This window comes from Sabethes cyaneus, chromosome 2 (genome assembly GCF_943734655.1).
Source record: "Sabethes cyaneus chromosome 2, idSabCyanKW18_F2, whole genome shotgun sequence".
NCBI classification, from domain to species: domain Eukaryota; kingdom Metazoa; phylum Arthropoda; class Insecta; order Diptera; family Culicidae; genus Sabethes; species Sabethes cyaneus.
The window spans coordinates 162265233-162337321 of record NC_071354.1 but is presented as its reverse complement, the minus strand read 5'-3'; the positions used below and the strand labels follow the sequence as shown (position 1 = coordinate 162337321).

General features: G+C 38.8%; 1 protein-coding gene across 1 annotated transcript; it reads right to left on the bottom strand.

Annotated features, from left to right (window-relative positions):
• Positions 1-13581: 13581 nt before the first annotated feature.
• On the bottom strand, positions 13582-70969 carry LOC128736263 (uncharacterized). Its single transcript, XM_053830740.1, has 3 exons — positions 70900-70969; positions 14127-15145; positions 13582-14056 (listed from the first exon to the last, which is right to left on the bottom strand). The coding sequence occupies exons 1-3, from the start codon at positions 70900-70902 to the stop codon at positions 13582-13584; spliced, it is 1497 nt and encodes a 498-aa protein (XP_053686715.1). The 5' UTR covers positions 70903-70969.
• Between the last annotated feature and the right edge of the window lie 1120 nt (positions 70970-72089).

Genomic DNA, 72089 nt, shown 5'->3' with positions numbered 1-72089 from the left:
AAAGTAAAGCCATGGGTATAAACGTCCTTCAGAACTTGACCCTTCTTTATCGACAGACTTCGCAGCCGGTTATTAGAGTACAGGAAAATTACGGGACTAGTGCAAAGATCCTATTAAACTCTGTAGCGGCACCGCCCAGTCGAGATTCGGACATACGACGACTGGCTTGTTAGGCATCGTACCCCGGAGCTAATCGGGCGGGCAATATGCGTTACAATACTAATAATATGCGTCTGCATTACTAAAAGTTGGTTTCAAATTTTCGAATATTCTTTGCATTAGTTTAGTGGCGACGATCCGTTTTCAATCTTGCCCCGAACAAATTATAGTCCTCTAGTACTTTCGGTCCTTGGCTGCCATTGTTCAATCCCTTTGAACATCAGCTGAATGAGCATCAGCACTTTCGATAGCGCGGTCTTCTCTGTAGCTCTTCTCGGCTGAAAATAGGTTTGTCTACTTCTTTGTCGGCAATATCCATCCCCATCTGCAGGTTGCACTACCTTCAATATATAAGCACATTTTTGTACTTGATACATCTCGTGGTTCATGGATTAGCGCCACATTCTATTTTCTATTTTGCCGCCAAGTATTAGTCGCAGAATGTTATGCGCAAAGTCCCCAAACATTCGTTGATCAGCTTCCTTCAGCATTCATGATTCGTGATCATGAAGGGCCACCGGAAGAATTAGTATTCTGTAAAGCATCAGTAAATATTTGGTCACCGAAAAGCGACCGTAAGCGACGATATCCGAACAGTGCCGACCGTCAACTGTTTTGATTGATCTGGGAGCTATGGTTTCTATTTGAATGGATCCAGGTATATTTCCAAATATTCAGATATGAAAAGTAGGTGCTACAGGTTTCGCTGACCGCAGTTAGTTTATGAGCCTCAGATTGTTATCATTGATCGGCAAATGAAGAGCATATCTTCCAATAACTAGAGTAATAAATTGCTCGTGCCTAATCTGTGCAAGTTAGTAAAACAATTTTTTATTGTTTTGATTATACTCACTTTAACAGCTTAGGTCATTCATGACTTCTGCGGGGTTGGGATTTGAACCCGGGTCCTCGGCGTGAGAGGCGTGAATGCTAACCACTACGTCGGGATTAACCCCCAGTTAGTAAAACTAGATTTAATAGCGAACCTCTTAAATTGCGTTATTTTTATGCACAAAATAGATCTTAAACACTTGATGTTGCCTTGAATATAAATGATACTCTCCACCATAGACTCATTTCATCAAATGACAAGCAATAGTTCATGTTAGCACAATAACTAATTTCGGAATTGCCGAAAAATACACTCCACTGACTATTACCACATGCAATTCATAGAAATGAACAGCAAACTAAATAACATGGCAGGACAATTTTCAGCGCAACGATAGAAACAATGATTAATTACTGGCATCAATTATTCATCACAGAGCATTACTACTGGTTGAACGCCCTGACATGCAATGCATAGTAGCAAAGTTGGTATCAGGAATATATGAACAAATGTCACGAGTCAATGTTTCATGCAATTTACGCCTCCTCACAATCTTTGCTGATATTTAACACGCCATTAGTTCAGTTGCAGAAGCTCCAACAATGTTTCACTATTCAAACATTATTTACCAGTCATTTAGAAAGCATCCTTTTTCTTTGTACAGTTCGGAAAAATGGAGAGTCTTCGACCGATTTTCTTATTCAACAGACTGATAGGTTGTGATACCTATTATTTTCAGCATGTCGGACCTGCAAAGAGAGACGAAAAAGCGACTCCCGTTTGGTCTCGTCTCGGAATCACTTTCTTCGCGATCAATGGGGTCATCTATGGTTATTTAGCTATTCGAAACCCCAACGCACCGTACGTCAGTAGTGGATCTATGCTGATGGATGTTTCCGGTCGAACAATGCTAGGAGTCGGTTATGTGTCGTTCTTAGTGGCAAGCTTTCTTCGTATTGCCAAACGAAACCTTCTAAGCACGATACTGAGCAGCTTTCGTTGGATCGATTCCCGCATTGCATCTTTAGGAATTCCGTCAAATCATAGCAAAGAAAGGCTTTTCCTGCTACGTTGGCTGATAATTAACCTGACAGTTTCTACATTGGCCACCACAGGAGCTTTGCTGCTTTTGGAAAGATTACGCGACGCACTTATTATCTATTGGGGCAAAATCTACATAAACTATTCGGCTGCGATCTTGACCTACAACGCTTTTGCGATAATTTATATGATGAATAAAAGAATCCAGTTGTTGGAAATGATTTTGAGGTAACTAAACTTTTGTTACAAATTTTATTATAACTTTTTATCAATGTTATAGAAATGACCTGACAGTTACCAACTCGAAACCGCAGACAACCATCTCTCGTACAATTAGTACGAAGGAGTCCATACACACACGGATTTCATTGATTGCTTCAATTTACGATGATTTGTATCAACTTTCGAGCAGTATCAGCCAATTAATAATGGCAGAGGAAAGCATCGACAAGAAGCGCTGGCATATAGATTGTTTTAACTAATCAAACCTGTCATTATACAGATCTTATTCTACTGCATTGTAGTGCTGATATATGGTGTCCTGTCTATGTTTGCTGTCTATCGAGCGATCGTCACAGGTCGGTATAGCAATATCTGCAGCAGCGGAATGCATGTCATATGGTGGTCCCAGTACTGTTCTGCCGTTTTCTTGATATTATCATCCGGAAGTAGATTAGGAATAGCTTCAGAGGATGTTCTTTCCGTGCTTGGGATGGCGATTACTCATGAAACAGAAGAAATGGTTGCAAAAAAGGTATCTTGTGCTACATTCGATAATTTGGGTTGGTTCATAAATTTTAAATTTCATCAACAGATCCGTGCATTGATGCTGCAAATCAAACACAACACCCCTATAATTACAACGTGGTTCTATGATGTGAATTTAACCATCCTTTACAATGTGGGATTTTACTGTTGTGCCAAATAGGCAAATGTTTAGCCTCTTTTATTTCAGATAATCGGAACGATGGCCACATTTCTGTTTGTGATGATTCAGTTCGATGGGTAAGCATCCAATAATATTGACGGTCAAAAATAACAGTCACTGGATTTAGCATAATGCAAACGCGAAGTAGTTTCTGGTAGTGAACCTAATTCTTAATTAGTTGCAGCTTTGTTAATAAACAGCTACCGAAAAATCAAATGTGGGTATCCCAATGTTTTATTCCTATCCCGTTACTATTCATGAATTATCGTGGCTCAAATTGGCAATAATACTGACGTGCATACCATATCCGTATTACTTTCAATAAAAATAATTCAATAAAAATCTTTGAAGGCCAGGATTTGAACCAAATCGTGCGATCTGGCGATGAAATCCCAATTCCCAACTGAAATCAAACGACAAGAAATAGGTACGACGATTCTATGGAGATGGGCATCGATTCACTAAAAGAAAGCTAATTTTTGTCGAATGCTTCTGAAACCGCTGTAAAACAGAAACAGATGAACCCAGCTGGTGCGCACCAGGATGTGGCTTTGTTTTTTTTCAACGAAAAAGAATTTACAAATAAGAATAATATGGGGATTAGCTCGCGGGACCATCGAGGTTTACATCGAGACTAGACGAACCAACTCATTTAAATATACATATCGTAAAAATCAGCGACCAACTCATCTTTCGTCTCGAACCATATATCTGTTATCTATTTATACCAACCCGCCCAGACGGCATTCCAGTTGATATAAACCGATACATATTTATTCGCGGAGCCCGAATGAAAAAGCAAATTTTAATTTGCTTTACGGCAAACAGTGAGGAATCCTTTGTCTGTGATCTAAGATGAAAACATCTTTCAGAATAGATTCAAATATTACGTTAGAACGACTACCGCGAATATATAAGGTAAAAATTATTTATTCGCATACGCACAGAAGAACTAGTGCAATTAGTAATCTGTAGGCATTTGTGAACATTTATGCGAACGTAACTGGCGATTCAATCCATTTTTTAGTTATTTTTTGGTTAATCTGTAAATCCGAGCATCACGAAAAATTGATAACTAACTTTTATGTTTTAAGCACTATTAAGTCAACAATTTTCTAATCGATTTTCAATAGTTTTGCATTAATCGATCGAAAATCTTTTATATTAGACACGACCCCAATAAAAATAACTGAGCGCTTTTCAAAAATTGAAAATAATTAGCATTGTCTAACTATAAATTCTCGCCTCGCAATTGGTTGGAATTTTATTTGCTTTACCGATAATGATGATTTCACAACATAAGCAGTTCAGTTGCACAACTGTGAGTCAGAATATTTACAGGGTGAGCAGTAATAATAAGAGTCATTGTTTTTTGGCCATGCTTAATTAAAAATGAGTTAATCACAGACCACAGGTTAGTCATGCCTCCCAGATTGACGCTGGTCTGATAAACCAGTTGTCATATGTTCAAGTCTCAGCTGGGAGATGCTGGATCAATCGAATCGTAGCACTAGTCAGTCTGTCGAATTAAAACAGAAGGTGCATGCTTCGAATCCCGGTAAGAATTGTCGAACGGACTTCGTCCGACATATGCTAACTTAATGCTTACGTCTGTCCGACGTCGTGCGACAAATTCTTACGGGGTGTGTAGCACCTAGGCCAAACCCAGATGTGTCTGCATATTTACATTACAGTGTATTGAAATATCAACACAGCTTGCAAGCTTGTTTAAAATTTTCATTCGTTTAAGAGCCGTGGTAATTATGGCCGCAAAAAGGGAACTTGTGATTGTCTGTTTTTGAAAAATTTTCGACTGTGTAATATTCAAAAGAAGCTGGTGCCCCTTAGGATAAACGAAAGATTCAACTTTCGTACCATCAAGCGATACAAAGAAAGCAGTTCCTGGAAAACCTGACTGTAAACGCTATAAGTGCCGGTTTGAACACTCAACCCAGCTAGCTCAATTCATTTTTATCTCAGGGTCGGCAACCGACCTTCGGAGGACTCGTACAACCCGACAACTTACCCGAAACGAAGCGGAACCACCAGAAGCGTCAAAGAAAGAAATGAAAAGGACTAGTGGCTCTTACTTATATAAAAGAATAGAAAATTCCATGCATGAAAACTTTATTACCGTTCTATTGGTGCAGCGCTCGATGTCACAAGTTGGGGCCCATTGATGATGATGAAGAACGAAGAGAGTGAGGAGAAGAACAGGCTTCGATGACTGTGCTAATTGACTGGTTCTAATTTATTGGGAATTTCGTAGACGCTGGGTTACCGGGATAGACTTGACCATGATGACCGTGTAGTAGTGCAGCGATAAATCCTGCCGTTATAGCGATATGCGCCGTCCACGTGAAAGGCTCGTCGCGCTTCTTCGTTGATCGGTAAAATCCGGCAGCTATACACCCATCTTCGCTCGTTGCCGTAACGCTTGACAGCCGCGGAGTTGCAGATCGTAGGGGATATCACAGGGTTCTTCGGAAGCCGGAACTACGTATCGGCTTCACTAACCACTCAGCCAGATATATTTTTCTGCTCTTCGGACTATACTTTTTGTCCGGAATTACTTGGCGACGCAAAACACGCGGTTTTTCGAACTGTACGGTGGGGAAATCTTAACTTTTCCCTCCGTACTCGACAACGACTATCGATCAACTCTCTCCTGCTTATCTCTCCATCCTGCGATCATCCCCAACCAATTCTCCTCTTTTCCTCCGGTATCCTCTCTCCCAATCCTTCTCCCTTTCTCGACACCTCCGGATATCGAACTTTCGTGCAGTCAACGCAACCAACTGGTATACTTTTTGCTGCATGATCGGGAACTATTAGGGGTTGTGTAATTAGTGCGGACTTTTTGCCGTCTTTTATCGATGCGGTCTTTCCGTTACAAAGGGGTTTTTTGAGGATGTTACCACTTAGTGAGTAAGGCTGTCCCTGACTTAGGATGTCTTACGGAGCCTTTAGAGCCTCCGTGCAAAGCCCCAACACCTGGTCTGGATGTTCCGGGGTGGACGCCGAAGGTCTCTTTTAGGTTCCTAAGTCCGCATTCAGACAGTGTCTCCTCACTTCACTAAATGGTAACGTTCACAATAATATTTTTACGCAATTTTTCGATGACTAATTACCGGTTGAATGATTTAAGGGATTAGTACGCTTACTCTAAGTTAAACAAAAATACAAAGATAAATATGCAAAACAAAAGAAAACTAACAACAATTAGAAGAGCCACATAAATAATCAAAATTGAATTACGGATTTAATCTTACGAACTACGCTTACAAACTACACTTAAACACTACAAAAAAAACAAAACTTTGACGCCTTGGCATTGGTACCGTTTCATTTAAAATGACCGGTAACAATGCATCGTTAGGACATCGGAAGCAATCAAACGAGTAAAAGAGCGAATTCCACGGAAACTAGATCAGTTTGGGAGTGAGATAGCGAAGGAACTAGGAATTTCGCAATTTACCATGAAGAATATTTTGCAAGATAATCTTCGATTGATTCCATACAAAAAACAACGGGTGCACGATTTGCCTGTATAGCAGAATGTTGCTAGAGTTGAAAGATGTCGGCAGCTGCTCAAAGCGGCACAGTGATTGTGACATTCTGTTTTCAAACGAAAAATGTTCCTGCTTACGATCACTACAACTAACCAAATGATTGGATGTATGCAGCACATCTTTTTGAATATTTCCAGAATGACGGTTCTCTAAAAATTTGTATTTTCCATTGTTGGTCATAGAACCTGGTGGTAGAATCAATACTAAATATTATTTTATCGGTAATGTTTTGATGAACCATTTACTTCCCATAGTCAAAAAGGGCAATAGGATTTTTTTTTCCTAATTCCCGTCGTAGTAAGTAAAGCCATTTTAATTTTCATCATTTGTTGGATGAATTTAATGACTACTCCAAAAGTTCTTGTGCTGATTTGACTAAAACACACTTACCTTCCGATCCGTGAACTTTGAAATCACCTGAAAGCGATTATTAAAGCATATTATTGAAACTACGCAACTGTCTTTATTTCTTCAATTTGTCGTACCGTTTTAAAATCCGTCCATCAACATTTTTCATCGTCCGAACTAAAAATCACACCAATGTTTACGAAGCTAACGCGCATGTATTTGTGTAGGACGGCATGATAAATGTTATTCTGCAAAATTTCTGCAGGTCAAGCAAGTTTTCCTGGCTGTAGAATAACGAGAATATCTTGTATGAGTTATTTTCATTTATGAATGACAGAAATTAAAACGATTATTCGAAATTTTCTTCTTCGTCACACGAAAAAAGGTAGGAATTCCGGCTGGTAGGACTTCTTTAATGATAAAAAGCATTTAAATAAATCTCAGCTAACTTTGATTGATCGCGTATGATAGACAACAAACTAAAATATTGGGGATTAACTAATTTTGCATTGTGTGTTATAAAATGCTGATATTTTTAATAATTTGTGTTGGATAGGACGGGAATAGGCAATTACGATGAAGCAGCAACATACCCTATCTAAAGAGAAACTAATAACGAATTCATAAATTAACCTGGCTCAGGTCGATTAGCACTCAGTTTTAATTGAAGTGCTGTCAAAGCGTTCATAAATTAACCGAGATTGCATCTCGGTTAAACTGACAGCATTCAGTTTGAAGCGCAGGTTAAAACTGTCTAGCCTTACGGTTTACGGGTTGATCTGTCAAACTGCCCGTATCGTTCATAAATTTCGGGATCGAGTTAGCACGAACCCAGGTTAATTTATGAATTCGCTATAAGCTGACGACCAGCCAAGATAATGAAAATTCCGGTGCCATAGTTAAGTATTTCAAGGTCAGTTAGTCCTTATCATGGTTACTAAAACTAGTAATTGAGGATACTTTGAGTTTTCTATACTAGCATTTTATTGGTTTTCGTTACATTTTTTTCAGTAATGCCATTGCATACATTTAAAGAGAAGGCTTGCCTATTCGTTGGTTATCCAGCCTCTTAACCAAGCATAATATGAACAACTTTAGCGGAGATCGCTTAACCAACTGTCGTAAACTAACTGTCATAAACAGAAAAGAAGGCACTCATGCTATTGTTGAGTGTAGTAAAGAGAAATAGTCTTGTCAGCTTTAGGTGTCTGTCCCTATATTGGGGACGACTCTTACTAGCTTGACGATTCCTCAACCAGGCGAGTGCTTGCACTTCAGATTAGGAGCGGCGTATGGCAACGTTTGATCCGGAGCCAGCGGTTGAATTATGAAATGTGTTGGCTCGAAACTAAAGCTAAGACTACAAGCAGTAGTAACTACTAGTAACGGCACTTCACTGGATAATTCCAAGGTCTTGGGAGGAGGAGAAACTACAGGAGGAGTGCAAGGAAGGTGTGGTTTGTCCCATCTACAAAAAGAGCGATCGGCTGGATTGCTGTAATTACCGCGGCATTACGCTGATCAACGCCGCCTACAAGATGTTCTCTATGAGCTTGTTACATCGTCTATCATCAATAGCAAGAGATTTTAGCAGTAACAGACATGCTACTACGGATTGAATTTCCACACTTCATTAAACAACATTAACTTAAAGTTCACTTTCTCCGTAAATTTCTTCGGTAAAATGAACTCGTAGTTCCTTTTACCGCCCCCTGATTGAGTGGCGTTTTACTCTTATTCTGGAAGATGCGTGCAAATCTTCTTTGGTGATTCTTCGCATGGATTTATCAGAAATTTTGGCTTTCTTGGTAAGTTTTCTTATGGTACGTAACGGCACTCTTTGCACGTATCGATTTGATCACGTTTGGCGTACGAGTAAACCTCAGTAAAGAGGTAAAGACATATTGGCCAAATGACATCCTAGCACCTTGGCAATCTTCTTCGGCGTCTTCTGAGCGAGCTGCAAAATCCTAATCATTGCTTTGACGTACATATTCACAAAAATTAAAATAAAACAATTCTGATGTTCAGATGCAGCACTTGAAAGTTAACAAACATAAACAAATACACTGTCATCAGAAATAAGTAATTGGTTACACAAATTAACCCGACATTAAAATTTAAACCTTTTTTAAATTTTTTCCGGTTGCACCCTGTATTTATCATTGCATTATTATAGTATAATCAATATATATATACAGAATGCCAGTGTCGCTGCAGTGCGCGTGGTGAACATCACACATGTTCAGATAATGTATGTGTATATGTGTGTGTGCCTGAGATACATCAAAAGAGGAATCTCATTGTCAAACTTTGACAACCAGTTTAAAATTTCAAATAAGGCTGCCACGTAATGCGATTGAAAACTTCGCTTGCTTCAAATTTCTGAAAAATCGGTGCAAAAGGACGCAGTTGTGGGATTCAATTCATCCGGACGAAAAGAAAAAGAATGTTTAAAAACATTTTACTGGCATGAAAACACAGCGATGAGCGCACTGATGACAGCGCCAACCAGCGCACATATAAAGAACAGATAAAAAAACAACGAGCAACTTTAACAATGAAGTTCCCGATTCACAGACTTAATACAGATTGTTAGCATCATGTTTACCACAATGAGTGCTGAATATGAATGAATATATGGTACTACCACCTGCCTTAGCAGAACATTCGTTCATAGCAATGAGCCTATCATGTCAAAAAGAGTTAAACATATTCAACGATTGGTCATGCTTCCCAACTCTTGTATGAAGGGCCAAAAGGGAATTGGTCGATAAGCAACATCACTTACACGTACCAGGGATTTAGAGAATCTCCTTCCAAGGGCTAAGTCACCTGAGTCAATCGTTGAATAAACCGTCTTAATGCAGAATGACTCCAGCAGGTGGGGAGAAGAGCCCGCTCATTATCCACGATGTGTTGTTAATCGGGCCAAGATTAACCCTAGAAAGTTGACTGTTTCACTCTCCCTAGGCCCACCGCTTCAAACAAGTGCTCTGATGGTCCCTCCCTCTTCCCGATTCTAGTTTATTTATGAAATGTGGTATATATGGGTAAAAATAGAACAATCTCACCAGCAGTCCTTCGAATGGAATAGAGTTGCGTCCTTTTAGTTTCCATAAATGCTTCTAATAATTAATTTAATTTTTCTTCTGGTATCCAATATCCATGTGCAGTATTAACACTCGTATTGGCCAAAGTTTTCACTATAAAGCAGTAAATGCCTCATAAGCTAAAACGAAAAAAATCATTAAAATAACTTATATTATGCTTACCAGATCGTGTGGCTCCACCGTCTGCCCAAAACCTCGATTATGAGATCAGGCAGCCGGGAACCACACAGTATCGCACCTCCTAGCTTGGCTACTCAATAGAGCATTACCGGGTATGGCCACGTGGAGGCGCTAGGTAGGGGCTTGGGATAGCTAGAGCTATATTGGACACTCCTCATTTGCCTTCCCCATTTCATACCCAAATGTTTACCACAATGAGTGCTGTAGAAAAACAGCGACACTGGCATTCTATATATTTTGATTCTACTATTATTATGCATAACCACTGAATTTCGAATGGATTATCTTTGTTATCAAAAAATTTGAAGAATAATACAGCAATGTAGGGTGATTTAACTATTTTGGATACGCGTTCACTATTTTGGACATTTCCATTTGATTTTGCCTCAAAAGTCCAAAATAGAGTACGCGTAACGCCTGTTCAAAATACATAAATCACCCTAGTTGAACAATGCGATGTAAATTAAAATAGAGAAACACACGAATGGGAGGCGCACAATACTTTACGCTTTTCAACATGTTTTGCTTTTTTGCTGCAAATAATAGTTCACGCGTAACTTTTCAAAAGGAACTAAGTAACAATGCAATGAGAGATTCTCTTTTTGTCTCTACTCTTACTAAATATCCACGGATGGCCACAATTTTGAAGTAGCCTATATATTGAAAATAACAGCTAATAATAGTTAAATTATAGCTTAAAGACTGTGTTTAACTGCTTTCTGCTTAGTTTCATTTGTTTTAAAATGAATCAACCGGTAAGTAAATACTAGAATCAAAGGTACCAAAACATGGGCAATGTATGTAGTTTGAAAGCCACACCACCCCTCTGTCTCTTATGCTTTCCAGGGTGATGCAAGAAGGTAGTCTCGACCGCGATAATTTGGAAAATAGTAATCTTTTAATTAACAAACGATCCATTCTGCGGTTACTTACTATACCTTATAAGTTTGTTCTGTGATAATAATGCTGTTTACATTGGAGGTTTAAAAGAGTTGTTAACAGTTATCTGCAGCTATTAGAGCTTAAAACTTTTCGAGATACTTATATCATTAGCTTTTTTTTGGGCCGACACTTTACCTTCCTGCACAGACAAACAGACATAACACTCACACTCCCATTCATCATACGCTGTAACAGTCATTTCAAATTTATTGTTGGTTGGGAATGTCACCGTAGTTGTAAAAGTGGCGCTTTTTAACGAAAGAAGGGAAATGCCCCATAAACAATATTTGCTTGTTTGAGAGATACTCCTGTTGTTAGTTAATCAGGAGACTGACGTCGAAAGGTTGGCTAAACAACTATCATCTCGCTCCATTCTGTTATGATTTCCATATGGTTTACACAAAATAGGAAATAGGCAAAAAGCAACCTCTCGTTCGCAAGTTGCTAGTTATCATTAACACACATTTGTCCAAGGCTGAGATCAAACCAATACACTTCTATCCGAGAGTAGGTTCGTTATGGGCTTTACCAGATGTTGCCTACACGCAGAAAAATGCTGATAGTTTGAAACAACCATTACCTGTTGTTGAGTTCAACTGGAATCATATTTTAGAATCAAAAAAATATTGTTTAAACTTAATTCATACTATTTTTGCTTCTACTAGATCGTTTATAAACCCAAAAATACTTATTTTTGATGCTACAATTTTTTCTTTGATAGAAACTAGCTATTATTCGAAATAACAAACCTTATTGTTGAACTAAAAGGTCAAATAGTTAGAATCAAAAAAATATCTGGGTTAGCCTTCAGTCAACAATATTTTTTGTTGAATTTATACAGAATTCTTTTGCATTTACAATTTATTTTTCTGTGTGTACGATTATTGCTTTAGCCTTTGTATGTCATCCCGTTGAAGTATATGGGTTGAAGTATTATATGGGAATATCGATTATAGATGGTGCTCGTGTTCTGGCAAAAAGTGCGTGACGATTATTTTAGTTGATTTTTCTTTCAAGAGTTATGTCTGTTTGTCCGTGCTTCCTGTAAATTGCAGAGTTGTCTACGTCAAAAAAGACTTGAGTGAAATAAATTCACCGCATTTTGTTACAAAAAAAAAGGAACCAAAATAATAACACGTGTGCGAAAATAATGTGCACTTTGAAGATGATCTTTCTCGTTGTGCTATCGGAAAGAAGTTAAAGATTGTACCTATGATCTATGGCTTGTCGGGTCATAAAACGTTTTGAAGATTGTTTGATCGTCGATCGTAAGCGAAAAAGCATTGAGCTACGATGATAGTTAAAAATCACAAGTCGGTGCCTTTAACCGCAAGCTAAACTTTTCCATTCGAAGTCGAACTGTGTAAAAAAATTCTCTCCAAATGTTTCATGCAAAGGTCGAAGAACGAGCAATATTCCTTACGTTTTAAGTTTAAATGTACCTAACCACAAAGCTAAGACCGTATGCCCGATCAGCTGTAAACCTAATTTAATGCAAAGCAATTTGGACCTTTTTGGTAACAAAACTTGTAGAAACGCTCTAGAGTACTGTCACACTCGTATTCGCTAAAAGATATTGTTTTATTCCTGCCGCGTCTTTGGGAATTTAAACTTAACTTATTTAATTTAATTTAACTATATTTAATATATTGTGAGGATTAAACGAGGTGCTCAGGTCATAGTCCAAGTAATAACAATGACAAACTTACGTACAAAAAACTTGGAAAATTATAAAATATATTCGGAATGCAATTTTATATTTAGTCTGCTTATAGTAGGGCAGTTAGATGTTTAGTAGTAGATGGTAACATTGATTTCATTGTATTCTACTTAATTGCAATAGGCAAGTCTCTATTTTGTTTCTAATAAAACTATAATAGAATTGTTTTTATTTCATATAGATTTCAATAAAACTCAATGAAAGCAGTAATTTAGTGAAGATCTACATGTGTATCATTTTCTGGCAACCAACTCTTTAAAGTTAAAAACACAATTAATACACAACATTGGATTCTTTATTTAATTTCATTATTTGAACACGTCTGTTACATGGGAATAATACGGTATGCACTTGTTAAGCATCTTTAAATTAAAAAAAATCTACGCACGCTCTGGTCTGTCGGGGTTTACTGCTGCTGTTTCCTATTGTCGGCAAGTGATTTCTGCTTCTCGGCGGTTCCTAATTACTTACACTATCAACGACTATCTTTTCTTCTACGATTTAATGCTAACACAGCGTTAAACTTTGTATAAACAGCGAAATGTTGAGTATTTTGTTGTACGATGCAAAACTTCAAATAAATGAGTCGCAATCTTGGTTTGGGTTCGGTTCACCAAAACGCCTGCGCCAAAATAGATGTTTCAACGTCAGATTTTTGAAGCGTTTCTTCTAGCCTTCGGTAAATTCATGAGTTCTCAAGCCAAATTAATCACAGGTCCTGTAACCGTTGTCCTTTTTCCGTCAGCTTAGATCAGTTCGATGAGATTCTCCTCCGGAGGCAGAATATCGGAAGGCAGCGGCGATCGCTTGTAGGCGGATGTTTCGGCAACTGGGAGATAGGCGTTCGTTGGTGTGCACGCTATGACCGTTTCCGTCAGTCTCTGGGTTACGGTTTCCGTGCGAACCGAAGTGGACACATCTTTGTCGGGCAGATAGGTATTGGCCGGTGTGCACACCGTTTTCGGTTCCAGCGTGATGGTGGAGTATATCGTTGGAGTCGAGGTAAGAGTTGGAGTTACGGTTATCGTTTTCTTGTCGCGCACGGTTACGGTTTGTACCGGAGCCGTTACCGTTGTGGTGCTGGTTGCCTGAGGGGTTATGGTACGGGTGATGGTGTTGGTGGACGCAGCGGTGGTGGTAATTAGGTAGGTTGGCGTTAGGGTGCGCGTTACCGTGGTCGTTGGGACAGAAGTCTGAACCACGAACGATGGAGTGAGAGTCCTTAAAAACAAAAATATTTGTAAGAATGTTGTGTGATCGTAAGCATAAATGTTTGTTTTTGATGACTCACCTTGTAACAGTTCGAGTCTCGGCTGTATCTTGTATGACGAATGTAGGTGTAATCGTTCTGACTTGCGTGAGGGTAGAAGACCACGTGTGTAGTTGGGTGAATGTGGGGGTAACTGTTCTATTAACGGTCACTGAATCCAGATAGAAGAGTCGCGTCGAAGTGGGCGTTACAGTACGATTGACAGTAACGGAAGCAAGGTAGAAGACATTCGTAGAAGTCGGAGTTACAGTTCGGTTCACAGTTGTAGATTGTAAATAGAAAACATTGGTGCTGGTCGGGGTTACGGTTCTGTTGACAGTTACTGAGGCATCGTAGAACAAATTGGTGTAAGTTGGAGTAACCGTACGATTGACGGTTACGGAAGCATCATAGAAAAGATTTGTCGAAGTCGGGGTGACGGTTCGAGTTACGGTGACGGAATCCAGATATATCAAATTAGTGTAGGTTGGTGTAATAGTTCTTGTAATGGAAATGGACGGTAGGTAACTTAAGTATGTTGACGTTGGAGTGATTGTTCTCGTAATCGAAACACTACTGGCAGTCGAAAGACTTGTGACAGTTGGAATAATAGAGCGAGTTATCGTAACAAAAGGTGTTTGAGTAACGACAATAGTTGTAGTTGGAGTTATTACACGAGATGATGTCACGGTTGTGACTACTGGAGGTAGGTAGCTGTTCGTCGTTCCACAGAATGTGGCCGTTTGAGTGATCGTTTCCCGTTGTAATTCGGTTGTTGTCAGAGTTACTTCCTTATATTCGGTTCGCGGCGGCTCCCAAGGACATGAAGGTTTATCATATCTATATCCGCAAACGTCGGGCCCACCAACACAGTTTTCGGATGATTCTGGAAACGGAACGATTGGCTTATCGTTTGAGTATCCACCAAAAATATTTTCCGCTTCGCTTTCTTTGATCACATTTGCCACCTGTTGTCCGGTGTTTTCCAGACCGAACTCCAGTAACGGAATGTCTGCTCGACAGGCTACCAGAAGCGACGCAAATGTAAGAATGTAGAGATTCTGAAATGAACAAAGAAGACACAAATGTAAGTTCCTCTTCCTCTTTCTTTAAAGCGGTAAAAAATAAAAGGTGTTTTTATAAAATATCAAAAAAAAAAAATATAAGTGTTGCGTAACTTCTATACAGTGTTGACTGCCTTTCTCATCTGGCAGAGTAGTGGATTAAAACAGGAATATTATGTCATGAAAACTCCATGTTGTCCAGAAACTTCTACGGTCTACCATAACCGTCTCTGACGGAAAGTTATAACAGCCTAATCTTCATTTGAATTACAAATGATTAGTATTTTATGCAGTAAATTAAGATAGAACCAGAATAGTAGAACAGGTTTCATCCAATGAAGTACATGTGTTAGCATATCAAAGGGGTACAGAAAACTATATAAAAGAGTAAATATCTTTCTCGAAAAAATATGTATACGTAGTCGTAGCAGTGCGTAATCCTGCGCACTCGGATAACAACTTGTAATTGACAGTTCAAAAGTTTTTCACAATTTCTGCTACTGGTTATTGGCCATGAAAATGATTATATTATGAATATATCATAGCAAGGTAACGTATTCTTGTTTATTACTATATTATTATAATATTTTTCATTTATAATTCTAGCAGTTAAAATTATTACCAAATTCTACAGAAGCAGGAAGTCTTGTTTGAATCAATACAATGCTATAGCTCCTCCTTGAACTTCGACCTCTGCGGTTAGATACATTAGATAGGATCTAAACCTGTTTTAAATTGTCTTGTCAACTTTTAGAAATATTTGTCGTTTAGCGATTCATCCCCATCTTCCCCAATGCGGCAGTGATTTATGCACTGCGAATGAACATTTTTCAGGCTTGATAAGATACACTATTGCTCACACGAAAAAATAAACGACAGACGCGCACCTTCTTGATGAAGTTGGCAACAGTTTGTTTGATGTTTGTATAACTTAAAAATAGGCGATCGTTTGACCTTCCGTCGCTATTAGCACGTCTGGTGGGTGACATGACGCGATCGGAACAGCCAATCGAATGGTCATGCGATAGTGCGATAGTTTTGAGCTGATTTAAACCGACTGAAATATTTTTGACTATACTAATCAATGGACGACATCAAAAGTTCTTGAGAAATAAAGTTGGAACAAAATAGAACATATTTTGCTTAACACTTTTACTCAACTGACAGTTAACATTTAGAGATAACATTACAATTTGGCTTCTTCAATAAATTTAGCTGATAATTCTTGCTAGTTATGTATATTAAAAACCTAGGTGCTGCATTCCGTTATCGAAACTTCTGTTTTTTTAAACGACAGACTTCGTTATGTACATTATTCCCATTGAAATTCATTTAATCTTTATTTATATGCTCTTTTGATCTTGATTTCCTATTCAATCTGGTTCAGTGCAGACAAATGGCCAATAAATGGGATGCGAAAACTATTCTTCGCACTTTTATCACGATGACCCAATTCACTAAACCGGTTCAAAACTGACTCAGACATTATTCATGAGTTCAAAGAACTATATCAGATTATGCATTTTCGAAACCCGCCCAGACTACGGGAATATTTAGATTAGGTGGTATATTTAAAATTGGATGAAAGATTAATAACCCGTTGATCTGGTGTTCTACATACTGGTTTGTAGATCTTTCCCAATGAATAAATAATATATTTCGTCTATGACGTCTATTTCCAGTAAATGTAGCACAATGACCCGTTTCTGTAATTAATTGGGAGTAGAATATGCATATATGCGTAAGAAAGAAATAATGCAGATATGTTCGAAAACAAAAAGAAAAACGTGGTTGGGTATGAAATAAGGAAGATAACTAGAAAGAAGCGCCCAACATAGCTCTAGCCATCCCAAGTCTTTACCTAGCGCCTCCAGGTGGCCATACCTAGAAATACTTCAATTTGTATCATTGAAGATAGATTTAACAAAAGGGCGAATGTCGCAGGCGTAAACAAACCGAGTGAGACTTGATTTTCCTATGCTGGTCCAGCAAAATATAACTCTCACTCGTTTTGTTTACATTCGCGATATTCGCCCTTTTGTTAATTCTATCTAGAATTGAGTAGCCAAGCTAGGAGGTGTGGGGTTGTGTGGTTGTCAGTTCCTGATCTTAGTATTACTGAAATGTTGAAAACACTGTTCAAATATCACGAATACGGATTATGCCGTACGTCATTATGGCTCGTAAAAAGCTGGATAAAGTTTTTCCAGCGATGTTCGTGCTGGTGTTTTTGGTGATTGTGGTTGGAAATGGGACAAATGAAGCCGTCAAACATAAATGGCGCGAATAAATATTATACAGTTTTTTACGAGCCATAATGGCGGATGGTTTAATCCATGTTCGTAATATTTGACATTGCAGTAATACATCTCATGTTCCTACTAAGTTTCCTTTGATTTTGTTTCTTGGATTCAAGTCAAATGTTTCGAATCAAATTTGGCTGGTTGTTCATAGTTGTTATATCCAAGTAGGTTGTTCCCCAGGTTTACTAGGAATGTGTGGGCATTATGGCTCGTAAAAACCTGAATATTCGTATATTTCATGGCCGGTAGTGTGAGTGCTTGAGTTGTTAGAAAACTTCATAATCCCTAGACAAGTAATGTCATTGAACCGCCGAAAATAACTGACTCTCGGCAAAATTCTACAAAACTAGTAAGGAATCACTAGCAACTAGCAATCCACGAGGATTAAGTTTAAGGATTTGAGTGAAATAGATACTACCGGAAGAGTGGATGGGAGGCGTGGCTGTGTCTACAAAAAGCAAGCCGATCGCCCTTTATTTACTAGGGTATGTTGCTGCTTCGTCGTAATTGCCTATTCCCGTCCAATCCAACACAAATTATTAAAAATATCAGCAATTTTTACGACACACAATGCAAAATTAGTTATTCCATAATATTTTAGTTGTTGAGTATCGCACGCGATCAATCAAAGTGAGCTGAGACTTATTTAAATGCCATTTTTCATTAAAGAATTCCTAGCAGCCAAATTTCCAACGTTTTTTCGTGCGATGAAGAAGAAAATGTCGACTAATCGTTTCAATTTCCGTCATTAATAAAATAAAAATGACTCACGCAACGCATTGTCGCTATTCTGCAGCCGGGAAAACTTGCATGACCTGCGGAAATTTTGCAGAATAACTTTTGTCATGCCGTCCTACACAAATACTTGCGTGCTAGCTTCGTAAAAATTATTGTAATTTTTTGATGGACGGATTTTAAAACGGTACGACGAATTTAAAATATAAAGTCCGTTGCATAATTTGAATAAAATGCTTTAATAATTGCTAATTAGTGAATTCAAAGGGCATGCATCGGAAGCTAAGTGTGTTTGAGTCAAATCCTCAGCTGAACTTTTGGAGTATTCATTAAATCCACCTAAGAAATGAAGAAAATTAGAGTGGCTTTCCTTACTACGACGGGAATCAGAAATAAACCCTATATACCATAATAATTATCGCGGCATTGCGGTGATTTACACCGCCTACACCGTTTATCCTTAATAGCAAGAGATTTTGTAGGACAGTATCAAGTGGGTTTTTTGGGGGTCCGTGCTACTACCGATCAAATTTTCACACTCCATCAAATCCTCCTGAAATGTTGGGAGTACAACGCGCTTTACGCTGATTTTCGTTATAACTACTAATGCATGGGATCGGTTTCTCGGACAAATTGACGCGGCTATTTAAAGCTACCCTGGAGTGAGTGATGTGATAAGAGCGTTTTTCGGAGGCACTCTCGAATCCCACGAATTACACAGATGATTGCTCTAAGTGGACGAACTGTAGTGCATGTTATACTAGGAGTAGCCAACTCCTAGTCTTCCTCTGCGAATTCATTTTTAGAAACCTTGGGACGGCAGAGGCAATCTGCTTCTACAAGCCGAGACCCGGGTGGCTCTGGCCGAATCAAGAATTCTTCTCCATTGTATTTGTACTCGGTCCTGGGCTACTACTACGCCAATTCGTTGCGCGTCTCGACACATGCAAGTCTGCTTCAACCTGGTCGAGCCATCTAGCACGTTGGGCCTCTCTATTCCTGGCGCTGGTGAGGTTCTTGAAGAGAACGGGTTTCGCTTCACAGTCGTCAGGGATCCTTGCGACGCGGCCGGCCTAACGTAGTCTCCCAACTTTCGTCAGGTGTACGATGGGAATCTCTCCATGTAGTGCCTGCAACTAGTTGTTCATACCCCAACGCCACTCTCCGCTATCGGTTTGTACTCCGCCAAAAATAGTCCGCAACACCTTTCGTTCAAATACGGCAAGTGCACGTATGTCTTTCGTAAGCAAAGTTACTGTCTCAAGTCCGTAGAGGACTATTGGTCTGTTTCGAATTTTGGACATCGTCAGCTTTGTGCGGCGGCTTCTTGATCGAAGCGTCTTGCGGAGGGTAAAGTAGGCTCGACTTTCAGCTTAAATGCGTCGTTGAATCTCCTTACTCGTATTATTGTCGGCAATGCCCAAAGATCTCAAATATACGAACTCATCAACCATTTCTAGTACAACGCTGTCAATAGTCACTGTCCGTAGGAGGCAAACGTTGCTTTCTCTGGAGCATCTTTCTAACATATATTTGATTTTCGAAGCATTGATTTGTACCCAATCCTCCTAGCCTCCGTTTTTAGTCTGGCGTATATTGCCTCCGCTATGCCAAGGTTTCTAGTAATGATGGGTTCGTTTGCGAAGGTTAGGAGTTGGCTACTCTTGCTGAAGCTTATTCCTCTCGTTTCGGTGCCCGCTCGCCGGATCACATCTTCAATAGCGATACTGAATAACATACAGTACAATCCATCCCCTTGTCACAATGCGCGATTCGAAAGCCCTCGAGAGTATCCCCAAAATGCGCACGTAGCACATCACTCGCTCCAAAGTAGCTTTGAACAGCCACGTCAGATATTCCGGAAAACCGTACTCGTACATTATCTGCCATAGCTGTTCGCGTTCAACTATATCATATGCTGCTCTGAAATCCACGAAAATATGCAGTATAGGCACATTGTACTCCCGACATTTCTGGAAGATTTGTCGGAGAGCAAACATTTAATCCGTACCAGCACGAGCCCCCATAAAGCCTTCCTGATACTGCCATACGATGTCTTTTGCTATTGGGGATAGACGATGTAACAATATCTGGGAGAGCAGGCGGCGTTGACCAGCGTAATGCCGCGGTAACTACAGTAATCTAGCCGATCACCCTTTTCGTAGATGGGACAAACCACATCTTCCTTCCACTCCTCCGATAGTTTCTCCTCCTCCCAAATTCTTGAAATTTTTCAGTGACATGCGGCTGCTAGCGGTTCTTGGGCATTTTTGTAGAGTTCTGCCGAGAGCCGGTCTTTTCCGGCGGCTCTGTTATTCTCAGGGAATCAAAAATCACGAACGCACAAGAGACAAAGATATTGTCCCTGCTTCAAAATGTTGCGACAAGTTATGATAAAAGTTTGTCACTATTGCATGGAAGTTAGGACAAATACAAGTTATCGTAGCTGTTTATCGTGGATACAGATGTTTCATGACAACTATGCTGTTGCCTGCGAAAAAGACACAGTGCAGTATGCAATACGTATCGTACGCAACAAAAGTAATCCTAATCATGTTACACTGTGTCGGCAGCGGTAGTATTTGGTAGTTACCACGGTAACGTTGGTAACTTTTGTACACCAGACTTTAGGTCAAACAAGCTGGTCTTTTTCTTAAGGTTTTTGTTTGTCCCTTTTGTTCAAGTTACTGATAAAGTATTATCTTTAATCAGCCGACTGGCGACAAAGACATATTTTATTGAATATCTGTATCTCCAAGCGAGTTTGTATCAAAATATATTCTCATTGAAAGTTGTCCGGCTTGCTGGTGTGATGGGACATTCATTTATCCTAATATTTTGTTATCGTGATACATTTAGGTTGCTACGTATGTTTGTTCTATAGGCATTGAATAACTAGTTTATCGCTCTTCGTTTTTGTCGGTAATTTCTGCGTATGCAAAGCAAAGCCTAGGTGCTACATTCCGTTATCGAAACTTGACTTTCTGTTTTTATACGACAGACTTCGCAGCCAGCTGTTAGAGTGCAGAACATTTGCAGGGCCAGTTGCTACGATCCCATTGACTCTAACACTCTCTCCCAGTCGAGATTCGAACATACGACGACTGGCTTATTAGACCAGCGTTATACCTCGAAGCCAACTGGGACATGAAGAATGATATTTTGATTCCCTGGTTATTCTTCAGCTGACCGGTTTCTCGTCGGATCTCTACGAGAATCGGGAGCCGGCACGCTATTGTCTTTTGCAAATACTCCTACAAAGCGTAATCCTATCTCCTCAAGATCGTGGTCAACTCATTCCGCCCACGTCGATACTTGGCCAAATTCACCCACGTGGATATGCTTAGATAGTTTATAGCTCTCAGATAGCTCTTTTTTTCTTCTTCATCGCTTGTTGGTATTCTCCGTCAAACCAATCATTTCATGCGCATCCTCACCTAGCACCGCAGTTGCGGCCTCATTAACGGCCGATTGTATCATACTCCGTCCGTTTTCTAACGTTGTCTAATTGTCGAAAGATTAACCGAGGAGGGCGGCTTTGTTGCGGGGTGTAAATCGTTGATAGTTTTGTACGCACATGTACTGCTACTAGGTAATGGCTCGAGTCGATATCCTCACCCTGAAGGGAACGCACGTTGGTGATGTTCGAGAATAACCGGCCCTCGATGAGAATATGGTCGATTTGGTTCGATTTGGTTGGTTTGTGGATATCTTTGCTGGGAAAGAAGTGCCTCTGATCACTGAGACTCGCAAAGTTGCAAATTTGATGCATCGCTGGCCGTTTTCGTTTGCGTCGTTGTGCAGGCTCTGGGGCCCGACCCGATTACCGGACTGGACATTGCTTCCCTGCCGACCTGGGCATTCATATCCCCGATGATAATCTCGATGTCACATGGTGAGCAGCTGTCGTACGTTGCCTCCAACTGCGCATAGAACGCTTTCTTCTAGTCGTCAGGTCTACCGTCATACGGACAATGCACGTTTATGATGTTGTAATTGAAGAAACGGCATTTTATCCTCAACATGCACATCCTCTCATTGATCGCTTTCCGATCAATTAGGCGATCCTGTATTTTACCTATCACTACGAAACCCGTTCCTAGCTCGTGCGTCCGAAACTCCGCCTAAACTCCACAACTTCTTGCCTCTGGTAAAACTTCACAACATCTTGCCTTTGTGACAGATCTCCCGCAGTGCCACGATGCTTACCTTTTGGGATTCTAACTGATCGACAGCACCCTGTTGCCTCCCACGAAATTTAGCGATCTGCAGTTCCAGCTTTCAAATTTCTACTCCATGTACTTATTTCGTCACCTTTGTCCATAGCATACATTCCGAGCAGAATTCCCCTGATTGATTTTAGTGTGTTGGGTGTAGATTGGTATCAATAATACACGCTGTCTTGTCTCGGAATGGGGTTGCCATCTTATAGTGCCGAGACAGCACTGTGCCTCCTTCTCTGTTGGTACAAGACCTTAGTTTTTACCGGGGTTGGTTATAAGAACTCCGCTAATTTTGTTCGTATTCCGGCTGGTGCCACAAGGAGGTAGAGATAGGAGTTGCTCTGTAAGACGCTAAGGACCACTCTGTATTCGGGGGTCTGTATTCGCATTATCCAGCCAATCACCAACGCGAACAGGCGGAAGCAATCTACACCAGACTATAAAAGAAGACTAGGAGGATTGGGTTACAAATCAATGCGTTGAAAACCAAAATAGATGATAGGAAGAGACTCCAGAAAATTTATAAATATAGACGAGTTTATATATTTGGGATCTCTAGTCCCGCCGACCCCGGAGTTTCAATGGTGCGTTCAAACTGGAAGTCGGGTCTACTCTTTTCTCCTATTTTTATCCTATCCTAACGAAAGGTGTTAAGGGGCAATTTTTGGCGGAGTACAGATGGAAAACGGAGAGAGGTGGAGGCGTATGAACCACGATCGGCTACTTATAGAGATTTCCATCGTGCTCTTGGCGCAAGTCGGGAAGCCTACGGTTGGCCGACCACGACGCAAGGATGTCGGACGACTGTGCAGTGAAATATGCTCTCTTTAAGAACCTTACTAGCACCAACAAAAGAGGGGCCCAATATGCTAGATGGCTCAACTAGTTTGAAGCCAACTTGCGTGTATCGAGATGCTGAACGAATTGATGACGAGTGGCTCAGAACCGAGTTGGGTAACGAACGTATTTTGGACCCCAAGCTGTATAGATTTTGGACACTTCCATTTGATTTTGCTGTAAGTGCCTAAATTATGTACAGCTGCTGATGGGGTTCAAAATACGTTGGTTATCCTACAGTTCAGAGAAATTCTTGATACAGTACAAATCAGCCCGGTTCCATACTGCTTGAAGAAAGAAAAAAAATGGAAAAAATACTGTTACTTATAAAGCAAAGCAAAGGCAAAGCCTAGGTGCTACATTCCGTTATCGAAACTTGACCTTCTGTTTTTAAACGACAGACTTCGCAGCCAGCTGTTAGAGTGCAGGACAATTGCAGGGCCAATTGCTACGATCCTATTGACTCCAACAGCCTCTAACTGTTACTTATACAGTTATGGAATTTTTATTCTACCGAAACATTTTGTGCCGATTCCATGTCGATAAAAACGGAGTTTACTATAGTTATAGGAATAGTTTCATGAAATCATTAGATCTGTCATTTGTACAGGCAAATTGGTAAAAAACGAGTAGTAGTATTCTAAAACATAATAGAATTAGGTAGAAGGAATTTTTCAAATTTTTTTAGTTTCTTCATGAATTCCAATATCTGCGATCCACATGGGCTAGGAGAAATACTATACAACTTCTTAAGCATTGTTTCAATTGCCCTCCTTTACCAACTTTTCCGCACTTTCCTATTCACGCCTTGTTCCGTTCTGTTTGGTTATTATCAACATCTTTATTTCATTGCTTTCTTTTACCGTCCCTTCTGTAGAATGTAAAAATTTACCGTTATAAAAAATTATTCATTCTAACAACCATATAAGAGTTTGGTATAAGAGTAATGGACAGAATAATTATTTTTATTAGGTATGTCGTAATTATTCCTTGACGTTGTTATTCTAATTCAATTTGCAACCGTACCTCTCGTCCAGGCATTTGCAGTTTACGGTCATATACTTTAACGCAACATTTGTATATGGTAATTAACCAATCGCTGTCAAGGTCGTTCAGGGATTCCGCGAGCAGCGGTTGAGTTATGGCGGAATCTATCTCACACCTTTACAGTATGCATTCGTTCCCAAACGGACATACGGACATGTGTGAATATGATGAAAGCTCAACCGCAAGCGGATAAGTCACTGTGAAAAGTGCTGCCGTTAAGGACGACAACCGCAAAATTGATTACCTATTATCTGAAATCTATAATTTTAATAACTTATTTAGCTTTGCAAATGTAAATGCAGCTGCTTAGGTATTTTTTGTTTAAAATTTAAAATGAGCCCTGACATTTCGAAATGCTAATGTCTACTATTGGCATCCCTGGGTCAGCCAGCTGTGACATAGCGTACCGATGCGTAATGGACCCTTTAATTAAGGGGTGCTTAATAAATGTCCGGTAAATCGAGTTTTTCTTTCAATCATCGCTTTCAATGATCGCCAACCAACGTTATCGCGTAATAGCTGCCTGCGGCCATTAGAGATTGTAATGTGGTCAACGAAGCGGAGATAAATCGCAACCTTTGCTTATATTTTCTATTAGGATGCACACTTTTAAGTAGCCAGAGAGCACATTACAATAAAAAAAAACATTTGCATACCGGCAAATTGTGTTTGCCACCCTGGCAAGCTGCCCAAAGCAGCATGACGGAAACTCAAATAACAAACAGGATGTAATCCGAAACCTTTTCATAGCGTCTTGTTATATAAATTAGAATTTTATCGTTGTCGAATAAGTTTCATAATACTGCGTTGTCTAGTTTTTATGATGGTTCAACTCAATTAGTTTTCTTTTAAGTGTATGACTATAAAATCGAAGATCATCTCCTTATTGAAAGTTACAAATGAATTGTATGATGGCGTCTTTCAAAGTCAAATTTCCTCCGCATACCACTTATGGTGTGCGATGGATAAAGCTCCTGGGCCACATTAAGTATGCTCTGCATTAAATACACGGAACGTGAAAAAGAACCGCGCTTCGAGAATTCGCAGATTTATGTTAAATAGCCACCGCGGGCGGGTCGGTTTGCCAACTGACCGGCTATCGCGTCGCGGTCGGCTAATTTTCCTCCTGTCAGGCTGCTGTTCATTAGAGAGTAAAGTCAGTTCGCCGGACTGGTCGCGGCACCAGTCAGCAGTCAGTGGTGAGAAATGTGGTAATGTAAACAACAACGGTAATGGCTAATGTGATCATTCGAGCTGCCCATTATTGCTCGTTTCTCATCTTAATATTCATTTGTGTGCTTGCAGGTTTACACGTTCAAACGATATTGCAATACAGACATCTCGCAAGTTTGTTGTACCAACGAACTGTTTCCTCTGCCCTCGGATATTATCATTTTATTCAAATGCGCTCAATGGGCAGCCCGGAGAACAAACTGTGAACTACCACTGCTAGCGTTGCCCGAGTTCTGTAGGATTTGGCGGATTTAAAGTCGTATTAAATTCGTATGTTTGGGTGTTTTCAAAGTGAGGAAATATTCCTAGAAAGATAAGATTTTAATTTATATTCTAATTTAAAAAAATGCTAGTGTTTGGAACTAATTAATGCAGCATTTCATAATTAATCTTAATAGTTCCATTGTTCTTTCAAATACTATAGGGACATAACTTAAAACATACGAATGTTGTTCTGGCAAAAATTTCAACATCAAAGCCAAAAGCTAAGATTACTAACTTTACTAACTTCAAAACTACTACTTTAAAATATAATTTTCGCCTTATAGTTGAACAAATTAAATCATAACTTGATAGCAGAGACTTGGGCTAATGCCCCATTCTAGTAAAATCTATAAGCATGGAAAAACAATTTCTTTTTCTTTTAATGCTACCGTTTACCTACTGACTAATCTAATAGACACGTAAAACTTTTATGTCCGATTTACCGAATTTATTAGCGTTTGCTTCGAATTAAGTAAATACTAATATTACAACCATGACTTTCGTATTTCTCATTCTTGGGAATGGGTAATAAAAAGAAAAAAGAGATATAAAAAATACTAATCACATAATCTGTGCCAACTAAACTGGTATCCCACGTCTCCATAGACAGTATCGTCGGTCGCCTGTGCTGCTGCTGTTGCTGCTGTCATTTCGGCTGACACATCTGCCATCAGCAGCGTCTGCTGTTGACAGTGAACTTGAAAAATTCTTGCTCTCCTCAGTCGCTTACTAATTCGTTTGCACAATTTATGTAAAACTGGTCACTCGGCGGTAAGTTTGCGTGTTATTTTGGTCATCTCTGTTCGACAAGTGAACGATAGAATGTATCGATAGGTGTGCGTGATAGGTCTACGGGCTTGCGTGCGGCAACGCCACGCAACTGCGTTCGGAAAAAAGAGTTCGTCGCTAATGGATTTTTAACGTTTCAATCTCTCGAGCACATGTGACCGCAACGAAGAGGATACTATAATTACACGGTCAGGGCGAGTACCATCTCAAGGGCTGACCGACCACGCAGTGGACTTAGAGAACTCTACTTATAAATATTTTGTATTGGATTGATAGTCTCTTGCATGGGCACGTGCCCCACATTTTGTTTAAAATTTTATATTCATCATTAGACCGGTGTTTATGAATCAGAGGATCATGATTTATGAACTGGAGGGAATATAAATTTCAAAGTAAGAAGAATCTCGAGTAACAAATCTGTAACTGCTCAGTTGTATTAAATTTCATGAAGATTTAATGCGGAATAACAATTACCTAAACTTTTATAGTGGTCATTGCCAAGTCAAATTTAGATAGAGGTACTTTTGACTTGAGCAGCACGTTTTTCTCAAAAATTGGGAGCTTGTGCCTAGGTGGAGGAAAACCAAAATAAAAATAACTACTGAAAATTGTCGAAACAAGAATCTTGAACTGGCAAGCGCACTTATATCTTTGGAAAGCTAAGTTACAGTCTCAAGTCCGTAGAGGACTTCAGGTCTGATAAGCGTTTTATACTTCGTCAGCTTTGAGCGCAGGGTATACTCCTTAATCCAAGCGTCTCGTGGATGGAAAAGTAGGCACAACCTCCTGTTTGTATGCGTCATTGAATCTCCTTACTCATATTGTTGTGCTCAAAGATAAGAGATCCGAAGTATATGAACTAATGATTCATGAACCGGAGGCGAACATTGTTTTCTGTGTAGGTTCTTTCTACCATATATTTGGTTTTTGATCCTCTGGTTTTAGTCTGGCGTAGATTCGAAAGGACTCTAGAGTATTCCCGAAACACGCAAGTGGCGCATCACTCACTCCAGTGCAGCTTTGAGCAGTCGCGTCAGTTTGTCCGTTTTTCCAGTTTGTCTGTTAGCGCTCAACCGTATCGTATGCAGTTTTAAAATCTACGATGCATTAATGTATGCATATGTGGTACTCCCGATATTTTTAAAGGATTTGTCCAGTGAACCGTGTAAGTTCCTGTAACATAATTCTTTGTTAGTTTTGTAGAGTTCCGTCAGGAGTCGGTCCTTTCTGATGGTTCTATTATTCTTCAGTTGACTAATTTCTCGCCGGATCTCTGCGAGTTTGGCAGTCGGAAAGCTATTATCGTTTGTGGGTACTCCTAGATTAACCGTTCTATCTCCTTCTGTTATATCGCCATTGCTAATCAAAGAATTGTTAGCATCTAACTTAATTGTGACCAAGTTTTCCACCTCGTCCCGACATGCGGCTGCTATCCCGTTGGTAACCTAATGAACGTTCACTTGGCTATCAACGGGATAGCAGCATTGTAGCACCATAAATATAAAAGATAGTTTACACAGCAATTGCATTGCATTGAATGTTTACTGTAATGTATATTACTGCATGCTCTAGGCAACATCCTAAGTAACAATTTTAAGTTTTATTACGTACCTTTAGTGGTTTTCATGACAAATTTCATAAAACCGCTAATGAAACTACGAGCTCCACCAGAACTTTCTGATGACGGCTATAAAAGTGCCTTGCCCACTCCTTAGAAGGTTTTTATAACCTCTATTCTGCCGCATAACATTCCCTTTTGTATAGAAAACTTCATTAAAAATGGGACTGTTATGCGAGTAGCGGCAGTATAAGAATCAGGTTATAAGCTCAAGTAGACTTATCAAGCTCTGCTGAAAGCAACAATGAAGTCGATTATGCCTTTCGCTGCTTAACGGCCAACGCCATAATTTAGCAATTTTTTTTGATACAAAACTATAAGCATATAGCTTGCTCTGGTTAAATCAGTCAGCCAGCTTTGTCAACTAGAAAATACATCCGTAAGCAGAAAGTCAAACTTTTACTGTCAGATCATCATGATCGATTTGGTTCATAGCGACCATAATAAAATATCCGATAGCATAAAAAATAAATTTTCAGCAGTCTCCATAGTTGTGCAACATATGCGCATTAAATTTTATCGTACTTATTGCTATAAGAAGCGAATAAAATCACCGCGCTATTTATCAAAATAACTATATTCAATTGGTTAATCTCAATTTCTAGCAAAATCCTTTTAGTTGCTTCTTGTGGCATGAAACCGATTGATAACAACTTTCTTTCTGCAACACATTTTGCTTAGGCTAATTTTCGTTTGCTTGCTAAGACAATACTAGAATATGGCAAAATGGTCTCTTATAACAAGGTTTCGGTGTGGAACACTAATATTCTACATATTAGCAGCAATAAATCTGACTGGTCAGGGTGTTAACGTTTTAATCTATCTATCTATACCTATAAAGAAGGATTTCTGTCTGTCTGTCCGTATGTTCCTTATAGAATCGAAAACTACTGAACCAATCGGCATGAAAATATGCATGTAGAGGTTTTTTGGGGCCAGGAAAGGTTTTAATGATGGTTAGAAACCCCTCCCCCCACTAAGAGGGGGGGCTCCCATACAAATGAAACACAAATTTCTGCATAACTCGACAACTAATCAAGCAAATAGAACAAAATTTGGCATGGGGGTGTTTTCGGTGACAATAATTTATTCTATGGTAAATTGAGACCCCTCCCCTCTTTATAAGGGGAATTATAACTCCTCTCCTCTTTGAATGGGGGGGCTTCCATACAAATTTCCTCTTAACTCGAAAACTAATCAAGCAAATGGAACCAAATTTGGCATGTGAAGGTTTTCGAGGGCAAGAATATTTTCTATAGTAAATTAGGACCCCTCCCCACTTTAAGAGGGGGGCTCCAGTACCAAAGAAACACAATTTTCCTCATAACTCGAGAAGTAATTAAGCAAATGGAACCAAATTTGGCATGTGGGTGTTTTTGGAGACAAAATTTTTTTCTATGATGAATTGGGACCCCTCCCCGTTTTAGGAGGGGGGGATCCTATACACATGAAATACAAATTTCCTCATAACTGAAGAACTAATCAAGCAAATGGAACAAAATTTGGCATGTGAAAGTTTTCGAGGGCAAGAATATTTTCTATGGTGAATAAGGACCCCTACCCACTTTAAGAGGGGGGGCTCCTATACAAACTAAATACAAATTTCCTCATAACTCGAGAACTAATCAAGCAAATGGAACAAAATTTGGCCCGTGGGTGTTTTTGGAGACAAAATTTTTTTCTATGATGAATTGGGACCCCTCCCCACTTTAGGAAGGGGGGCTCCTATACAAATGAAATGCAAATTTTCTCATAACTCGAGAATTAATCAAGCAAATGGAACCAAATTTGGCATGTGAAAGTTTTCTAGAGCATGAATATTTTCTATGGTGAATTAGAACCCCTCCCCACTTTAAGAGGGGGGGCTCCTATACAAACGAAATACAAATTTCCTCATAACTCGAGAACTAATCAAGCAAATGGAACCAAATTTGACACGTGGGTGTTTTTGGAGACAAAATTTTTTTCTATGATGAATTGGGACCCCTACCCACTTTAGTAGGGGGGGGGGGCTCCTATACAAATTAAATTCAAATTTCCTCATAACTCGAGAACTAATCAAGCAAATAGAACCAAATTTGGCATGTGGAGGTTTCTGGAGGCAAAAATATTTTCTATGGTGAATTAGGACCCCTCCCAACTTTAAAAGGGGGTGCTTCTACACAAATGAAATACAAATTTCCTCATAATTCGAGAACTAATCAAGCAAATGGAACCATATTTGGCATGTGGATGTTTTCGGAGGCAACCATTTTTTCTATGATGAATTAGGACCCCTTACCTTTTTAAGAGGGGGGGCTCTCATACAAACGAAATACAAATTTCCTCATAACTCTAGAACTAATCAAGCAAATGGAACCAAATTTACCATGTGGGTGTTTTTGTAGGCAAGAATATTTTCTATGGTATATTTTCTATGGATTTCCCCACTTTAAGAGGGGGGCTCCTATACAAATGAAAAACAAATTTCCTCATAACTTGAGAACTAATCAAGCAAATGGAACCAAATTTGACATGTAAGTGGTTTTGGACGCAAGATTTTTTTCTATGGTGAATTGAGACCCCTGTCTTCTTTAGAAAGCGAGTTGTGGCCCATCTCCCCTTTTTAAGGGTGGGCTTCCATACAAATGAAATGCATATTTCCTCTTATCTCGAGAACTAATCAATCAAATGGAACCAAATTTGGCATGTGTGAGTTTTAGATGGCAGAAATTTTTTCTATGGTGAATTACGACCCCTTCCCCTTTTAAGAGGGGAGCTCCCATACAAATGAAATTCAAATTTCGTTATAACTTGAGAACTAATCACGCAAATGGAACCAAATTTGGCATGTGGGAGATTTTGGAGTCTTGAATTTATTTTACGATAGTTAGAGACCTCTCACCCCTGTGGTAGGGGGATATGGACTCTCATACAAATAAAACAGAAATTTTTGCGAAACTCAAAAACTAATCGAACTCGAGAAATTCGAATTCGATTCCATCTGATACATTGTTTGGTTTTGCGAATGTCATTTATGTCATCGGGATCGGCCGCAGAACTGTGGAACAGCCTTATAAAGTACAATGAGTGAAGGAAGGGCTCATAATCAACAGTGCCAAAATAAAGTATGTAAAGAACGTGGAATTTAAAATAATTGGTTCTAAGCTGCAGTTGGATGATGATAATTTACAAATAGAAAGTGGAAATTGTAAGGACACATACAACGGGCTAATGCTCAAACTACAACTGGGTGAGAAGAATCAATATCGAAGAATAGTTAGTCGAAATGCCCGTGGCAATCACAATATCTTTTAAAATATTGTCCGATGTTCGAGAAAGTCGGAAAATTCCCTTGAGTTTTCTGGCAAAACAAAAGACTTTGTATTTTTTCAATATTGTTATTATCAATAAGTTTATGAACACTGCCCGTAGGTAAAAGATGATGAAAATTTGAGACTTTTCAGCCCGAACCTACATCTTGAAACGGACTCGGTCACAAGCACAACATCTACCGTTCTATTGATCGAAATGTAGGTCATCTGATCTGTATCGCCGAAATGTATAATTTATGACACTAAATTTTACACAGAAAGTGGGGCACGTGCCTCAGTGTGACACACCCTGGGCACGTCAGTAATTTCCTTTTTGCCAGTTTATCTGCATATCGGATTTCTCCACCACCAGTGGATATTCAAATATTCTAGTTTTCATCTCTGCAAGCTACGAAAGCCATAATATTAACTATCAGACATCAGGCCTAGACAACCGTTCAACTGGTTCATTTAAAATTTTGTTACAAACAACTTATTCCCACGGCTGATTCATCGCATAGAGCTCGGACTCATAAAATTGACAAATACAGAACCTGTTTTATGTTGTTGTTTTCAACGGTCGAATCGAATCGAAGAAGCATACCATAACTATACAGCAGACTATGATAGGCATTAGTTAAATTAATGTTTTTATATCTATTAGCAATCTAGCTGCATCGATTATCAGGAGTTAATTTTGCGTATCGGAAAGGCTTCATCATAAATTGAATTACCTACTGTAAATGACTTGTACCGATGTCTGTGAACGTGTAGACATTAATCAAGAACTCTAGGACTTTTGGAGCAGCCAAAACCGGAATACTCCAACGCTCGTTCAATGCGGTACTTACATAGAGTGTAAACATACAAGCAGTATCAGATAACCTCTTAATAGTTAAGAGAGTTCGTTCAATACAGTTGAAGTGATTGATGAGTACGGCAACGTAAGAGGTCTCATTTGTCCAAGCAAAGCAGTAATTAGGTTTATCATTTATGTGATTTAATATTCACTTTTTAATTTTAATTTTAATTTTTTTTTAACTACTATATATTGGTCTATTGCAGTTTTGGGTGCTTGTATTTGAGAGAATTTAATTGGCACTGCTAGAATATTTTACATGTTGTAAGATAATCACATCAATGAATTAAATAGAAAGTTTACTTATCATGAGAGCAATGTACAATTGCTGCTAAATTTGGAACCAAGGTATAACAACAAGCTTTTCCGCTATTTTGACTTTTACCAACTAAAATTTGAATGTTTAGATGGCTCTGTATGAAAATGTCAAAATGCCACCCTTTGAGCTAATCTTTTCCATACAAGTTAGACAAGTTCAGTTGCAAGGTCAAGGTAAACTACAATGTGTTTGTAAATACTTCATGTGTGTTTAGTAATTGTAAGCTTGCAGCATTTCATACCGAGAAAAATGATCGTAATCCATCAATCATTTGCTTAAGCAATTAGCAGGTTCCGCAAACATACGTTACGCTTGTCTGTGAACAAGTTTTTAGTTCATGCAACTGGCGTCGCTCCAAAACGATGTACGTTTTAGCTTTGAGCAACAGATTTCGCACTAACTCGTCTATGGGATTACTGAAATAAATTTAGTACATTGAAAACAATAATAGGATATAATTAAAAGTTTTCTTTTATCCTAAGTATGACAGTTTGCGTAGAATGAACAACTCTGAAAATCAGCTTAATAAAAATCTATCACTATCTCAAATAAAAGTCAGAGTTGTTTGGTAGTTGAGCTAATAGTAATAGTGGTAATTTGTTAATTTAAAGTAGTGAAAGTTTGGTAGTGATGTGGTGTAGAAATGTAACTAGTTGAATTTCATCAGAAAAAAGGTACTTCGTGTCACAAACATTAAACAAATAAGTAATAAATTATTGGTTTTTATTTGCAAGTAAGCTGGTTTCGGCTCTCAGTTTGAACAGACCACCAAAAAACAATTAAAAATTTACGAATAAAAATCGCATCAAATGTAATGCAATAATTAATCTCTCAAACAAACCGCGCCGCGGTGACCTTCACTTCGAAATGTTTGTCTATTATGGGAAAACCTTCTCGTGTTGCATATTAAAATTTTGCTAGCAGGCAAATATTCATAATTCAGCGTTGATTTCTGATGCGAATGTGGCCTGATCGTTAATGTTATTTATTTGAAAACTATCCGAATTCTAAGCAGTCACCCTTGAATCATAAAAATAATAAACTGTCAGTCCCTGCTGGTTTGACCTTTTTCAATTGTTGCGTCTGCTAATTTGTATCCTTTGACGATTAAAAGTTGGGAATTAAATAAATGTCAAAAAGTATGTTATACTATTATTAATCAAAGTTTTTTGTTTAATTTTGAACTCTCTTAGCGGTGAATGTAAATCAGTGAAACAGTTCTATAGTTTACGAAATATATGCACGCAAAGATAAAAATTACTTACTCTTCACAATCAAATTTCCGGATGCAAAATAAAGTTTGTTCTGCGCCTATTTGGAATTTTAATAAATCTCTCAAGGGGATAAAAGCAAAATCCCATAAATCAGTCGATGCAAAATTGGTCATCCCATTCACCGTACATATATCTGACTGGTGGGCCAACCAGTTTTCAAATCCATGCAGTCTCTTCTACTGCCTACCGCTTTGATACGATCGCTAGTATCGTTTTGAACGACAACAAAATCTCATTTCCAATAATCAGTGGGCGACACTACTACTGGGTGTAAATTCGTTCTTAAACCGGTTGTTGTTTAGTGATGACCAATTTGCGAAAGCTGAATCACTGCCACGGCTGATCTTCATAACAATAATGTGATACACATGTTTGGGTGACCCGATCGGTGGAGCCGTTTTTCTTTTTCCCGAAAGGTGAGGTCAAATTTTAAATGATGAAGAGGGTAGCTGACATTGTATGCCATAAAGGAATGTTTTAGATGATGTTTCATATTTATAACTTCTCGTGCGTCTTTGATTAGATAGCAACAATACTGTGGTACGGTAGTTTTTTTTCTGTGTGGACATTATCACTGTGGCCAGTGTTTTGGTCAATTGTGATATCCTCTAGCTGTTTTTTCTGTATTCTGCACTTCGTTCTTTTTGCAATATCACTATGGAGCAAGTGAACTGCTGCTTATTATCCGGGTTGAACTGTCAGTGTTACCACTATTGTTTTTCTTTTTATGCTTTTACTGCTTTTCAACCAATCTCGTGCCAGAAAATGGGAAGAGTATTTATAAATTGCATTTGTACAAGAGACTTCATGATACTCTTCAGGCCAGTACCAATCAATTCTTATCAATTTGCCATGGTTAGAAGCGTCATTGTTGGTAAATGCAGAATTTATTATGCAGAAAGCATGTAGAGGGGACCTAGAATAAACCCACGATAAAGTCACTCAACATCGAATGGTCGAATTCTACTAAGAATGGAATCCGTGAGTGACCAGGCAAACTCGTTAACTTGTGACTATAAGGCCCCCTAACTCGGAGGTTTCTAATTAGGTAAACTCAGGTAACTGCATTAGGTAAACTGCTTTTTACGAGTTTTCAGTTTTCAGTTTTCAGTTTTCAGTTTTCAGTTTTCAGTTTTCAGTTTTCAGTTTTCAGTTTTCAGTTTTCAGTTTTCAGTTTTCAGTTTTCAGTTTTCAGTTTTCAGTTTTCAGTTTTCAGTTTTCAGTTTTCAGTTTTCAGTTTTCAGTTTTCAGTTTTCAGTTTTCAGTTTTCAGTTTTCAGTTTTCAGTTTTCAGTTTTCAGTTTTCAGTTTTCAGTTTTCAGTTTTCAGTTTTCAGTTTTCAGTTTTCAGTTTTCAGTTTTCAGTTTTCAGTTTTCAGTTTTCAGTTTTCTGTTTTCAGTTTTCAGTTTTCAGTTTTCAGTTTTCAGTTTTCAGTTTTCAGTTTTCAGTTTTCAGTTTTCAGTTTTCAGTTTTCAGTTTTCAGTTTTCAGTTTTCAGTTTTCAGTTTTCAGTTTTCAGTTTTCAGTTTTCAGTTTTCAGTTTTCAGTTTTCAGTTTTCAGTTTTCAGTTTTCAGTTTTCAGTTTTCAGTTTTCAGTTTTCAGTTTTCAGTTTTCGTTTTCATTTTCGTTTTCGTTTTTTGGCATTTTATTTTCCTGTTTCCCCTTCAATTTTTTAAAGTTTTTCTTGCCATTTCTTTCTCATTTACATTCTTTTGTTTCTTTTCCATGTTTGCCTTACTCCTCGTTGTTTCCCGTATATTTCCCGATTGCTTATTTTCTTCACTCAGATCTTCCTTTCTATCTTATACCATATTCATTTATGTTCCTTCTCATCTCATTTCTTTTGCCAATTTTTCATTTTCCTTCCATCTTCATTTATGCTTTCCATCATCCTTCATCATCCTTTCCTATTTGACTTTTTAGTTTACTATTCTTACCTTTCCTATTCTCACTTCACATGTCCCTTTTTTCTTTTCCTTTTGAATTTACATAGTCCATTTGATGAAATGTTCATATTTCTTTTCGTTCTTCGTTTAAATTATCTCTCAAATGTCGTTTCCTATTTACTTTTATTACTATGCTAATTGATTGGCCGATCTAGGTCGAGGTCCCTTTATCTCTCAGCTACTTGTACATCTATTATTGTAACGAAAATTCTCATAATGCAAGAAATAAAACCCTTTTTCTTCATTTGAATGTGTCTACCCTTTCTCAGCTCACCGCTCCTACTGCCCCCAGCCACTTGTAAATCTGTATTCTTTTCGGTAATCTCTATAAATCGACACAAATCATTTTCACGTTTTTGGGCCTCCCCGTTGTCAATGGTAGGGTGGCCATCCACCTTTCAGAAATCTCCTCTTGCCGTCCAGCCACTTGTACAGCTGCTATTGATCGTTCCAAACGCAAAAGAAACGCAGCCCTTTACTCAATTTGTATCTTCCTCCCTACTTGTAAGATACCGCCTCTCAGTTTTGTCAATCCCTCCTACCCTGATTCTTTTATGTCAAAATACATGTGGGCAAAGTTTGAAGAAGAACCGTTCAGGCAGCTAATTATGCATCTGTTTGCTCTATGAAAATCTCTCCCCTGCTCCCCTGCTCCCCTGCGCTGATTCTTTTATGTGAAAGAACCAAGCCAAGTTTAATGAAAAACAGTCCAGGCGTTTTGGACTCACGTTCCTTGCTTAAACCCCCCTCCCCTCTAAAGTCCCTCACAGTCAGCTCCTCCTTCTGTCACTTAGACAATTATGCATCTGAAAATCCCTATAACGGAAGAGAGACAAAGCCTTTTTCATATATTTCTCCTCAGAGCCCTCCTCCTTAACCTAATTTCTTGCGCAATTGTAATTGGTCTAAATGAAAGAGAAAGGTAGCCTCTTTTACTTATTTGGACTTCCCACCCAGCAGTGCTGATTCCCTTATGTCATGGAACACGTGTGCCAAGTTTGGTGGAGACCGGTCAAGGCGTTCTGGAGTTATGGCGGAATATACAAACATACGTTCACTTTTTTATTACTATATTTTGTTCATTTTTTTTTCAATTTAGTTATGCAAATTCTTTTTTGTTTTTCCGATTATTTTTGTTTTTTTCTGCTTCCAATTTTGGTTCCTATTTTATCCTTTTATATGAACCTTTCCCCTTTTCTCTTATAATTTTAATTTGCATTTTCTTTTTAATTTGTTTACTAGTAGGACACTGAACCACAGCGACCAACTTGGGAGATCTTTTCTGGAAACCTCTCTTCCATTTCGTTTTTACATTTTATACATTTCTGAAAAGTGATTTCCCTTTTTCATTACCATTTCTCTTTCCCTTTCCTTTTCTCATTTCTCATTTTGACTTCTTTTTTGCCATTTTACATTCACCTTTCCAATTTATTTTTTGATATCTCATTTTTTTCTTTCCAAGTTGCTTTCATCTATCTATCTATAGGGTGATTTATGTATTTTGGACAAGCGTTACGCCTATTCTGTTTTGGACATTTTCCATTTAATTTAGCCGCAAAAGTCCAAAATAGAGTACGCGTAACGCCTGTCCAAAATATATAAATCACCCTATATATAAAAGTGAGCGTGAGAATGTTTGTATGTTTGTATGTTTGTATGTTTGTATGTTTGTATGTTTGTATGTTTGTATGTTTGTATGTTTGTATGTTTGTATGTTTGTATGTTTGTATGTTTGTATGTTTGTATGTTTGTATGTTTGTATGTTTGTATGTTTGTATGTTTGTATGTTTGTATGTTTGTATGTTTGTATGTTTGTATGTTTGTATGTTTGTATGTTTGTATGTTTGTATGTTTGTATGTTTGTATGTTTGTATGTTTGTATGTTTGTATGTTTGTATGTTTGTATGTTTGTATGTTTGTATGTTTGTATGTTTGTATGTTTGTATGTTTGTATGTTTGTATGTTCCACCATAACTCCAGAACGCCTTGACCGATCTCCACCAAACTTGGCACAATTGTTCCTTGGCATAAGAGAGTCAGCACTGGGGGGTTAAAAAAAACGAAGGAGGGAGATTCCCTGATAGGGGGGGAGGGTCCCCAATAGGGGGGGGGGGCATAACTCCAAAACGCCTTAAGCGTTCTTTATCAAACTTGGCACACATGTTCCTTGACATCAGGGAATTAGCACCGGGGGTTGACAAAGGGGGGTGAGACTAATAGGGTGGAGACGATAACAAAAGAGGGAGCTGATGACAGGAGGTTGCTGACAGAAAGGGGGGAGTCACGCCCACATGACTGTAACAATTTATCCGTACAATACAAAAAATCAAAATACGAAACACTAAACTGCAATGCTCCCAGCTGTACATTTGTCAAGTGTACTTATACGCCGAATCAAAGTGACCCGTATAAAAAGTGTTCGAACCTTAGTGCTAAGTGTTGCTGGCCGGCTCTATTTGAGTCACAGGGGCAATCATTCAAACAGTGAGGAGTTGATCTGAGAACACCATGGTTTTCCCATAGTCAACTTTATGTGGCATGCTCCAGAATGGGCTCGGCCAATAATTTGTGCATACTTGCTCCTGGTAAAACTAAAAACATTGTTGACAAACAAGTTTTGCCTTGAAGTGAGATGAAAGGAATGACAGGTTTTTTGCATCCATGGAAGAAACACTGTTGCACTTTCTACTTTTTTGAAAGGTACAATAACAAAACTATCCATTACCATGGCCATTGTTAGCGGAAGGTGCAAATAGGATAAATGTCTTTGTTTCTCTTTATAGGGTTTTATAGGGATTTACGTAAAAACACAAATGTGTAAGTGGGCGGGTAGATAATAGAGGGGGAGCTGACAAATGGTGAGGAACGTCCAAAAGAGGAACAAGCGTTATATTTTTACATTATAAGCATGTCGGTTACAATAACTGATGTACAAGTGACTGTGAGACAAAGCTAGTATTTTTAAATAGATGGTTTACCATCTAATTTCCTTGATGTCAATTTTTAAATTCCAAGAATTACTTATTAATAAGGGATAAAAAGTATGGCTAAGGGTGACGTAACATATAATACTTTTAAGAGCTCTTAAAATGATGAAACTGGAAAAAGTTTTTATAAACAAAATGTTTATAACATAAATTTAAAACCTAAAACTGGTAAAGGGCTTATTTTAAGCATTCTATGTGGATCACTTGTAGGGTTGTAGGGTACCACTACTAGTAATAGTGGGTCGAAACTTTTCATTATTTTGGGATTCCAACGTGAGATCTTCCTCAATATCAATACTGAGTATTGTTAAATTTAGTTCTTGAAGCTGCTACAATTGAAAGTCACTATTATTAGGCTATCAATAACCAAGATGCTTTCTAAAGCAGTCCGCAATTTACTGATGTATTGCAAACTTGTCTCAAATTGTCACTATGACCACGATATCAAATGATGCAAGCGCTCACATGTTTACTATATGGTATGTGGTATGTGAAAATTGAGTGCTTGACTTTTAGAAATACTGTAATCAGTGCTTAAATTAGCTAAGCGGCAATTCTCTTCAGCATCTGAAAGCAAGTTTTTTGGCAACAATTTTTAACTCGGCATATTTCTTGTCGAAACCACAGTAAATTATGTTTGCACGAATTACATATATGGTTAAGTGATTCAAGATTCCAGTTCTTATCAAAATATTCTGAAAATATGAACAACTTATTTATCATTTATTTTCAACTGATTAAAATAAGCGACCCCTGATTAATCTGATCCTTACCGTACAGGCGAATTTTATAAAATTCATAAATTTTACCGAGAAATGTTAACAACTCTAATCGAAAAGCTGATAATTAACATTTATAACAGCTGGAATTGACAGAGTGCCAATGATCTAAGTTTTGTTTTTGGGATAAAGAGTAAATGGTCAGAAAAATACTAAATTCGTAAGAGCCCTGAGTATCAATAATAAATCTTAACAATCGGAAGTGGCAGAGCACTAATAGTCAAAGTTTACTGAACTTCATTACGGCACTGATGTTAAAAAAAGCTAATCTGTTGTAATTAGTTCATCACACCTTCTGATGGCAAACATCTAAGGATAGAATGAAGAGTCGGACACGATCAACACGTGCTCAGGCCATTATCATTGGCTTTACCGATTCTACTGGAATCTGATCTTTCAATTACCAATTGTATTCAATACAGTTCTCAGAAACCTATTCGGTTATGGAGCATAGTATGACGAAAATTCGATTAATTTATTTAATTTTAATTTAAAATGATGTGCTAATAAGTTTTCAAATTGTCATTTAGTCCATTACTTTTTGGTGACTTCCTTATCCAGGCATGGAATGAACCGAAATGGATAATACTCACCGCTCCAAGTACAACGTCATCATGCTGTCTCCATAAACAGCGATATAAGCCATAAAAGTTTCCAAACCATGAAATTTCAAAACTTCATCCAGGTCTTCCGAACATGTGCTAATTTGTCAAAAATTTACACATCTACGTGACTCCGCACTTCGATTAGCTTCGCAGTTTCTACGTAATACAACGTAACGGAATAATCGAACACATTTTGCCGTTTTAGCCTAAAAATAAGCCAACGTCAGAGTCTTAGAAGTAGGAATCAGGCAGTCTGAAAAATATGTAGGTAATTCGTTAGCGCCTGATTTCGGTGTGCAGTCGCATGGCTAAAGCAGCCACTGCTGCAACGCTGGCTGGGCTGCGTTCTTTATAAACCGCACCACCGCGCTCGTTAAAGCTGATTGATGTTCCGATTAATTTCGTTAGCACCGGCAGAGATTCAAGAAAGATTCCGCCTATTTGTGAAAACACATCACGCACCGGGTCCGGTTACGGTCGGTCTCTATTCTCACGATGATGGACGTAGCTTTGCGCCGATAGCAACTTTGACATGGTGTTGTGATAAATTTATCATTTTTAGTATTTTTTATAGCAAGCAAAAAATCGGAAAACTTTGCATAAAATTATGTTAATTAGAACTATTCTATTGGGTACGAAGTTAATATGCCGCAAAGAAACAACACAACATAGCTCTAGTTAATCTGTCTAAGCTGTGAACACTAGATCGTTAGTCGACAGGCTAGAGACATAGTTTAAAACAGAACAATACATTTTTCACTCATAAGGAAGCTTTGTGCAGTTTTTTAGATCATTGATTCAAAAAAATGAAAATTTGTTACTTATGAAGCCTACGGAAAAAGGCTAATATGAAATAACAATTTTACGAATAAATGACACTTTTAAAAGCACTTTCAATGGCGTAACTTTCGCGTATACAAAAAAAAACACGACGCTCATTAAATTGAAACGCCTTTTAATCAGATTTGATTAAGGTGTTGTTATGCCTCGTAATTTTGTGCAACAGATAATGTCTCTTTGATGAATACTTGCCCAAAACAGGTATCTTCAGGGCATGGCATGTACATATGTATGGAAAGCTTCGTTTTAAATTGAAAAAGAAATTTACTTTTCGGAATTTCCAACACATGACTGCCCGGTGGTACCTACAAGGTTGAAGGCTGACCAGGATCGAGTGCAATTCGAAAGAAAAAAAACTCCCCGTCTGAAGGTGCTCTGTAGCATTCATGGATGTGCTTAATTTACCACCAGGTCAGAAAACTTTAATGATGGTACTCGCAATTGCCGGGGGGTAACTCCACAATAGGAGTTATTGCCGATACAGTGGATGTTGAATGTAGCACGCATGGGGTTGAAGTGCACGAATGGCAACTCAACAGTGTAGCACGACTCGAAACAGGATAACAGGTGATGCAGAAAAGCAAAAAGCTCAATCAATATTCAATAGCGGGGAGTTCGGCGTTAGTGACTACTACCAGACAGTCGACGAGAAGATCGAAGAACGACAGCTTAATAACCACTTGAACGAAAGTGAAGTTTGGCATTTAACTTCCCGGTTAAGCAGTTCCAGTTTCTCGTGCCTCTCTGGAAGAAATTGGATACCGGTACTGGTAATAATGTATTCTGGTAGCCAGAATATTCATTAGGTTTTTCCCCGGTTAACGTAGTATTTGTTATATACCTACAGCTGATTTATCCACTGGAAGCTTTTTACCATACTGATATTCATTCTCATTCAGTTAGTGCATAACGAAGATGAAAAGTAAAATCTTGTCAACCTGTTCTGATTTGACTATAAATTTATATGCCTGTTTTTAATGAGTACCTATGTTATTTCGCACATTTTAAAATGTATCTTATTTAAAAAAATGACGCACACGTTTTTTTTTTTGATTTTCATTTCAATTTAGTTTTCAATTGAAATTCTCAAAACAGTTCATGTATTTCATTCCATATCAATTTTTTTCTTACCCAGTTTTGTTAATATAAAATCATGCTGCAATGATTTGTTTTATTTCAAGAAACAATTCAAATATTAAAACTTGGGACACTTATGCTGAGAATTTCCTTACGGCATTGAAAAATGTACGCATATTTGTCCCTCTGTAAATTCTTTAGCTACGAAGAATTGCAGCTCTTCATTCACAATCAAGTTGGGTTGGGTTGGGTTAGCTAAGGTTAGCTGAATGGTTCGTTAGTAGTTATTCACTTCCATCGACTAGATATTTACGACTTTGATTACGAGACATTTGACAATGAAACCGTCGGTCATCAAACATGCTCTGGATGTCAGTTCGATGTTAAGCACAAATGATGCGAACAGATGCGAACTGTTTGATTGTCTGTTTAGTCATTCGATTTCCAAATTTCCAAATATGCTGGCAATTGTGGTGAGTATTTGAATGGACGTTATTCGAGATAACCAATTATCATAATACTTTGCATATATAAACCTTCGACCTAAGCTTCCTCAACCATAATACATAAATCGTTGTTATTGTACTTCCGCAGGTTTTTAAATTTCCGAAATAGGTTCGTTAACTTTGTACAGCAAAAGTATGGGTAAATCAAAATAAATAGTGAATTGTGCTTGTTTGCGTGAAATTGGAAATACAAAAGCAGGAGCATACAAATTGATTTTCATGTTGGTTTTGACCGCCAACCTGAAATTGAATTCGCTTTGCAATAGAAAAATCTTGTGAAAACAACTATCAGAAGTGGGTTTAGTAACTGATTTGAAAAATATTGTATACCTACTTTTATTTTTATAAAGAACAATGTAAAATTCGGTGTATTTAAAGGGGATATGGCCGTCGAAGGTAGGATGCTGGTCTAACAAGCTAGTCGACATATCTTCGAATCTAGGCTGGACAATGCTGCTAGAGCCAGCAGAATCGTTGCACTAGTCGCGTAATTGTCCTGTATTCTAATAACTGGCATCGAAATCTGTCGATAAAGAAGTATCAATTCTTAAAGGCGGTCATACCCAAGGCTTTGCATTGCTTGGCGGAGAACGGGTAACTAGCCCCCGTGGAAACTAAAGTCGTCTATGCGGCTTATGACAACATCCGATCCGAAGCGGGTGGCTGAATTAAGAAACGTGGTGTCTCGGCACTAAAGTGGCGACCCGGCATGGATCGGAATCGGAATATTTAGTATCAACCTAGGTGATAGAACAGGGAGCATGGGAACGGGCTTCATATTGTTGGACAGAATTTAGAATCGCGTGATAGATTGGATAGCGATCAACACGAGGATGTGTATTGAGAATTAAGAGCAGTTTCTTCAATTACAACATCATACACGTACACTGCCCGCGAAGGTAAACCTGACGATGAAAACGAAACTTTTCACGAGCGGCCGGAGGTAACGTACGGCCGCTGTTCGCTGAGGGACATCAAGATCATCATCGGGGATATGAACACCCAGGTCGGTACGGACCAAGTGTATAGACCGGTGATACATTCTTATAACCTGCATACCGACACGAATGATAACGGCCAACGATGTATAAACTTCTCAACTTTCCGAGGCCTAGTGATCCGAAGCACCTTTTTTCCACACAAATATATCCACAAATCCACCTGCAGATCACCTAACCAACGTGCAATGAACCAGTTTGACCACCGGAGCCCCGGAGTATCGTAGTATACATTAGGCGGAGAGTCTCGGGAAAATATCTAAGCAGTGCCACTAGGGAAAACTTGACCAAAAACCAACGAACCAACAAAACCGATGAGGAGCGCCTGCAGCCGAAACTTTATAAATACGACCGGGGAACGCTGGCAACGGCTCTACACTGAGTTATTTCCAAGATTTGGAAGTAGGAGAAGCTACGGGCAGAATGGATGAAAGGAGTGGTTTGTCCCATCTACAGAAAGGTGATCGGCTCGACGGATCGATTGCAGTATAACGATGGTAAACGTCGCCCACACAAGATACTCTCCTAGATCCTGTCACGTCGGCTGTCACTGATAGCATAGAGTTTTATAGCGAATTACCAGATGGGCTCCATAGGGGCTTGCGCAACTGCGGATCAAATTTTTACCATCCTACAGATCTTGCAGAACTATCGGGAGTGCAACATTTCCACGCATCACATCTCTCTCGATTTCAAAGCAGCATGCGATACAGTCAATCGAGACCAACTATGGAGGATAATGCACGAACATGGTTTTTCGGATACACTGACGCTTATTGGAACGATTGATGTATTTCGTGCGCGTCTCAGGGACACACTTGAGTTTGAGATAACGTGACGGCTTACCCTGCATGCTATTCATCATCACCGATCTTGACGGGGTGATCCGATGTGCGGGCATCGAAGCATGAAGCACGATTTTCATTAAGGATAGCCAACTCCTAGGCTTTGCAGATGACTTTGACATCATAGCCAGGAACTTTGCGCAAAACACCACGATCAAGAAGCATACGCCGCCGCACGGAGCTGACGATGTACAAAGCCCTTATTAGACCGGTAAGGCTTGTTTGCGATAAAATCTGGACACCTCAATTTTGCAATAAAACAAATTTGCTAGAAGTTTAATCCATGAAACAATTTTATATCATCTATGTGTGTATCGTTAATAATTATCAAGAAAATTAACATGACTTATTTGGTCTGCATGAAAAATTGGCGAACTTTGGAGTTAACCCTTGCCATGAGGGTCAGTGCAGACTTGTTGGCAACTTGTTGGTTGGTTTAATCGAGATTTTAATTTTAAAAGAAGATATTACCGCAGACAAACAGACGAGACACTCGTGTTAATTTCATCGTCTATTCAAGAACTACTCATTTTTCAAAAGCATGTTTCGCGACATGGCCACACCGCGGCACTCGAGTTTTTAGTATGAAACCATACATATGTAAAAACCTTACGGTATAAAACCATACTAGTAAAAGTTACTCCGTAACATGCATAACAGAGGCAGTGTGCAGGCAAAAAGTGTAGGACGATAGTTTTTAAAGCATTTTCTTCTATGCCATGTCAGTTCGTCAGTAATAGTCAGTGATCTTTGGAGTAGTTTATTAATCAAAAATAGTCTGTCTGTGGGCGTTATAGATATCCACCCTAACAAAAACTAGATTATTATCACCCTGATAATAATCTAGTTTTTGTTACGCTGCAAGTAATAAGCAATCGTTTGTAGATAATGCATCAATCACTATTTTTCTGTAACGGGAAATCACGGTAAAAATGGATAGCAATAAGTGTCAATTTTTTCGTTTTTTTTAAATAGTAGCAATTTAATATTTAACAACAATAAACTAAGGATATAAAATAATCTTATTACCAAAATGATAAGTTTTTCACATAGTCACAATATTTATAGTTAATGCTAAAGCGTTGCAGTATTATCGAATCAACATCGGAACGAAAATTGGTCCGGTTAAAAATCGGAACGAACTTTTTTAGTCCGACTTTATTCCGGTCCAATTTGGCTCTGTTCCTGTTCCGGACTGGAACCCGTACTTCAATTTACGTTCTGATGTCGAACACTATTATCGATGTAAAGCTATTATCGATAGCGTTGATAAAGTGTGGCAATAACCTCGCTAGATGGTGGTAATGAATCACTGATTTTCAACATATATTACATAAAAAATAGACCATTTGAACGTTTGTACACAAAGTCTTCACAAAGTTGCAAAACATGCCAAAGTTATAAACTTTGTTGAATACAATACCCCTATAATTGATTGCGGTTGGTGTAGTCTTATAAACTGTTTAAAAATACGAGCGATTGTTTATTGAAATGTGTGTTTTGTAATATGTTATAATTTGTCTAATATACATTTTAACGATAACAGGCTTTCTTATAAAATATATATTTCAGCATATTAAGAACGTTTGAAAGCACCGAAAACGGATATTTAAAATATGTTCTACAACTTTGTGACACCATACTAAAGTAAGCCACTTTGCATGCATTAAAAACAAAAACGAAACTTACATTACCCTAATAGGTGGATACACAACTAGCTTTCAGAAAGATAGATAATTTTAAACTAATAAACATCACCAAAGACACCTCCGAAAATTAGGTGTTTGTGTTTGCACGCTATGCACGGTTTAGATATCTAAACCGCTGTGTGATGATTATATCTCCTTTTTGCATCAAAATGACAATAAAAATATAATAAAATTGCTATCTCCATTACTCGGAGCATACATTTTTATTGCTTTATATTGATTTGATACATTTTCAATGTAAGTAAAAATTTTCTTCGGTTTCTCAGACCCGAAAAATCTTGAAGAGATTAAAAATCTCTTTTTCTTTTTTAAACGTCAACGAGTTTTCTTAAGGCATTTCACCGGAATTCCAAAATAAGAAAATTTAAAAAATCTCTTCGTAAGTTTTTTGTTCGAAATTTGGCGGCAGTACAATATGTTATGAAACATTTTGGTTATTATAAATGAATTCAAAAGCTGTAAAAAAGTAAGTTGGATGATTTTTTCAACGCATATTGGGGAGAAGTTAAAAAAAGCTCTCGAAGCCATCTAGCGGAGAATAGAAAAAACTGCATTTTCTCTTTCCGCAGACATCATAATTTTCTTTCTCTTTAGATGCTCGGAATACGGAAAAAAGAAAAGAGAATTATTGGTAGAGAAAGAGATTCTAAGAATTTCTTTTCGTAAAGAGATTTTTCGGAAATTTTCTTGAAGCACCGGAATTCGGCTGCAGGAAGCTGTTTAAAGTCTTCTAGAACATACTTTTCATCGTTCATTATAACGCATGGAAACTTCGTTAAATATTCGCGATAAAGCTTACGAGCGCGTATTTTGGCCGTCGTATTTTGCTTATCATTACGGTTTGGCACAGTCCTCACCTTGAAAGCCTTCATGCCTTGTCGATGCTTAGAAGTGTGCACGAATGTTGGCGACATTTTTATTTTACGAGCAATGGTACGTACAGAAAGATCTGATCTCCTCCGTAATATTTGTTTTACCTTCGCATCCTTGTGTTGGTTCCTCAGATCCGTTTTTGTTCCACTTCCCATCTTCATAGCTGTTGTCAAGCGAGTATCGAACGATTTTAAAACACTGTGAACAGTGCTTGGAGAAAATCCAAGCTTTTTGGCAAGTTTCTTAACGAGAGATCCGGATTTTCATTGCGACCGCACACAATTGCTTTTCGCACCAACTCTTCTTTCGACGCCATTTTACGCTGAGCGCTTGTAATATAAACAAGTGTTACATTTTCAGAAAGAAAGACATACGTCTACCACTTTGCAAAACATTTCACTCATTGTTAATGCATTTCCAAAGCTGTGTGTGTTTAGGGGTGTCCAAATTTTGTCGCGAACAAGCCTTAGTTCTTTATGGTCTTGCCACCGTGACTTTACCCAAGCAGCACCATTTGTTGCATGAAGGATTACGCAACTATAATTGAAACATTCAAGTATGGAAAAAGTTCGCATCAGTTACCTTTATCGAACTGTTATGTGATTGAAAAAGCGCAAGAAGTGGAGCCTATGTGCAACCAACTGTTACACAGATGTTTTATGAAACATCTAAAAGAGATTTTAAGCCTGTTCGCACTCCCACGAAATCCTATGCCGCGTTGTCAAAACTTGCGTGAAAACAAAAAGAAAAATAATTTCTTCTCTTTTTTCCTCGGACAAAAACCAAACAATTATGAGCAACTTTGTAGTCGCGAATTATGTTGAGCGGGAACCAGGAAACATATCACCTCTCTGGTCTCCAAGACGAAAATTATTTACATTAATATCCTTAATGCGAAACAAAACTTTAGTTTTTTGGGTCTATTATGAGCTAATCTTCATGCCATTCAAAATTTATCGTGCAAAATATAATTTTGCTTTGTATTATTTGACGCGCCTCGTGAAAGTTATTAACAAATTAATAACTTTCACGATTAATAACTTTCACGAATTTTCAAGTTTAAAGAATTAAACCAGCCAGATTAAGAATTCGTTTACGATGGACAAATGCGGTGTAAAATCGAGCTAGATACAGTAATCAAATAATATTTTAGTAAATGCCATGGATTCCTGATAAATGTGCGTGTAATTATTGTTAAAATAAAAACACTTCTTTGTTGAAAATTTTTTTTCATAAAAATGTGGTGGAATATGATGTTACATTAATTGTATTTGTTTATTTACATTTTATTTAAAAATATGCCGTAATCAATATGATGCAACATCATGTGACATTATTGTTTAGCAATGATATTCTAATAACACGATGTTGCGATAAAGTTTCATGTTACTAGATATAGACTAATATATTTGTGACAGCCAGTATAAGTATTGGATAACCTGAATCTAACGTATTAATAACATGAAGTTGCTAATTTGTTGCGTGTTTCAATACTGTAACCGGTGAAGTTTTTTGCAATTTAAACAAGACTTAACAGCAACATGGAAGATGTTGCAAGTGCTGCTTGGGTACTCACGGAGGACATACGCGCCCTTACCATGTTCCAGCGGAAGGTGCTGTGGATGACATTTACCACAAAGCACAAACTGAAAGCGGAGAATGGCGTAGGCGTGAATCACGAACTATCAGGTACTGCTTGGAGAGATTCAAATCGTACATCTGGCGAAAGACGGTAGCCTACGGTGGGCCGGACGATAGTGCGACGAAAACAGTTCTCTTCAACAACTCCACCGGTTGTCAATCCCGGTGTAGCGATTAGCATTCATGCCTCTCACGCCGGGAACCTGGATGCAAGATTATTCGACCAAGTCGAAAGTGATTCGTGATTTTGGAGACGACTGGCCGAAGATTGAGTTGAATGGTGACGACTGCTTAGAAAAGTACGAGCCAGGCCGGCTCTAGGCTGCTGTCGACAACGATGACGACGACAAATGCAGGCTTCCAGATATCCGGAAATTTTCCATTCTCGTATGATTTATTGAAAATAATGTACAAAGACTCTACTAGCGCCATCGCACAACGGGCGAAGACAAGAGCTGGAATACCATTGGGTCCTGCATAACACAAACGTTTCAGTTTTTAGCAGCTGATAGAATCATATCTGAAGGTATTTCGAAAGTATTTATTTATTTATTTACTATTTTAATGGGGCACTCAATCGGTAGTTGGTTCGCCTCAATCGATAGTACTTATGTCTACTAAAGCAGAAGCGATGACGGTCTTAGAATCATATGCAGATTTTTCAATGCAGCAGATCTATTCGCACTCGATTGTTCGTTGGCATAAGTGAAGGAAGGGTATAGCCTAAACAGAAAGGGCTGGGATTTTAAAATGAGGGGTTGTCTAAATAAAGAAAAAGGCTTTGTTTATAAAATCATCCGGAACGAAATAAAAATATTTGCAAGTTGATGGGAGCGAAAGTAGTACATTGATTGAGTTGAAGCAAGGACGAGGAATCCGATGCTCGAGTCAGTTACCGATTAGTCGGCACGGTCGATCACTAGTTGCAAGCGGTGACTTCTTGCATGCCCACAAGTGATTTACCCGTTTTCTAGGACTATCGAAACTTAGGGGCTATCCCTCAGTTTTAAGTCCAATCGAGCAGCAGTGAGTAGGCGCAACGTAGACACCGGTAATCGAGTAATCGAGGGTTCTTTGATAGCAACTAACTTATCGAGTGTGCCTCGACAAGGTGGTCATGAGTAGTGGAATCTGGGCATTCGATTTAAAGTGACCTTCTCAGGCCCCTTATTAAGTTTATTCTCAAGCCCCTCTACATCTCTACATTCATGGAAAAGTCGGCCATTAACCAGCAATGAAGCCTATTGAAAAAGCAAATTAGTAAGAGTGGTACTGGCTCGAGGTGCGTTATGAAGCCTCTTGTTCATGGAAAAATTATAACTAGTGTCCGCACTTCCTGGCTCTAGAGAGCAAGATTGGTTCTGGTTGAAAAGTGGTAAAAGTTGAATGGAAAAATGGGTGAAAATACTGACACTCAAGCACTGCTCATGGTTTCATAATTGACGTAAAAGCCAAAATGACCAAAATGTACTTTTTCGGTCTGACGCATTCTTTACTATGTAATATTATGTTTGTTCCGTGATCGTCGTAAGGGGGGCCGGTTACCAACGGGACTGTGATATTATTATGCAATAGATGACGAACAAGTGTTGCTATATGCACACCACCGCCAGCGGCGGTGGCTGCGAACTGACTGAATTCAAGACTCACGTTTATTGCCCTATTTATAGGTACATCGTTCGATAAAAGCTTATTGTCACTATATCTAGCCAGAACAACAATAGCGCTTTGTCTCATCTTCGACCGAGTACACTGATTGTTGTTCTGCTAGATGTGAAGGTCAACGCGGTCATATTGCGGCTTTGTGCCGCAACATACTCCCGCACCAAAACCGAAGGTTTTACACTGCGATGTACAAAACGAGAATGATTCTAGGGCTTAGCAGGAAGGTAAAAAATTTAACTCGTGAGGTGTTGTCGAAATCTCGTAGACTGACTATCACTTGAACTGGCGCAGAGCGGCCGGAATTACGTAACTGGACCGTGTGTCCCTACAAAATGGCGCGAAGTGGCCGGAATAACGTATCTGGACCTGGTGTCCTCTCAACATGGAGCCAAGTGGCTGGATCATCAAAAACGGATTGGCGCTGGATGGCCGGATTATCACAACTGGACCTGGCGTCCTCACAAAATGGCGCTGCGTGGCCGGATTATTACAACTGGACTTGGCGTCCTCACAAATTGGCGCTGATTGGCCGGATTATAACGATTGGACCTGGCGTCCTCACAAGTTGGCGCAGAGTGGCCGAAGGTTACAACTGGATCTGGTGTCCACACAAATTGGCACTTGGTGGCCGGATTTTATCACACATGAATTTTTCTACGATGTACCGATGAAACGAAATGGATGAACGTCAAGTGTCAGCGAGTTAGCTTCCTTCTGGCGAACGACCCAGACGAAACTTCTAACCGCAACCAAGCACTTGCTGATAAGAATACACCCTCGGATGCTGCAAGCTTCGGTGCTGTACAGCCCTCCCACTACTAGCTGAATCCAAAACCGGGGATTCAGAAGCTGAATGTATTTTACTAAGCGGCTGTGATTCGCCCACACCGGCATAGCTCCGCTCGGGGATTTGTTGCTAAGCGGCTGCGAAGTCACCCACACCGGCCTAGCTGAAGCGTAGTGAATGAAATCCTATTTCGACTATCGATATGCCGTACTTCCTCTGGAACGACGAGCACAGCAAGGTTCAGCAGAATCATCCCACTACGTGGATGCCAAATGTAATACACTCTTGCAGCAATGCAGCAACACGGTCGATGGATTTGATGTCCCGTTAGTAAACTGTTACTGTTCAAGTCACTATCCCACTACCGAAAATATCACGAGTTACTGTGGACCGATAACACGATCGATAAAACTGAAGTCCCGTTGGTAAAACGTTGTCAGTGCCAGGACAAATCCTGGTCACGGCACCAATGTTCCGTGATCGTCGTAAGGGGGGCCGGTTACCAACGGGACTGTGATATTATTATGCAATAGATGACGAACAAGTGTTGCTATATGCACACCACCGCCAGCGGCGGTGGCTGCGAACTGACTGAATTCAAGACTCACGTTTATTGCCCTATTTATAGGTACATCGTTCGATAAAAGCTTATTGTCACTATATCTAGCCAGAACAACAATAGCGCTTTGTCTCATCTTCGACCGAGTACACTGATTGTTGTTCTGCTAGATGTGAAGGTCAACGCGGTCATATTGCGGCTTTGTGCCGCAACATACTCCCGCACCAAAACCGAAGGTTTTACACTGCGATGTACAAAACGAGAATGATTATAGGGCTTAGCAGGAAGGCAAAAATTTAACTCGTGAGGTGTTGTCGAAGTCTCTCAGTCTATCACTTGAACTGGCGCAGAGTGGCCGGTATAACGTAACTGGACCGTGTGTCCCTACACAATGGCGCGGAGTGGCCTGAATAACGAATCTGGACCTGGTGTCCTCACATGGAGCCGAGTGGCTCGATCATCAAAAACGAATTGGCGCTGGGTGGCCGGGTTATCACAACTGGACCTGGCGTCCTCACAAAATGGCGCTGCGTGGCCGGATTATTACAACTGGACCTGGCGTCCTCACAAATTGGCGCTGCTTGGCCGGATTATAACGATTGGACCTGGTGTCCTCACAAGTTGGCGCAGAGTGGCCGAAGGTTACAACTGGATCTGGTGTCCACACAAATTGGCACTTGGTGGCCGGATTATCACACATGAATTCTCATAACGATGTACCGATGAAACGAAATGGATGAACGACAGAATGCCAGCGAGCTAGCTTCCTTCTGGCGAACGACCCAGATGAAATTTCTATCCGCAACTGAGCACTTGCTGATAAGAATACACCCTCGGATGCTGCAAGCTTCGGTGCTGTACAGCCCTCCTACTACTGGCTGAATCCAAAACCGGGGATTCAGAAGCTGAATGTATTTTACTAAGCGGCTGTGATTCGCCCACACCGGCATAGCTCCGCTCGGGGATTTGTTGCTAAGCGGCTGCGAAGTCACCCACGCCGGCCTAGCTGAAGCGTAGTGAATGAAATCCTATTTCGACTATCGATATGCCGTAATTCCTCTGGTACGACGAGCACAGCAAGGTTCAGCGGCATCGTCCCACTACGTGGATGCCAAATGTAACACACTCTAGTAGCAATGCAGCAACACGGTCGATGGATTTGATGTCCCGTTAGTAAACTGTTACTGTTCTAGTCACTATCCCACTGCCGAAAATATCACGTGTTGCTTCGAACCGATAGCACGATCGATAAAACTGAAGTCCCGTTGGTAAAACGTTGTCAGTGCCAGGACAAATCCTGGTCACGGCACCAATGTTCCGTGATCGTCGTAGGGGGGCCGGTTACCAACGGGACTGTGATATTCACCGTGCAATATATGACAAGTGTTGCTCTTTGCACACCACCGCCAGCGGCGGTGGCTGCGAACGGACTGAACTCAAGACTCACGTTTATTACTCTATTTATATGTACATCGTTTGACAATAGCTTATTGTTACTACATCTAGCCAGAACGACAACAGCGCTTATCATATTCGACCGAGTACACTGATTGTTGTTCTGCTAGATGTGAAGGTCAACGCGGTCATATTGCGGCTTTGTGCCGCAACAATGTTCAATACTCAAACAACATGTGTTTGTTCGAGAAGTTTGGGAAAATAGAGTTACTCTGCTAATGGTTTCATAGTTGACGTAACTCCCCGCATAATCAACCAGCGCAGTAACCTGTTTTGCACTATAACGCCACGTTATGATAATAATCGTTCAATTAACAGGCACAGACACAAACACAATGAACGAGAAATGAATTATAAAACCCCATCAGTCCTGTTTTGATTAATAAACTCTACTAAATTGACAGATTATTTGATTGAAAAAGTTTACAGTAAAGATTACATGGCTTTAAACGTTTTTCACGATAAAAATGCGTTTTCTCAACTATGAAACCATGGGCAGCAGCAGCGCACTCACTCTATAGGGATACGTATTGCAAGAAAAACGAAGTGCGGAATACTTGACGACATCGCAATAGATCAAAATAAGGTGTTTCTATTTTTCTATTATGAACGACTGTCAGAGGCTTCTAAATTAAGCCATGGAATAAGAATGTATATGAGGGCTAAATCCCGATATAGTGGTTACCACTCACGCCTCGCACGCTGAGGATCCGGATTCAAATCCCACGAATGGCCCAAGCTGTTAAAGTGACTATAATAAAAAAAAATGTAGTCTATAATGATGTGAACAAAATAAATAAAGTTTAAGAAAATGAATAATACTGTTCCGTTATGGTGAAGTTCAATTATTTGAATGATTTTTCAAACAACTTTCCTATTTGATTTTTTTTGCCACTAGATGGAATCAATGGGTTGAATCCACAATTATTAATGTTTAGCTTGATTAAAATGTAGTCATCAACGGTTTTGTTTTGATAGTCGAATTGCCCATTTGCTTAACATACCGTTATTCACTGTCACTGCTAACAGAGTGTAACGGACACAAAGGAAAAATTGCATGCTTGTGGCACGTTATCAGTGATTTAACGAGATAGTGTTAATTGTTGCAGTGCTACTGTTTCAAGGCTCGCTTGAAAATACTAGGTAATCGGTAAACTATCAAGAGCTCGGCTATGAACTGACCCAGTCACGGAAGCTAGTGTTAATGCATGCCAAGTGGGGTATTTCCTTACGGATTCCGGGAACTATCATCACGTAAATGTTTGATGGATGGATATGACTTTACTGAATGATGCAATATTTGAGCGCGCCTTGGTGAACTGTTTGTTAGTTGAATCAATTTATTTCGGTAGTGTGTCATGATTTTTACTATGAATCACAATATCAATTTGAGAGTTAGCTTTACACTTTTTCTTAAAAACGGAACTTCGTGTTGATGTTAATTTTTGCGTGTACGGAGTATGCAAAGGAGATCGTCAAGTGGTTGAAGATTTGTGTCGATATTTGACTTAAATTCCTTTCGCAAATTTATAGCTTCGATAATGTTCTTCACTGCTGTTTTGCTCTTTTTGCCCAGTTTTTTAGAAAGAAGAAAATAGTCATGTTAGTCCCAGTACAACTTAAGCTTTGGTAATAAAGCTTGTGCTTTGGATAATAAAGCTTCCCCAGATGTGACAGCAAAAAAGATTAACAATAAAATTCCTGACCAAGGAATGAAGATTCACAGTTAATGTTAATTATATTAATAATTGAGTAGTCTACGCTAAGCCGTCTGTCTGTGGCATAGAATATGTGGTTCAAATCCACTGGTAATAGTTGCCTGTGATGACAATAATAATAAAAAAGTCTGTATAAGAGCTTAGCTTTTTCTTACTGGGTTCAATTGTAGCTAATTGGCAATAAATTACTTTGAATAATTATAATGATAAATTTATAGTTTTTTGTTTTGCATAATTATCATCTGTCTAAGATAAATAACAGCCCCAGTAACAATCTTATTTCGATAACATCTTTATTTTGTAACATAAAATTTTCGGTTTTAAGACGAACAGATCCCGTATGTTCAATTAACCACTGGATTTTTGTCTTTTCAGCAATTCAATGACACCCACTTATATTCTTCACTAGTAGAATGATGATATGGAAGGTTCAGGCTAAAGCTGCCCTTTCCCAAATCCCACACTCGGTTATCTTAAAAACAATACAAGGTCTGTATCATCATCATCCAAGATCAAAAATTGAGCCGCAAAATCGTAGGCACAGTTTATAGCATGTTGTAAAATCACGAGTCTTACGTAAGTTTTTCGGACGATCCTATGATTTACTGCAATTATATCCGTGGTCTAAAGTCAACATAAAAGCACACTTTACCCGCATACGATCCCAATCATAATTATTATTTTGGTATATCGGATAGTTGACAACAAACGAACAGCTTTATTAATTTGGCAATATGAACACCAACTGGAATAAAAATGGATGAAAATATTTAGACATTGAAAATCGAACAGTTGCTTATATTTTTACATTAACTGTCTACAGCAAGTAAATGCAAGATGATTTATACTGACACTTCAGTCGCATTGTTTACTTATATTCAACTCACAAGTGAATGAATTATGTGCAAAAATGAGACATGACTCCGAATGCTTTCTTCCCCGATCGCGTCCACCAGAGCGAGTCCAACTGTCCAACTCAGGCACATCAGGCCATTGCAAGGGTCAGATATCATCTCCGCTTTTTTTTCGTTCATTTCGTTCGTTGATAGCAGCATACGATAATGAAACCTTGGTACTGCTTTTGCTTCTGCTGCACGCTTAAAAAGGGCTCGACTGACTGGTTGAATTCCTACCACCTTCGGGCCACCAAGCTATTGTTAATGTGACCGGGGTTTTTTGCGCCTTCGAACGGGCAGGTTGGGAGGTATGGGAGAAAATGGTTAAAATTTTACACGTTTTAGTTTTTTTTTCGGTTTGTTGGACGATAATAATTCCATGAGTTAACAACTGTGGAACCGTACCGAGGGTTGCGGGTACGTTTATCGTCTCAAAACTGGAAGCTGAAGTTAAAGAGAGTTTGTGAATTAAAGTGAGAATTTGTGTCACGATGAGGTCATGTATTGCTGTGGTAGGTTTCTTTACTTTTTCGTTGGAAGTAATTTCCGACGGTTGCCAGTTCAAGACCGGGCTTGTGAATTTGAATAATAAATATTGGTCTTCTATCGCAGATTGAAGACGATATTGATGGATCTATATACTTGCATAATTTAGAAGTTTTTAGATCTTGCAGCAAAAGAATGTGACGTGTTTTATGCAAACCAAAAGTGAGTATCTTGCTGATACTGTGTTTTTGTTTGTGTTGACGGTAGCTTTCATGCACAACGTATTTAAACTGCAACAGAGCCGCTAGAATACTTCCTGTTTTTGTCAAAATTCGCGTAAAAATGATAAATTACAATTTTCCTTTACACAAAATACCACTAATGTGCCCACAGGCGCGGTACCGAGCTTACAAGATTAGTCAAGGGATATAAACTCAAGGAATTTTAACGATTAATTTTTTACTTTTTACTTTTTACTTTTTACGTTTTACTTTTTACTTTTTACTTTTTACTTTTTACTTTTTACTTTTTACTTTTTACTTTTTACTTTTTACTTTTTACTTTTTACTTTTTACTTTTTACTTTTTACTTTTTACTATTTACTTTCTAATTTTTACTTTTTGCTTTTTACTTTTAACTTTTTACTTTTAACTTTTTACTTTTAACTTTTAACTTTTACTTTTTACTTTTTACTTTTTACTTTTTACTTTTTACTTTTTACTTTTTACTTTTTACTTTTTACTTTTTACTTTTTACTTTTTACTTTTTACTTTTTACTTTTTACTTTTTACTTTTTACTTTTTACTTTTTACTTTTTACTTTTTACTTTTTACTTTTTACTTTTTACTTTTTACTTTTTACTTTTTACTTTTTACTTTTTACTTTTTACTTTTTACTTTTTACTTTTTACTTTTTACTTTTTACTTTTTACTTTTTACTTTTTACTTTTTACTTTTTACTTTTTACTTTTTACTTTTTACTTTTTACTTTTTACTTTTTACTTTTTACTTTTTACTTTTTACTTTTTACTTTTTACTTTTTACTTTTTACTTTTTACTTTTTACTTTTTACTTTTTACTTTTTACTTTTTACTTTTTACTTTTTACTTTTTACTTTTTACTTTTTACTTTTTACTTTTTACTTTTTACTTTTTACTTTTTACTTTTTACTTTTTACTTTTTACTTTTTACTTTTTACTTTTTACTTTTTACTTTTTACTTTTTACTTTTTACTTTTTACTTTTTACTTTTTACTTTTTACTTTTTACTTTTTACTTTTTACTTTTTACTTTTTACTTTTTACTTTTTACTTTTTACTTTTTACGTTTTACTTTTTACTGTTTACATTATAACTTATTACAAGTTATAATGCGTTGCTTAAATTAAATCATTTTAGATAACATGTGTTTTTAGTACATATAAGTGAGAATTATTTTTGTAACATTTTGGCCAAGCTAGAAGAAAAGTAAAATAAAGAAGCAAATTATGATTGTTCTAGTTGCTCTAAAGTAAACATAATCTTTATTTCTCTTCTTTGATGCTTAAAACTATGGTCAATCGCTTAGGATACTGTAGACGACAAACCTACTTTAGGAATAATCTGTGGTAATATGACACAGAAGGAGAAGATAGAACAGCATCGGGCGAACCAGTGAAGCAAATCAATAAACCAAGCGTCAAAGAATGAAAAAAAAAACAAACTTGATTCTTATAAAAGGTTGTGCTAAACAAGTTTCCGAAAGATCGAAAGTCAATTCGCAGCAATCCCAGTGTATTTTTGAGCCGTTGTGGATCCAGTACGAAGCAAAACGAAGATGATACTTCTACAATCTAATTGGTGATTGTGAGTGTAATTAGACCAAAGAAAGTTGTTTAATGTGAATAATATATTAAAATGTATAATAATTCAACTGCTAGAAACATAATTTAAAAGCAATCAACGCATAACGAACATTGGATCGAAATCTTGGAGAAACAAAATTTTAATAAAAATTATATGTTAAAGTGATGAAGACAAAATCGAAATATTAATGGATCTTCTATCAGGCATCTTTCTCCAATCTAAAGTGGCAGCTGGACTACCATCAATGCGGATATTGTAAAAGACAAAATCTTCCTGCATTCACGAAAACTATTATTAGTATATGACATCATTGTCTGCAGACTAAGATCATCCGTCTACTAAAGTTTGCAGATTCTTTCCCAAAGAAATAAATTTCTTAGATCTTTCTAGCTGATTATGAATTATTGCTCACCAGGAAAAAAACATGTCAAGCGAGTGAATCTTTCCACTTTTCCATAAAGCGCGCATCAGATTACTATAGATCGTCTACTATAGTTTTATTACCGCTGAACGACCGGGATCAAACGCCGTGCTTCGAAAATTCGCCGCCAGTAGGGGTAGTTTTACCTTGAATTTCCACCTGTTAGCATACTGCCAGTGTAGAATTGCTTCGTTCTATTATCAATCAATGTGCCACCGTTTCGTGTGTCACCCGGGTCGGGTCGGGGTGTTGGGGCTTTTCGATGTTGTTTATTGATAAGGCAATCAAGTTTCTTCTAGACATGGATGGGACCGGGTTTTATGTAACTTGGCTGCTTCAGTTGCTGTAAATGTTGTTTGAAAACATTTTAGATTCAAGAAGTCTTGGCAGATTTTTTTTCGCAACAGAATAATCTGTTGTCAAGTTAATCGTTTCATAATCATATTCTCAACGTATATATTCACATTGAAATATGTTTGCTTATTTCTAATTCAAATCAGCTTGTAAAAATTACTGATTGGAAATGCAAGTCATTTCACAATAGACTACAGCATGTTTCTGCTATTTTACTATACTAAATAAAAGTTTTGGCAAAAAGATTTTATTAAGGTTGGTTAAGGTTTGACCTAAAACGTATCAATTTTATGAAATTTTGTTGACAGCCAAAAAATGTGTATTAATAAAAAGAAAATCATCTGCCAACATACCGGTTATACAAAGTGAAACATAGCGGTGATATGCTGTTTCATTTGCGCAGATTGGTTGATACAATGAAAGATACTGAATTGAAGCGATCATGGCGGCGTAATAGTATTTTAATTCTATCATCCAGCTAAGCTCGAAAGTCCCTATCCCAGTTTTAGAGTCCGTGAGATTTAGATTTAGTTTACTCTAGATGCTACTCAAGCAGAGCATCAGGTAAAAATGTCGAATCGAAATTTTGCTGTGCTTGTTGATCGTCAAATTTTGGTTCCGCACCGGTTGTATTTCATACTGCTTCGAAAACCTGTTCAAACATAACGCACTGTTTAGTCAAGGCAGGTGCTGTTGCACCGCACCGGGTTCATCCTTTTGGGCACGTGGTGTCGATCGATAATGTAGTTTAATTTATGGGAAAAGCTCAAAGCGGCGACATTTGCATCATCTTCGTTCAAGGTTGTCGATCTCAGTCGATGCTACACAAAACAATTTGGATATTACCGAATTTGGTATGAAAGAAATCGTAGTAAAACTGGACTGACAGTTCAATCGTTTAACTTAATGCTTATTGAGATCCACTCTACTTCTTGAGTTTGCACTCCATAATTGGCAAGTATTTCTTTATCGGCCCTTAGCGCCGTGCTATTGGCGATATTACATTCCTTGGGTCGCACCTGATTACCAGTACTAACAAAAATAAAATTCGGATAGCGTTTTGGACGCCTATTTATAACAGTTATGCAGTCGGAAAGTTAATAAGCAGCAATGTGCAGCTCAAAATCCAATAAAAGGCCGAATTACTGCGAATATTAACGCTTACTGATTACCTGGGTTGTTTCGCTTGCAAAGTTGGGTGTAGAAAAGGCAAATTCTTTTGGCTGCAATCTATGTTGAAGGCACATAAATGTCCGGGTTCCTGGTTCTAGAAGTTATGGATACGTCACTTTTTAGTCTGCAGCGGCAAGGTAGCATTTTACAGTGTTGTGAACCAGTCTGTCGATCTAACCAGGTGTAACATTCTTGTCCTGAAGTTTCTTCGAAAAAGGTCTTGCAAAACGTTATAGACGAAGTCGTATTGCGTTAGCAAATTATTGTAGAGGTTCCCTTAGCGCTCTTTGCGTCCAGATTTTGTTTCACAAGTTTTGTTCTCTAAGATAAAATTGCGAAACATCTACTATTTTCGCTGTGTCTTCAACCTGACTGCTTTGGATTTCATTTGAAAAGAGCCATCACTTTCGCATGAGTTTTAGCATCAGCTGGCTTTGATTTCACTCGTCAGGCGTTCACCAAAACGTTTCTGGATATCTCATACCTTGGACTTGGAATAATTCAACAGTTCAGCCAACCTTCGGATGGGTAGTCTGGGATTTTTATAGCGAACGTACAATATCGATTCACGATGCGCTTGTACCGGTGCGGCGAAGCCATAATATAAACAAATACACTTGACATCAAATGTCTGCTGCGTTTCTTTACACTCTTAAAGCAATTCAGTAACATTTTGAAGAGTTTTACTCATAAAGGCTGGCAAAGGGTGAACATGTGCATTCCATAACCTCTGTTCACTAACTCCTATTCCTACATCCTACTTCCTACTACAGGTGCGCAACCTTGGTTGTCGTATGCTAACAGGAAAAAGGGCACAGTGGCTCCCACCCACATTATGCTAGCTGCCCCATCAGCGGGTAAGGTTAACCCCGCTTAGCATGAAAACACGGGCACGAATCAGAACATGGACTATACTGACCCTTGTCCAACAGGGCAAGCTGGCTCAACTTGCAAGGGAAGCTGGCCGCCTAAGCTTGAAATCATAGAGCTGAGCGAGGTCTGCTGGCCGGGTACTGGCGAACACAAGACATCATCCGGGCAAGTCTTGTTCTACTGTGGCATACGCGATGAAAATGCTACTCGAGAAAGAGGAGTTGGATTCCTACTGAGCCCAGGGGCACAGGCGGCCCTGATGCAGTGGGAACCGATAAATGAGCCAATAATCGTTGCCAGATTCAGAACACGCGTTAGGAACCTTTCAGCAATCCAGTGCTATGCGCCAACAGATGCTGCCGGCCTGCAGGAGAAAGAGAGTTTTTCCAGCTAGCTGAACACCGTGGTTGAGCAAATCCAGAAGGAGGACATCCAAATCCACTTGGGCGACTTCAACGCGAAGATTGGCTCAAACAACGCGGACCTTGAACGCGTCATGGGACGCCATGGCCTAGGAGAGATGAGCGAAATCGGGGAGCTGTTTGCAGAATTCTGTGGTAATAACAACATGGTCATTGGTGGATCGCTCTTTCCCTACAGACCTGTACATAACGTCACGTGGGTTTCCCGCGACAACCGAACAGAAAACCAAATCGACCACATCTGCACAGCAGAAAATGGCGAAGGAGGCTTCTTGATGTACGCAACAAACGCAGCACTGATATCGCATCCGACCATCATTTTGTTATCGCTGAGATACGTTTGCGCACGTGTGCAACGACGGGAGGAGAAAGCTGGGTGCCGCTACGACGTCCGCTGGTTGGAGAATCCTGAGGTGAAAAGGGCCTTTGTCGTATAATTTGAATCCCGAGCCTCGGAGTTGCCACCTGATGGAACCGTCGAAGAGCAATGTACCGGCATCAAGAACACCTTCATCACGACCAGTGATGAAACCCTCGGCAAAGCGCGCAGCGGGCGGAGGGAGTGAATCTCGAATGAAACTTGGAGAAAGATCAACGAATGGAGACAGGTGGAAGCCGGTATTGAGCGAGCGCGAACCAGGTCGGCTAAGACGGCTGCCCGTCAACGATACGCCGAACTGGAGAGGGCACCTTTAATTCGTCGAATTAATCGTGTCAACTCGGAGGCGTCATCGCTGGATGGAATCGTAGCAGCCATCAAGAGTATGAAATCCAATAGAGCGCCAGGGATAGACTGTATTTCAGCCGAAATGCTCAAAGCTGACCCATCTTTGTCAGCGCAGATGATGCATCAGCTGGGGAAACCGTAACTTTTCCGGTAGACTGGTTGCAGGGCGTATTGGTCAAAGTCTTTAAGAAACTGAATGCGCTAACTGCTGTGGCACCACGTTGCTCTGTATTACTCTCAAAGTACTCTGTAAGGTAATCCTCAACCGGACCCAGGAGAAGATCGACTCTCCGGTGGCAGCAAGAGGAATTCCATGCCAGCCGATCATGTGTAGATCATATCACAACACTCCGCATTATATTGGAGCAGAATAACGAATTCCAGGACACTCTTTGCTGATGTTCGTTGACTTCGAAAACGCGTTCGACCGACTCAACCACGAATACATCTGGGGAGCACTGAGACGTTGAGGAGTTCCAGATAAGCTAGTCCATCTCATTGAGGCTCAGTACGAGGCGTTCTCGTGCAAGGTTTTGCACTGCGGCGTCTTGTCCGACCCTATAAAGGTTATTGTTGGAGTGATACAGTGCTGCATTTTATCGCCGCTTCTGTTTCTCATCGCTATGGATAAGATATTAGTTGGGGGAATTGACAGTAGACCAAATCGAGGATTGCCTTGGAATCCTCTAACGATGGAGTTAGCTAAATGACCTCGACCTAGCCAACGACATTGTCTTGCTCGCACAACGCCGAAAACGATATGCAGAGCAAGTTAGATGAGCTCTCCGAGAGCTCCCAGGGAGCAGATCTCACAGTCAACGTAGCAAAAACTAAGTCTATGATTGCGAGCACTGACAATCCTTCCAACTTTACAGACAAACAGTTGAGCAGGTGGACGCCTTACAATATCTTGGTAGCCAGACAACGCCCGATGGTGGTATCAAGACTGTTATAACCATACGGATCAGGAAGGTTAAGCGTGCCTTTGCAGGTCTGCGATATATATGGCGCTTAAAGTAGATCACTCTATTTTACGAAAACCCGAATGTTCAACTCAAACATTAAATCCGTACTGCTGTATGCTTGCGAAACGTGGTACCTACGTCTCAGCGGAGACAACGCAAAAACTGCAAGTATTTATTAATCGATGCCTGCGATATCCAATGAGGAACTCCATCGTCGATGTCGTCAACGGTCGATAGCAACAAAAATTCGTAAATGTAGGTGGAAGTCGATTGGACACATCTTGAGGAAAGGAGCGAACGAGATTTGCAGAGAAGCACTAGACTGAAATCCCAACGCTGCTTAACCAACGACATCCGGGTTGTCGACGAGAGCCTGTTCTGGCAAAAGTTAAAAGGCATGGCGGGTAACCGTCGGCAGTGAAGATCTCTGATTTCATTCCTTTGTTTTGCCGGACCGGAGGGCATGGACACATAAGTAAGTAAATAAGTAGTCTTTCCAATAGACGAAGAGAAATATAGAAGTAAGTAATGAAGTTAAAGGTGTTCATAGTATCCAAATAGAGTGGAACAAGACGGCAAGGCGAAAGTGCGGTTATTTAAGTAAGGGAGGGTCATTGAAGCAACGCTTACTAGGTTCGTAAAACATTCCTTTTTACATAAGCTGGAGGAAAATCGTATTTTCACAGGGGAAGCGTTTTATTACGTTCAATTAGTATCAGAATAGGTAAAAAAGTCTTCAGAATCGAGGTTTGAAATAAAAATTGTGATTTTTTCAACATTTTTAGTCGTTCATGTTCTTTTAAATAGGCGATTTTTCATTGAAGGTGACGTCATTTAACCACCCCGTTAGTTTCTAGGTACGATACAGGTCTAACAAGTTAATCGTAGTATGTTCGAATCTCGACTGGGCGGTGCTGCTAGAGTCAGTAAGATCGTCCTGTACTCTAATAACCGGCTAGTGAAGGGTAGTGTCACTGATGAGAGTATGCGGGTATTAAGGTCGTATTAAGTAATAGAATTAAAAGAAATTTTTGTCGTTTATTAGTGAATTCTACTAAAATGATCAGTAACAATCGTTTACTAAAACATTACTCGCTGTTCGCTTTTTCGGGACTTTACGTTGCATTGCAGGTAGAGCTTATTGGTATGCCTGTTGTCGATACTATTACAAAAGACGAGGCTGAAAAAGGTCCCATCCATGTTTTTATTAAGATGAATATTCTGTACCTATTCTGGCATCTTGGATTATCTCCCACGTACTCCATAAAAATAGCTTTGTTGCTCGATTATAAATTCAGAAGACGCTACTCTTCATATGTGCTTATACATATGTGTTGTCAGCACGCCTTGTTTGACATTTATGCATTTATTGGAATTCGGATGAACCGCTTGGTTTCCGAAAGCATAAGTGTTCTCTGTTGAGCATTTTTGTTAATTTGGAAGTTCTTCAAGGCTAGAAATGTTGTCTATATTGAGCTAGTTTGCCCATAAGAAGTTAATGCAGCATGAAAACTTAGATCCAGAAGAATAATTTCGGCTGACTAGAGATAGTTTATGAACGTCTTAGTAGAATTTCGTATTCTACTTAAATGAAAGAAAAACTTTTTCACGATTAAATCCCATAATCAATTTTATTCACGACAGAAATGTATTTCTCTTACGACTGCATCAGTTTAGATCAAAATCAGACACTGATGAAGCCTGCAAGTCGTAGCCGTCGTCTGTCTGTCGTGACTAAAATTAATATTGGAATTTAATCGTGAAAAAGTTTTTCTTTCATGTAATTTCAGCTGTTCGAACTATGTTGTCAATTTTTTCATGAAAGTACACTCAAAAGAAGTTTGGATGTTCAAGCCAAAATAATTATTTGGAAAACCACCAGATAAGAAAAAGTTCAGTATTTTTTGCATTTTTTGTCCTGTATTTTTTCAAATACGATTTATTACAAAATTGAAATGAAGCATGTAAAATACTCACACAAAAATTTTGCGGTCGACCAACTAGGGCGTTCTTTTTCTACAAAAGTAAAAATGCTCAAAATGCTCGGAATAATTATTTTAGTTGTTTTACCAGAATTCTTGTTTTTAAAGAATGGTAACTGTTGCTAACATATTGATTGGTTGGTAATATATTGATGCCAAAATGTCAAGAAATCTATTCTTAACATATTTTTCATATTGTTCATTCAATTCGAATTTCGCAAATGACTCTAAGATTCTAAAGGCCTTAACTAATAAAAAAAGTTATAAAAAGGCGACTGTCGTCATAGATGGATGGCTTGCATGCGCCGAAAAGACAAACCTGTACTGTTAACCGTTAGGTTCAAATTATGCTAGTATATTATTAGTAGCAAATTTGGGTCGATTAAGAAATCTTCGATTACATGGGTCGTACGCCGTTTTCCGTTTTCCGACAATTTCAACAGACGTCTGTTCTCTGTGATTGTACCGTTGTATGAAGCCAGACGCTCGTTAGCAACAAGCAGGTAGAAAGCTTCTGAAGCAAAATTAAATCCGATCACGTTTGACTTCTCTAATGATTTGCGTGGAATATAAACAAAACAATTCAATGTATTCTGAAGTATACTGTGCAAACTTGTAAACCATTCGTGCTTGTATGCACGTAGGTACTTCGCGGTTTTAGATGTTTTAGAGCGCTCTCTTCAAACATGCGGTTCAAGTGCCCTATAGAACAAGTACCTGATGTGCGAAACCGGCATTGACAAGAGTTCAAATACCGCAGTTTTTCCAACCTCTAAAATTTCGTCGGTATCAGTATTTGCTATTTGGACACTTTATTAACCATTCTAACCACACAGTTTTATAAAATTAAAATTATAAACTGACACATTCCGCCGTGACGTTACAACGTTTTGACTTTTCTTTGCACAGTATTTATGTTTTAGCTGGGAAAATCGTTGAGAAACCCCCAAATATTATTATATATTTGGAAAGAGCATAAAATTTCCTATTAAAAGTGGACAAATTAATAGCATTTGCTTTGCCCAGATTGTTTTGGAAAGCAAATATGTAGCGTGACGTTACAACGCGCCAGAAATACGTCTTTTGGTTCTTCTGTTAAAAAACATGAAAATTCTGCTCTCTTTCAAATTTTATCTAAAGATTTTCTTCTATGATTTGATAAGAGATGAATACTGAACAACTTGCCGTTTTCAGAATTCCGATAGTTAGTGAAGTTAATTTTTAAACAGCTTTTACTTTTCGTGACGTTACAACGCTCTGCTTTGCACAGAGAGGGTCGTAGCTCCGTTGTAACGTCACGAAAAATCTGTTCATTTAATATTCGTTAATTATCGCTGTTGCTGCCCTCTGTACATGAGGGATAATCCAAAAATGTGTTGTTAATTTGTCTTTCACTATTTCGCCTACGTAATTGTGGGGTTGTTCACAAATTACGTCGCGCTGTGGGAGGGATGCTAAGAAAGTGGGACATAAGTAATAGCATCGAAACCTTAAGACATAGCATAATAGTTGCTTCAGAAAAGTTTCTTCATTTAAAAAGCACTTTCTAGTGGTGAAGAAATATTCGGACATTAGGGTGTCCTCAAGCAGATACAAAAAATATTTTCTCTATTTTAAGTCAGAAATGGTTGCTGTCTACAGAAAATTTGTAGAAAAACTAATTTTAAGAAACTTTGTTGAATGGTTAAGATTTATATTTCTTACATAAAAAAAAAGTTATAAGCCAAACTCTTAGGGACACGCTTAAAAAATTTTTTTTCGATCTAGCTCTTAAATAACCCTTCGTATGGCTTACAAATGTTTTAGGAAATTGGTAATCTAATTAAATTGCACATTTTTGTCGAAAATAGTAGAGCACTATCTTTTTCCCTTTAGAAACTATCACTGGCTTTTTTATTTTTATACTAGCTGACCCGACAAACTTCGTATTGCCACAAATTAACCTGTGTTGTACATAAATCATGAATCTCGGATGATCTTTGTCACTTCTCGAGTTTTGCAAGCCCCCCAGTGGGCGGCGCTTCCGACGGCGGGTCACCGGCAACACTCGCGACCGGTCCTGAATGATCTAGTGTTACTATAGATAGTTTTTGTGGTCTTGTTATTGATTAATGTTTTATGGAAGAGTCTCGAATTTCTCGAGTTGGATTAGTTTTTGAGTTTCGCAAAAATTTCTGTTTTATTTGTATGAGAGTCCATATCCCCCTACCACAGGGGTGAGAGGTCTCTAACTATCATAAAATAAATTCAAGACTCAAAAATCTCCTACATGCTAAATTTGGTTCCATTTGCTTGATTAGTACTCAAATTATAAGGAAATTTGTATTTCATTTGTATGGGAGCCCACCCTCTTAAAAGGGAAAGGGGTCGTAATACACCACAGAAAAAAAATTCTGCCATCTAAAACTCTCACATGCCAAATTTGGTTCCATTTGCTTGATTAGTTCTAAAGTTATGAGCAAATTTGTATTTCGTTTGAATGGGAGCCCCCCCCCCTCCTAAAAAGGTAAGAAGTCCTAATTCATCATGGGAAAAATGGTTGCCTCCAAAAACACCCACATGCCAAATATGGTTCCATTTGCTTGATTAGTTCTCGAATTATGAGGAAATTTGTATTTCATTTGTGTAGAAGCCCCCCCTCTTGAAGTGTGGAAGGATCCTAATTCACCGTAGAAAATATTTTTGCCTCCAAAAACCTCCACATGCCGAATTTGGTTCCATTTGCTGGATTAGTTCTCGAGTTATGAGGAAATTTGTATTTCATTTGTACAGGAGCCCCTCCTCTTAAAGTGGGGAGGGGTCCTAATTCACCATAGAAAATTTTCTTGCTCTCGAAAACCTTCACATGCCAAATTTGGTTGCATTTGCTTGATTAGTTCTCGAGTTATGAGGAAATTTGTATGGAAGTCCCCCCTCTTAAAGGGGAGAGGAGTTATAATTCCTCTTATAAAGAGGGGAGGGGTCTCAATTCATCATAGAATAAATTCTTGTCACCAAAAAAAACACCCACATGCCAAATGTTGTTCTATTTGCTAGATTAGTTCTCGAGTTAGGAGGAAATTTGTATTTCATTTGTACAGGAGCCCCCCCTCTTAGAGTGGGGAGGGGTCCTAATTCACCGTAGAAAATTTTCTTGCCCTCGAAAACCTTCACATGCCAAAGTTGGTTCCATTTGCTTGATTAGTTCTCGAGTTATGAGGAAATTTGTATGGAAGCCCCCCCCCTCTTAAAGGGGAGAGGAGTTACAATTCCCCTTATAAAGAGGGAGGGGTCTCAATTTACCATAGAATAAATTCTTGTCACCGAAAACACCCACATACCAAATTTGGTTCTATTTGCTTGATTATTTCTCGAGTTATGAGGAAATTTGTATTTCATTTGTATAGGAGCCCCCCCTCCTGAAGTGGGGAGAGGTTCTTATTCATCATAGAAAACATTCTTGCCTCCAAAAACACCTACATGCCAAATTTGGTTCCATTTGCTGGATTAGCTCTCGAGTTATAAGGAAATTTGTATTTCGTTTGTATAGGAGCCCCCCCCCTCTTAAAGTGGGGAGGGGTCCCAATTCATCATAGAAAAATATTTGTCTTCAAAAACACACACATGCCAAATTTGGTTCCATTTGCTTGATTAGTTCTCGAGTTATGAGGAAATTGGTATTTCATTTGTACAGGAGCCCCCCCTCTTAAAGTGAGGAGGGGTCCTAATTCAACATAGAAAATTTTCTTGCCCTCGAAAACCTTCACATGCCAAATTTGGTTCCATTTGCTTGATTAGTTCTCGAGTTATGAGGAAATTTGTATGGAAACCCCCCCTCTTAAAGGGGAGAGGAGTTATAATTCCCCTTCTAAAGAGGGGAGAGGTCTCAAATTACCCTAGAATAAATTCTTGTCACCGAAAACACCCACATGCCAAATTTGGTTCTATTTGCTTGATTAGTTCTCGAGTTATGCAGAAATTTGTGTTTCATTTGTATGGGAGCCCCCCCTCTTAGTGGGGGGAGGGGTCTCTAACCATCACTAAAACCTTTCCTGGCCCCAAAAACCTCTACATGCAAATTTTCACGCCGATTGGTTCAGTAGTTTTTGATTCTATAAGGAACACAGGACAGACAGACAGACAGACAGAAATCCTTCTTTATAGGTATAGATGTACTCTTTAAGAGGGTGTGTCTCGGGGGAGAGCAGCTAATCTCACTTGTTTTTTTTGAGTTAATTTATGCTGTATTCTACCATGTACAACTTAGGGTAGAAGACTGTGGAAAATCTAAAAAAATATATGAAGGCAACCGTAGGTGAACATGTATAAATAAAAGAAACAAGGGATAGCTCCTTAAGGAAAAAAGATAGATTCCTGCTATCTTCGACGAAAATGTGCAATTTAACTCGATTACCAATTTCTTAGAACATCTAAAAGGCGTACGAAGCGTTATTGAAGAACTAGATCGAAAAAAATTTTTTTTAAGGGTGTCCCTAAGAGTTTTGCTCTATAACTTTTTTCACGTTAGAAATATAAATCTTCAGAATTCAACGAAGTTTCTTGAAATTAGTTTTTTTACAAATTTTCTGTAGACAGCAATCATTTCTGAATTAAAATAGAGAAAATATTTTTTGTATCTGCTTGAGGACACCCTAATGTCCGAATATTTTTTCACCACTAGAAAGTGCTTTTTAAATGAAGAAACTTTCTTGAAGCAACTATAATGCTATGTCTTAAGGTTTCGATGCTACTACTTATGTCTCACTTGTTTTGAATCCGTCCGGCTGCCCGCCGTGACGTTACAACGCGAGCTTCAATCAGTTGTAACTTAGGTTCTACTTAACTTATCATCATTCTTTAGGCACCGTTTTAAAGGTATTTTTGAGTACAAAGAGAATATGGATTATTAGATTGTTCGAATTTGTACTTTTCTGCGAAAGCTAAAAAGTACACCTTTTTCGTGACGTTACAACGCAAAAAATGGCCCTATTTCATCCACTTGATATACAAAATAACTGCAAAATTACATCCAAACTATTTTTGGAATGGATTCAGCATATATTCCTTTGTAAGTTGGTCGAAAACAAATGATATTATGAAATGTTTTAGCGCACTGTAGCAGTATTTTTAAAAATATCACGAAAAATCATTTATTTCTTGTAAATTTCATTTATTTTCGATACACGTTTTATATAACTTCCGAAAATGCTAGAATATCAGTCATGGCAGTTTTGAAAGGTTCAAACATTGCCCAATCATGAAAAAATATTCAACAATGCTAAAAGCAACTTTTATAAAATGTCTGGTTGGTATACCGGCCCGCGGAATGTGTCAACTATTGATTATTATACGATACCACGCAAATTTGGATTCTCTAGAGAAGAAATTTGATCAAAATCAGCATGTGCGAATTAAACTGTTTGCCATGTGTAGGTTAATTAACATTGGTGTGAAACTTTTGCGTAGAATACTGCGTAAACAGTGTGACACTTAATTTTCACGATTATGCAATAACAGCTAATTACGCATAAGCTGGCGTGAAAAAGGCGCGCATTGTTTAACTGCAACGAGAATCCGTATAATAACTGCAAGACTGTGGCAGGTATATGTATTTGCATTGACGATATTGATGACCAATAATAGCTGTTTTACGATCAGTTTGACCGCCGGTAAGGTGCTGCCGGCAGTTACAATAAATCAAGCGAGCTTTAACCCGATGTGCACTGAGATTCGTTCCATCACAAACACTATGTCGCCATTGCGACTAGGGAAAGTCCTTGCAAGGTCCTTTCGAGTGACCCATGCCATTTGTCGATTCTGACAGATAATCACTACCGTTTTCACTCACCATTTTTTCGATGCAGTACTGCAGACTTTCGAATATCCTTGTGTGGTAATTGGTGGCGATCGTTACTATTGCACTTGCAAATACCGCAAACACGCGATCATTCGGGAACACACCTTATGTATAATTGTTATGTTTATATTTCGTAATTATCCAAATTTTCACACGATCTTGAAAGGGTCACTTTTCAATCCACTTCACCGGTAATCCCCGCGTATCTCGCGAACCTAATACTATGAGTATTTCGACACTATGTTTGATGTCCCCCAAAATAATCAAACAATGGCAGTGATGACGGTAGCGTGGTGAAAATTCAGATGAGAACTACAAGATGGTTTATCTCGCTATACGGTTTTTATACCACGACTTCTCCGCGACACCCCGAACAGGGCTTGGCAGGCTTGGCAGGTTGCGAGAAGATGCGTCGCTGTCGCGCCGTCGGTCAGCGCATCTCACGAAGTTTTGCGAAGAACAACACACCGCATGGCGTGGCCGGCGATTCGGTTACCGGTTAGGCTAAAAGACAGAGGAATGGCGGGTAAAACGGACCAATTTTGTTTGTGTTCACCGAAAGCTCTGGTTATATTTCTTTAAGTAATTCACATGATGTTCTGAATGCTGAATAATTATTAAATTCGGTTGACACATTGAACTCTTCACCGCTCATTTCTCATAAAAGCGGTGGTATCACATGGCTTAAAAGCTGAAATTGTGTGATCCTCTCTTCTTTCTCACGTGCGCACCTGACAGAATATCGGAAGGGGATTCTCTCGCGTACCAATGCCTACAGCAAGGAGCTGTTCGAGCGGACCTGATATCCTCAGGCTTCGCACTTTGGCGCTAAAGCCGATTTTCGAAGATATATTTCTTCGGTTCGAAGATATATAGCTATGGTTTGTGATTAATATGTCACTCTTACTGACGATTGGCTGACTCTAATTGACAGCAGCGAGACGACATCTGATATTTGCGAATTTTGTTTCTAATACTAGCAATTATCATTATTAAATGTGTGAGAATGTAGATTTGGAAATAGAATGTTATTTTAATAAAATATGCAAGGTTGTACCTTTAAAAATAGAATGTTTGATATGCAACAAAACCACTGTCCACTGACATATGATTTTTTTGCTTGAAAAATCTCAGCTTGACTTGAGCCATGTATCGACATTGATCGATTGTTGCGCTTATCA

What these genes read in the sequence shown, in the direction of transcription:
- LOC128736263 (XM_053830740.1), bottom strand. An exon ending in GAGACTCGAACTGTTACAAG is followed by an intron (nt 14,057 to 14,126) that starts GTGAGTCATCAA and finishes TTTGTTTTTAAG; the next exon opens with GACTCTCACTCCATCGTTCG.